The sequence below is a fragment of the Glycine soja genome, chromosome 3, assembly GCF_004193775.1.
Source record: "Glycine soja cultivar W05 chromosome 3, ASM419377v2, whole genome shotgun sequence".
NCBI classification, from domain to species: Eukaryota; Viridiplantae; Streptophyta; class Magnoliopsida; order Fabales; family Fabaceae; genus Glycine; species Glycine soja.
In genome coordinates, this window is record NC_041004.1 from 41,538,358 (window position 1) to 41,598,036 (window position 59,679).

Genomic DNA, 59,679 nt, shown 5'->3' on the forward strand with positions numbered 1-59,679 from the left:
TCAAAATTTCATTTTAAAGGTATAATTTCAATTCCTACAATTGGCAATAAAAAAAATAAGTGTCAATATAAATATAAATATATGATTGATATTAATTTAGGTATCATCTTATTTTTTATCGGTAGAAATAGAAGACAAATATAAAAAATTTATAATAATTCACAAAATTTAGGTATTTATCTAAGTCACATTTAATAATTAAAATATTTTTTAAAAATAATTCTAATTAACTTTATTTGTGCAAGTATTGTTTAGTCAATCTATGTTTTTTGTTTTGTGGTAAAGATTATGAATGTTTTCAAATTTATTGGATTGAAGATTAATTTTACTTATATTTATGTGATTATTATGATTATTTTAAGATTGGCAGAGAGTATAAGTTTTGTTTTTTTTTTATGGTCCAGACTAAGTTAATGGAACGTGTTTATTTGAAGAAGAAGAAATGTATGTAATGATAGTGTACAAAGCATAACCATAGAGTGACAAAAGAAAGAAAGCAAACAACCTAATAAAAAAAGCTGAAGTTGAATTCAATATTTCAATTTGGAATTAAGATGATTAAAAATGTACTGGTAGAAATGGCTCTCAGTCTCAAAGAGTCGTTGTTTCTTTCTTTCTAAAATTGAAAATTTATGATCATTTAGAAATGCTTTTTTTATAATAATCGTAATCTACAATCCCTCACTTTCCTTTCTGTTGCCTTATGCACCTCTCTAATTTTCCTCGAACAACTATACTCTCTCTATCGCACTCACTCCCTCCGTCGCCCGAACGCATCTCCGATCAACCAACCGCCGCATTTCCAGTGATTAGCCACTTTGATCCTCCTGCAGCGCCGTCGTTTCCTCAGATCCGTGGCTGTAATGCGAAAGTCGTTGGAGGCGAAGCAGCAGCATCCGCGGATTAGGAAGATCCTTCTTCCCAATTCGTTATCCTAGTTAGGGTTAGGGTTTCAATAATCATTCCCAAGAAATGTTCAAGCGAATCATGAAGGGAGGGCAGAAGAAGCCCTCCAAGACGGACCCGAGCGATCCGTCGCCCTTGGCTCCGGCGGCGGCGGGTGCGGCAGCCGCTCCGGCGCTGGTGGTTCCTCCGCCGTCGGGCACCATAGAGCCTCTGCCTCTCTTCCGCGACGTGGCGGTCTCGGAGCGGCAGAACCTCTTCATCCGGAAGCTCCAGATATGCTGCCACGTGTTGGACTTCTCCGACACGCTGAAATCCGTTCGGGAGAAGGAAATCAAGAGACAGACTCTAATGGAGCTCGTGGATTTCATCCAATCCGGGTCGGGGAAGATAACGGAGACTTGCCAGGAAGAGATGATCAAAATGGTGTCGGCGAACGTTTTCCGGTGCCTCCCGCCGGCTTCGCACGAGAACACCGGCCAGGAAGCCACCGATCCGGAAGAGGAGGAGCCGTGCCTCGAACCAGCGTGGCCGCACTTACAACTCGTCTACGAGCTTCTCCTCAGATACGTGGTTTCCTCCGACACTGACACAAAGGTCGCAAAACGATATATTGATCATTCTTTTGTTCTCAAACTCCTTGATTTGTTTGACTCCGAGGACCCTCGTGAGCGCGAGTATTTGAAAACCATATTGCACCGTGTGTATGGGAAATTCATGGTTCATCGTCCCTTCATTAGGAAGGGCATTAACAACATATTTTTTCGGTTTATATATGAGACTGAGCGGCATAGTGGTATTGGGGAGCTTCTTGAGATTCTGGGGAGTATTATTAATGGGTTTGCTTTGCCCATGAAGGAGGAGCATAAGTTGTTTCTTGCTAGGGCGCTTCTGCCTCTGCATAAGCCCAAGCCGGTTGGGGTGTACCACCAGCAGTTGTCGTATTGCATTGCGCAGTTTGTGGAGAAGGATTACAAACTCGCGGACACGGTTATTAGGGGTTTGTTGAAGTATTGGCCAGTCACTAATTGCCAGAAGGAGGTGCTCTTCCTTGGGGAACTAGAGGAGGTGCTGGAGGCCACGCAGACCGCGGAGTTCCAACGCTGCATGGTCCCTCTTTTTAGACAGGTTGCCCGCTGCCTCAATAGTTCTCACTTTCAGGTTCGTTGGAAATTGTTGTTCATTGCATTTTCTAGAATTAATGTAAGTCCTTTTTTTTTTTAACATTTCCTTTCCTTTGGGTAATCCGGGTCATGAGTTTGCAATGCTTTTTGTTGAACTGTTTTCTTTCTTTATGGATATACATCTAATCTGGGCCCGTATATGGTATAATAAGGGTAAATATAACTTAAATAAGGTACAGCCACCTAGGTACTAGTTAGTAAATTTAAAGTCTTAAACTGTCACATCCTTTAGGTCCTAAATTCTACTTGGATTGTATTGAATCCAATTTTTTTTTTGTAGTTTGTGGATAGTTCAGTTGTAGTTTTGCATCTTAATGATTTGTTGCTTGATGGGGAAAAGCAAAAACAAAAAAAATCATTATCTATCAATGTGATCTGTCTGATTTAATTGGCTTCTACCCTAACATGTAGAAATGCTAAAATAGCCATTCACATGGGTTGAGATCCCACGTCAACTACAAATATGACTGAAGTAGAGTTTATAAATGCCTTGGACAATCCTCATCTCACGATGTTGCTTTTGGGGTTAAGCTAAACTCAAATTCAAGATGGTATCGGACCTTGTCATAGATATGATATTGAGCCATCATCAACTGTTGCAAAAATCTACTCATTCCCATGATTTTCCCTCTGCATCTACCAATCCCCATAGCTTTCCCTGTGCAATAAAAAAAAGTCCTAACTGGCCTTGGGGGCTGCAGCTGTCCTAGTGCAATAAAAAATACCAATCCTATAATATCCATGCTCTAGATGTCCAATCCTGGGTGTGAGGGGGGTGTATTGACTATTGAGATCCCACATCATGGCCACACTAGGGGTTATAAAAAGCTTTAGACAATCCTCACCTCATGAGATAGCAAAATGGAGTTAGGCCTGACCCAAATTCTAGAATATGCATATACTTTTCACACATACAGAGGTTATAAATTCATTTTTTGTTCTTTTGCTTGAAAGCTTAGTGTTGAACTTGCAAAGTTAACCAGAATTGTAGTTCAACTGATGACTGTTATTTAGCTATTTACTTTTAAAAATTTGTAAGTGTATGCTGTATCCTGTATGTACCATTCAAATGGTTAAAAGACTGGTTCAAGTGGTACATACTTGATTTCCCTTAACCAAAGTTTTGGGTTCAACTGGTTTGCCTTGTGTTTGTAAAGATACCCGCTGGGTGAGCTAGCCTCATCACGTTTTGGATGTTCCTATCTTGAATAGGATTGCCTCCTATGGAGAATATCTGTTGTCTAGACCAAACAAGTGGTATAAAAAAACCTCATATTAGAAAAAAAAAAAAAGATTTTGTGGTTAATTGCTTACACTGCAATTGGAGTAAATTTTCTGTTTATTAACTGTAATAGTGAAGTTTGTGGTTTGACTTGTACACTGTTTAAGAAATATTAGGTAATAGATTTGTAGGTAATATTACAATTATTTTTTATTTTGGTGAGGTTCGTCATGTTATGATGTTTTAAGAATGGCAGTGAAACTGAAAGGTGAAACCAATTTTTTTATTTCAGCAGAACTGGTTATTTTTAAGGGTCAATTGCATTTTTCCTTCAAATTTATTTGGTTATGTGCAATGTCCGTTGTGATGAACAAAATTGAACACATTTCCCTATAATTTAACTTGATCATTTACAGTGTCAACTCACATCCAATTCAAGGGTAACTTTGATCAAATGAGTGTTGCGTGCATCATCGTTTTATGGCCTCTATTTCTTCCTCTAGGAAAGGGAATTGAGGAATATTTCAATATATCATAATCTGTAAGCGTAAGCTGACTGGCATAACCTAACATTTTCATTTCTAGTCCCTACAAGCTCACGCAAAATGCCTATGTGAATCTAATGATTGCTGGTTTGGCATATTTGAATCATTGGAAGCTAATATGCTTTCATAGTTTCATTTACCCAGATCATTTTTATTACTCGGATTGAACACTCATTTTCGTTACTACCATGTGCTAAAAATACTGTTAATTATGTTACGGATTGAATACTCGGATTGAACACTCATTTTTCAATGCATTATCTCCTAAATACTATATGGATGATCAGACTATCATAAACAGAGAAGAGCAATAGAAACAAGAATAAGAAAGAGTTACATTACAAGAATTGGTCAGGCTTCTCCTAACAATGAGGGTTTAGCCTCTCATTTTCATGAGAGACTTTACACTTCAGGGCCTAATACGGATGGAAGAATGGGATTGGATGGATAAAAAAAAGGAAGAGAGTAATGGCTAGAGAAGGAGGACACTCCTGCTTCTTACTCCTTTTATAGTCCTAAGGTAACTTACTTTTCACACTGATTTCGGGTTGAGTGTGCACTCCTGGGTTAGCGAGAATGGCGGTTTAATTACACGCTTAGCACGGTGTTCGCACTAAGCGCGACATTGAGTTTTCTCGTGGACCTTTTTTGCACTAAGCCTGAGCACCCACTAAGCGAGGGTGTGTGCTGAGCCTGACTTGTGCACTAAGCGAGCTATCCCTTTCTCAAATTTTCTTCAAGGCTTTTTTTTTTTTTTAAGTTTTTGCATCAATTTTTCTCCAAAGCACTTGAAATTTTCTTCTTTTGATTTCTACTGATATAAAATTACAATGATATTAATTTCTTCATTAAAAATAAAGTAAAAAAATTGTAATCATTCTCAGTCAAAATTAATCATCAATTTAACTCAAATTTCGCAGTTGTCTGCAATATTGTTTTTGGCGTAAATACAAATAATATTTGCTTTATCTTTGATCCTCTGTTGCCCACGTAAAACTCTTGACATCTGGCAAATATCCTAAAAAAATTTAATTACCAAAAGTGCCACAAAGTTTCAAAGCTTAACCCAGATGCAATTATTCAAGGGTACAATTTTTTCCAGCATCAATTGACTGACCTTTTCTTCCTCCCCCTTGCTTATTTGCTGGAGATGATTTGAAGGCAGGTCCTCTGCATTTTAGCCATGATTTATATTAAAAGGCTTTTGAATAAAAACTTTAATAGGTGTCTGTTAAAAAAAGTTGCTCCCTTTGCTTTTTAATTGAGATCATTAAAATGCAGTATCAGCATTTGTGTTTTTATGTGCAGATAATACTTTAAGCGCAATGCATTCTGTCTGCAGTTGAAAAACTATTGATGTAGAATTTTGTCTCTTGGAAAAATTTCTGAATTCTACAAGTTTGTCTATAATTTTCTTTTATCGATGTGAATGGTAGTAAGGCTTGTGCAATTTAAGTTTCCACCGTGTGCTGAGCATTGGTTATTTAGACATTAACTTATTCTTATTTGGTAAAATAAGAAATATATTAGAGAAATAAATGAAAGGAAAAACCTTAGGGCTGGTTTTGTTTTATTTCTTGTTTGCACTTTTAATTACAATAATGTCATTTTGTTTTCATTTTGTTTTCTATTTTTAAAGGTTTGTGTAGAAAACAGAGAAGACAACTTTTTATTGTTTTCACCATTTCCTATACAAACCTTTGAAAATAAGAAACAAGGTGTCATTTTTGTAATTAAAAGGGAAAACAGAAAATGAAATTAGAATATATTATTTTTGAACCAAACAAGCCTTATCAGAAGAGGAAAACTTGAAGGTTAACAGGGTCTTGACCACAAACATCTAGTGCTTGTGGAAATGAAAATAGTGTACATTTGCTGTGATGTAGGCTTCTTCTCTTAAAATGCTGTCGTTGTGGTCTTTTGTCATTATGGGATCCAGAATTGTCTACGGGTTCATTTTTATTTATCGCAATTTTTTTGAACTGATTATGTGATTATCTTTGAAGTCATAATCAAAATACAGGAGTGAGAGTCCTGATTACTTGGAATTGTCTTTTATTTTTTAAATATATTGTGTTATAGTTCTTGGTTCATTGATGATGTAGTTACTAGTTTGTTATAAACCTTCCTTCAGAAGTCTATGCTTAGGCACACCTTGCAATGCAGGTTGCAGAACGAGCTCTCTTTTTGTGGAATAATGAGCATATTGTCAGCTTAATTGCCCAAAACAGGACTGTAGTATTACCCATAATATTTGAAGCATTGGAGAAAAATATCAAGAGTCATTGGAACCAGGCTGTTCACGGCCTGACTGTGAACGTTCGGAAAATGTTCATAGAAATGGATGCCGAATTGTTTGAAGAGTGTCAGAGGCAGTATGAAGAGAGGGAGGCTAAAGCAAAAGAATTAGAAGAGCAGCGGGAATTGAATTGGAAAAGACTGGCAGATGCAGCTGCACAGAATGGGGTGGATATGGTCACAGCTTAGTGAAATTACTTTACTGCCGTAACCGGCAGTGTGAATTGGATAGGTGAAGGATTACATGTGCTCCTCGCCATTTTGGTGCCATTATTTATTGGTTTCTTTCTTTCCCACTTAATTTCTTTTCCCCCTCTGTTTTCTCAGTTGGATAATCAGCAAGTTGAAGAAGCAGTGATTAATGTAACTTAAAAGTGCAGTTGGGATAATCAATCGGACGCTGTTAGCAATGTCTGCAGATTAAGAATGTTTAATGAAATACTTTCTTGTATTTTTTTTTCTTACAGAGAGAAATACGGATCTTTTTTTTCCTTCTGAAAACAAATTGTAGTGCCCTTTGTGTTTATGGTACAAGAAGTAGGGCCTGTTATTTTGTGCTTGATTGGCACTTGATTGGCTAAAGGCAGGTTTGGTTTTGGCACTAAGTTTCGTAAGGAGCTAGTGTTGTGTCGTCTCTCTGATAAGAGGTGTTATTGATTACACTTGTTTTGCTTGTTTTCTAGATAGTTATGTAAAGGGCTGGTGATTTACTTATTCAATAGGTCAACGATTCCTTCAAGCAAATCTCGGCAGCGTTGCCCCACCGCTGACAAGGATGCGGCAAACATGCCATTGATGTTGATTTTTTTTTAGGGAATTAATTTTCCTATTGATATAGCTGTTGGATTGATTCTCTCTGTACTTGATTTTCCTGTTTTACTTTGGTATTTTCTGTCTTTCTTTCCTATGGTTTGAGAATATTCTTTTAAATTTTAATCTTAAGAACCTGATTCTTGCACAACAATGTCTCTTACACATGATTGTCTAGTCAACCTACTTCAATGGTGTACACAGGGATCAGCCTACTGCCGGTGCCCTCTTCCTTGGTTCTTACATCTAAGAACCACATAAATAACTCCCATTAACTTTTACAGTACTTTTTTAAATAATAATAATAATAATAATAATAATAATAATAATAATAATAATAATAATAATAATGAGAATTTGGGTTGAATATATCATTTAATAAAACCTTAAAAAATTAAAAAATGTTTTCTATAACTTAATCGAAGAAACTTCAACTTAAAATGTTCTTTAATACTGTTATTTTTGTAGTTTAAAAATATATTTAAACAAAAAAGTATAAGATATCAAATGTGTTCAAACTATTTTCTATATTCAGAGTTCAGAGGATTGAGTGTTGTATTGTGTTAAGTGTTGAGTCTAGAATTATCTTGAGAATTGTAACCTTAGAATTATTTTTTGTGAATTATTGATATAAATGTTAAAAAGTCAAGGGTAAGTTTCATATGTATATATAAAAAGTACTTACTAAAATTGTAAGAAAATAATAATTTCAGAAACTAATTTCTTGACTAATTTAAAAATAATATCTTTTTTGCATAAAAAATGTTTATGAAAAGATCAATATAACAAATAACAAATTATTTACATTTGAGATTGGTCATACGAAAAACTATAGTCAATTTAAAGAAATGTTACACAGATATTTTCACCTCAAGACCATTGATGGAAAGGTAAGCGAGATAAAAATAAAATAAAATTAATTAACATAATTTTGTGAATGAATTAATTGACAGGTTATTATTTAAAAAAGATAAAATTGAGAAGAGATGAGAAGAAAATCCAATATTTGTGTCTATAAATGACATGAGTGTGTGAAGAGTGCAGAAGAGAGTAGAGTGGAAATGTCGAAAGGGGGTTCGCTTCAAAAGGACGTGCCATGGAGAGCATCGTCTTCTTCTGCGAAGCCCATCCCCAGAATTCATCACAGTCCGCTTCTTCGCGTTTCTCGAACACCTGTTTCCGATTACGGTATCTCCGTCATGAGGCATCCGGACCCTATAGGGGGTGGATTGGGTGACGAGGCCATAGTGGAACCAGCTGGCCCTGATTGCCTCGTCCCTGGCCAGAAAATGCCCATCCAATTACTTGGCCTTCAGGTTTCAATCTTCTTTTTTCTTTTTGCTCTTCAGTTTTTGTATTACACCTCTAATTATATATTAATCCTTCCTTTTTCTGACATTCAATCTTTTTAGAAAAGAAAAGACAAGTTGAAATAACAATGTTCAAATGAAACTCAACACCTGGTTGTCATGGGTCCTCTATGTAACTGAACTTTTGTCTGGTCCCGTACTAGGACCAAAAATATGGAGAACTTTTTAAAAAAATATATATATTTGAATTCATTTACTTGCCTCCCTGAAAATGATTTTTATTTAATTTTGCACCCCTTTTAAAAATCTAGGTTTTCCCCTGTGCATTGTGTGTGTGTGTGTTTTCCCAAAGGGTTGCTTGTGGAATAGAAGCTTTGATTGTTTGAGGGGCAATGCTAGAAAAAATGGTTCAGCAAGCTTCACGGTTCTAGCTTTGCATTTAAAACTTAGTCTCTGAAAACCCAATGAGAAGGACCAAGGCATACGTGCTCGATGCCTAGCAAAACCCTAGACTGACTTTTACTGATAATATATTAACATTTGGGGATGTGTCCAGGAAGTATTTGGCTCTAAAATCTCAACCATTGCAAATCTTTCTTCAATCAAAATAGCCACACGGTTAATGCTCTTCTTTGAGTTTTTTTTATCTCATAACTCTTTGATTTGGTTGTTTTCTATGTCATTGGAGAGTTTGACTGGTTTAGGGTGCTGAACTCATGGGCTACAATCACAATTTTAACAACATTGATGCTTACGGCTCAGAAATTTGGAATACACTGTACATATTTTGTTTTCCTATTTGTCCTCTCAAATGCTCTATGGTGTTTGCTCCACGTGTGGCATATTCTTCTACATTGATCAATCTTAGTTTTGCTTTTCTTGTCTTCAGACTTCAATTTTGTTATGATGTTGACAATTACCTTTATCTTTGAAAACTATTTGGGGTATAGACAAGAAAACAGGACAAAGTTTTCTAATTTCGTGTCTTTTACATACAAAATTACCAATGGCCGAGAGGCAATGCATCTTTGTCCTGTTTTGTAATTTAAAAGCACGCTGTGTTCATTAATGCCATTGGCAAGCTATGCTTCTTCACTTACACTGCGTTTACATGTTTTCCCCCTTTTAGTTTATGTTTACATCTTCTCTATTTTTTATTTTCTCATTTGGGGTAATGCTCTTTAGAAAGATTATGCTTTTGGCAGAGGTGCAGTTTAACTTTTTGCCCTTTTGTTTGGACAGGTCTGGCCAATCCATGTTGACCTGAAGTTTTTGGAACCGGTTGGGCGAGAACTTAAGATGCTTGGAAAGGTGAAGACCTTTTTACTTATATTATGTTTTCATGCATGCAAGGAAAAAATGACACTTCTTGAAGTTGATCTTGATGAGCTATTTGCATTTGATATTGATGAAATGTGGAATATAATAGATTTACTTGCATAGTTCTCAACTGATGTACTGCATTCAATAGCAAATTCAAATCCAATATATTTATGCTTCAATTTGCAGAGAGAATCAGGAACTGAACAATTTTGCTACTAGCCAAATATATTTGCACCCTGGGATAACAACTACATTAATTACTGATGAGTTTTGAGGAAGAGATAGAGAGAGAGAGTGATGTGAACCTGAGTAGGAGCGGATCGTTTGATACAGGCTACGGAGGTTTTGGATGACGCCACTTCCAGTGAAGGAAGATAAGTCAGGGTAGACGCCACAAGGATTACCTTGATAAGTCTGATAATTGGTTCAACAAGGAACCCAGAGAGAAACTCTCACCAAATTTGATCAAAATGCCAAAAGTTTTTTTTATTGAAAATAAAAACCAATACTTATAGTGTATCAGAACAAAAAGATAAAAATAGACATGGGTCTTCTAAACAGGTTGGACCAAAATTACAATAAATAAAAATTATAACTAAAAACATATTTAACTTGGGCCTTCAAATTAGTTTGGGCCTTCAGCAACAATTAATTGTCTTGATAGTGTCTCTGCCTCTGGATCTTCATCCTTCTTCACTTGGGCCTTCATCCTTCTCCACTTGGGGGCTTTGTCCTTCTCCACTTGGGTCTTCGTCCTTCTCCACTTGGGCCTTTATCCTTCTCCACTTGGGGGCTTTGTCCTTCTCCACTTAGGCTTTCGTCCTTCTCCACTTGAGCCTTTAGCCTGTATTTGGCCAGTTTCATGATTCTCATCAGAGAGGGAGATGGGATGGAACAGCTTGAGTTCTTTCTTATGAAGTATGGTATATGTAGATTACTGTTTCCTCGAAATTTGGCTACAATGTCTACATCCTGTGGAAATGCATATATTTGGTTTAAGTGCATTCTTACCACTTCACGGGAACTGGTTAAACTTAAAATACGTAAATAAACTCTAATCTTAAGTATTGCAGTTGCTTGTGTATCGATTAATTTGTCTTGTCCGTGTGTTTGTATCGCAGATATATTATTTGCCTGTTAATTGTTATACATTAAAGGTGATGTGTTTAGGTGAGACATGCAATTGTAAATATGCGATGAATTGTTATGATTGATGCACAGTTGTTTTTATGCATGCAGTTCATGGATGACGCTGTTGAACTAATGAACAAATCATTCATAGAGCGCTGATAATATGGGCTTTTATGAAGAGATGAAGTAGCCGCAATTTGATTTTTTTTTTTTTTTTTAAGTAATGAGAAGTATAGACAAACATATAGCGACTGTAACATTTGTGGCGTATTTTGTAATGTGAAAGATAAATGCAACGCGCGATAGTTTTGTTCGGCACTCATAATTAGTTCCCTTCCTTCCCCTGTAATGCCAATTAAAAACTATTTCTGAGAATCCAATGTTTCTTCTTTTTTGCCCTATGCAATGCGGTAGATTGCATTACGTAGGAAGGCATAACATAGTTTGAACCGTAAAGTGGAATTCACTTGTATCCTATGCTGTGTTTTGCAGTTCAAATTTGCTTGTCACACTCACACCAAAACCATCGTTATTTTGATATACACCATCTTCGATTGGTGATGGAAATGGCATTGCAAAATTTAAGCAGGATTTGACTGCTGTAGAATTCAAATAATCATAACTCAAAAGCGGTTAAATGATAAAAGTGACGAGGAAGAAGAATATATATATACAGTCTTAAATTAGCCTGATCCTATACTTAAAGGAACAGACACTTTTCATTCCAATGAAAAGAGAAAAATGAAACAACGTCACGTTACATTGCGGACGCATAATCACTGAATCGTTAGTTGAATTTGTTAAAGAATAACCGTCAAGCGTAATATCGTGTAAGACAAGAAGAAGAGAAGCAAAAAAGAAGACAGAAGCATTGTTGCAGTGGTGGACATGTCATCCGTGTATTCCATTCCGGACTCCGTGGTGTCATCGGAAGGTCCTCTGCTCCACATGCCAAGGTTGTTGTCCCTGTTGATCCATACATAAATTTATCATATTTTCATAAAGCTATGATAAGAGTTGAGGATAAGTATGCATACCTGGCATTACCGAGAACACCTGCGGACATGGTGAGAAAAGAGATGCGATCAGCGGATTTGGGTTGGACGCTGTATGCCTTCTCATACTTGACTTCAAGTTCTTCACCAGACGCAACAAAAAAGGCCCCGTTCAGGAGAATGTCACCCTCGGAGCGCCAGTTCCATCCCTTCCACTTGGACTGTTGCGTGTCGACTCTCTTAGTAACTTCCTTAGCGAAGGGGTTTTCCGGTGCCATGTAACGGTTACCCTGGCTGTTTATGGTGGGCTCGCCGCTGCCACCAATGGCGTACATCTCCCACTCGGTGAAGTCGTTGTTGACGACGTGGATGTATCCCCTCCGGCAGCGGGGCATGCGCTGGACGAGCTTCTCCCCGAAGTGGTTGAAGGCGATGGTGACCTGCATTCCGGAGTCAGGGAGGTAGTCGTCGCTGTGGCCGAGTAGCATGACCTCGTTGTGGTGGGATAGCATGTTGTTGGAGATGGTTATCCCTGTGGACCCCATCACCGCGTCGATCAGACCGTCCTTGCACCGTGAAAGGGTGCAGTGGTCGATCCATATGTCCTTCGACCCGAAGATGGAGATGCCGTCTCCGTCTGATTCTGTCCGGAATCCGTAGTGCTCCGGGCTTGACCGAACGTTTGTGTTCCCTGCAATCGCATAGCCCAACAACACTCTTCGTCATCTTCTCTACAATAGTAACCTAATATTTTACAGTGCTAATTCAACAATTTTTCTAAGATTCTGTTCTTGTATTCTTCTTACTATAAGATCATCTCCATCACCCTGTTTATCTCACTTTTTCTTTAATGGTGTGCTTATTCAATACTCCTCAAGCAAAAACTTTTTTGTATGAGCATTAGTCCTTAAAATTTTTGTTAGTGCTATGTATATAATTTTATGAAATAATGATACGTTATAAAGATGCGAAAGTTATTCGTGAAACTCATTTTAGTAAAATTTTGAGACTTGTTAGATTTGATAGACGAGTTCAATTATAAAAAATAAATAGATTTAAATACATTTTTTTGTCTTATTAATTAATTTTTTTTATTCTTGTAAAGATATTATTTTAGTTCTTGTAAAATTTTAAAGACTAAAAAAAATACATTTTGAAAAGAAAAAAATTGTAGAAACAAAAATGAAAAACATATTAAATTGCATAAATGAAAAAAGTATTTCAACCAAATAAATATGTGTAGTGTGTAAAGGTGAAACTTATTTAAAAACTCCAAAAAAGAAAAAAGGAAAAGAGTTGTTAGATTGAAAATAGTCAGTTGTTTAACAACTTCCTTTTATAATTAAGGAAAAATTATTTCTTGTACAGATACCAAAAGAGATTCAAAGATATTTGTAGAGGGAATAAAGGGATGATTTTTAAATATACAAATTAAAAGATAAAGCTTGTGTAAATAAATGAGTAATTTTTCCTATAATTAATTAGGATATCAAATATAAGAATCTAAGTACTGCCATAAGATTTTTGATGACTTTGAAAAAAGAAAATCACCGTTACTTTTTCTTATTTTTGTATAAGTGGACAAAATCTAAATAATAATTTATATAAGTGAACATCAACTTACATAAGTCGTCAGCAACTTAATGAAAAAATAAGAAAAAGTAACGCACCGTAACTTTCATAGTTAAAGTCATTTAATCTATTTCTATAAGATGCAAGAATGAACATTAAAGTTTTAGATTTCACAAAAAAAAAAAAATGAGTTTAGGAATGATTTTTTTTAACATGGGTATCAATAAGAATATTATAGTAACTTATCTAAACTAATCTAATAGTGATGTTATTCTTATTCTTAGTCCCTACCTAACAATGTTGTGGAAAAATTAGCCTCCCATCTCATGAAAAAAAAAGTATTGATTTAAATATTTAAAACAATTACTTTTTTAAAGTTAGTTTAAACATAATCTTGAAATACTTTATAACTTTATATAAAACCCTCCTCCACAAAACATGCACAGCTTTTTCTATTTTTCAAGCCGCAAGAACTGATCAGTGAGAAGGGGATTCGAAAGAATAGACCTCAAATGTCCCGACTGTTTTTCTATTTGTTTTTTCATAACAAAAAAACAGTCGCTACCTTCCAATTTGTGTCATTATTCTCATCGAATTCAATTTCATTATGTTGAGGGAAACAACAGATACCTGAGGGATGACAATGATGGATGTGAATGTTGTGAATGATGACATTGCTTATAAACTGCAAAGTAATGCACCCTCCTCCCACAATGTGCACATCAGCTCCACGCCCATCAATGGTCTTGTAGCTGTTAAAAATCAGTTCCTGAGACAGCTTAATCATCATGTTACTAGGGAACACGATCCACAGTGGCTCGTTCTGTATCACTGCGTATCTAAGCGTGCCAGGTTTTGGGTTCACAGGGTCATCATCAGAGGAATCAGTAACAACGTAAAATTCACCACCTTTTCCTCCCTTTGCGTACTGACCGAACCCAATGACGCAGTCAGCTAGCCTCTGCCGGTTATTTGGCCAATCTGGGTCACATTTCCAACAATCATCGATGGGATTTCCCGTTAGGCACGAAGACCCGTCTTTTTCAGACACTGATAGCATTTCCCTTCTTGCGATTGAAGCATTAACCTTCCTAAAAGATAAAACGGGTCAATACAATTTACTAGGTATAACCAGTAATGGAACGTGACCCGACCCTTTTGCTAGATCTACTTTAAATTTATGTAATAATGTAGGAAACTAAACTACATTATTGAAATCAAACAATGAACAGAGTGTATAGTATATTAATAATATGTACCTATGAACTTCGTGGGCAACGGCTTCGGGGTCAGGATGAGCTCCGGGAAGAGTGAGGTTGAGCATTGCGGTTCCAAGTGGTGAAAACGAGCTCAGAAGAACTGAGAGTAGAAAAATGCAGGTTGTTTGGAGGAGCATTGTTGATGAAGAATGGAGTCACTCTGGGAGTTCTTAATTACTGTGGCTGCTGCAGGGGGAAGTTGTTCAAAAGTGTTAGCTAGTGTTTGGTTAGGTGAATTAATAAGCAGAGAAAGTGAGTGATTAATAATGTTTATTCTGTATGATTATATAGTAATATACGTGGCTGAGTAGTAGTAATTAAGCTAACAGTGTTAGTGTGGGTATGGTATTCGGTGGTGGCGAAAGATAATGATTGTAGAGAGGTTCTTTTGATTAATGTAATGAAGGAAAAAGGCAAAAAAGGGAACGGTGAGTGAGAGGATTGTCAAGGAATCCCCCTGCTCTCGAGGAAATTTGTTTGCGGGACAGGCAGACAGACAGTGTCACTGCTCGATATAAGGTTACGCACGCAGGCCTTATCATTCCATATTACCACCATATCTTAATGCCTAAAACATAAAAAACAGTGGGAGTTTCGATCTCTCTTATATTTAATTATTATATATCGAATTCTATTTTTTTAAATAAGATATCAAATTTAAAAATTTTGTGATGGAAAGAAAAAAATTCATCAAAAATAATTAATTAAAAATTAGTAACATAATAAAAAAACGTAATAAAAAAAGTAAGTAAACAAAGATACTGAGACACCCGTTAATGCAAAGATTTACAAATAATTACTAGTATACCTCAAATTATCCAATCAATAAGCTAGCCTCCTTGATTGAAAAAGTAAGTAAACAACTTTTTTTTCAAGAAATATTTTTTTTATTAAAATGTATAAAAATATACATTCTTATGATTTTAAATGCAGTTCACATAATTTTTACTAATTTTTTTAACCAGTATTGCTATAGACTATGCAGTACTAGACTACTAGTCACCAAGATCCTTGTAATTATCTAGTGGGAGTTTCTTTTATGAATATAATATTATTACTCGATTTTGCTGTTAATTCTGACCAGTAACATGACTTCATGAATGCATGGAAGAAATGACAGAAGGAAAATGCAAAAGCTAGATAGAGAACGAAGAAACGTTCTTGCAGTTGATGAAGTAGCCTTTTGACTTTTGGACCTACACCTACGTACCAGCACTAGTTGCGACTTACGACATTTTGGCATGGTTAAAAAAGCTCGAGCATCCATGTAACAAGGCGCTGATTTTGAATGCAGACAAATTAATAATAAAAATTGAAAAATAATTATACTTGTCTTAAGTTACTTTTCAATAATCCATTAACGTATTTTCTTGAATAAACAATGTATAGTATTTTAATATCTTTACAATTTTATTTTTCTTTGATTGATACTAGCTAGTAGTTGTTAAAGATTAGTGATTGATAGTATTTAAATTCCAATGGCTTAAATCGAAATTAACAGAAGTCTTACAAAATTACAAATGCTTGAAAAAAATTGTCATTTTTCCGGCACGAATAAGAATGTTTAAGAAAATATTCGTATGCGACCAATTTGTTTTTCCATTTTAATTACTGCACATAAAAACGCTCTTATTTAACAAGAACTACTAGTATTAAATTTCAGATACTTCTCAAGTGGCTCGCAAGCCCTAATAATGCTTTATACAGTATATAGCAAGAACGAAGTTCTTAACATTAAAAACTTATCCTACGTTGTCAGACCCAGCTAAAAAATATAAAGACGCGTGTGGTTCGATGTTAGACTTATTTTAAATTCTCAAGGTTATTCTAGTACTATTCTATTGAAGTAAAAACTTTAGAATTCCTAAATTTTATATTGCAGTGTAGAATCGACTAAAAAAAAATTTAAGAATTTAGAAAGAACTCTCTATTAGCAGATGAATTGAGGATAACATGGAGCCACTACTGTCCTACGGCTAACGTTTGAGCGCGCATACTATCTATTCAACCTTTTCTTTTCATGGACATTGTGGCCCCAACATTAAAGAAAAAAAAGGTCATAAGGTGCCACAAAAGAAAATTAATGTAAATTGTAACTATAATAATAATAATATACGAATCTATATGAACTATCTAGACAGTAATCATATAATTGCGCTTGGTAAGCCATCATCGTCTGTATAGTTATTAACCCACAATACCTATATAAATTGTTTGTTTGCAATTTTAAAGCATAAAATAAAATAGTTTTTATTCAATGTCTGAACATGTTTTGCATGAGAATTATCGTTTGATCCCTGCATTTATGCGGGTTCCGGAAGGTTGCATGTTAGGAAGGAAATGATGAGTAAAAATATCTGCTGCATATTCCATTCCTATATTCTTTTCGTCTCTTACATGTAAAGTAGAAAAAGACCTCTATATCTGCGAGCCTCTTTATTATATTGTTATTTTTTGAGTCAGTCTGAAACCCTCTTTAGTCTTTGCCTTAGCTGAAATGTGGGCCTACCTCATTTACTAAATTTCAAAAGGGATCATCTATTTTCTTCCATGACTGAAAATAGGCGTGACTTGGTTTTGACAATGAAAAAAAATAAAGGTACATCCCATTTTTTTATGTATGGATGAAATAAGAAGAGAGATATACAAAAGGAAAATAAAGAGAGATACAGTGAAAAAAATATAAAATATGATAAATCATATGATATGAAAAATAAAGAGAGATATACAAAAGAAAAATAAGATAAAAAACAAAAATAAATATATGAATATCATAACCTTGATGTTAGGTAACTCAATTTATATTGTTGTGATGTGTCACAAGTAATAATAACATAACGATTTTTTAATTCGTGTAACTTTACACATGTTAAGTTTTATTAATGAGCTATTTTCAACCAATTTTAATTAACTAATTAATTGTATAATTCATTAGAAAGAGTAATTATCTGTTTCTTATTTATTTTATAAGACCCACTTCAATGTAATCTGACTAATAATAATTGCTAACAGTTTTTAAGTAAACTTACAAAATAAATAACAAAAATAGTTATTTTTAAAAAATCATGATTAATATTTATTTCATAAAATGCAGAAAATAAATTTTAGACAAATTATATATGTAATACTGTGATTATTAATCAAATTGTCATAAAAATTGTATAACAAAAAAAAAGTATAACAGTGGTGGTATTATAAAAATCGTATAACAAAAAGAAAAAAAGAAGAACAAAGAAAGCATGACAAAAAAAAAAAAGAAAGAAAGAAAGGATAACCATCTTAGTATATTAACCACCATCCCTCTTATAAACAACAATAGGTAGTAGTATATGATCTATGAGAAGAAAAAGAAAATACTTTCTGAGTAAAAAAAAAGGCAGTTTATGTAACAAATATTAATTGAGACACCTTATGCAACGGTTGCTACACTTCGGTTGAGGCACAAAAAAAATACAATATTATATATAAATTTTATCTAAAATTTGCTTTCTGCATTTTATGTAACAAATATTAATCATGATTCATCATAAAAAAATTATTTTTGTTATTTATTTGGTAAGTTTACTTAAAAACTATTGTAGTAATTATTATTAGTTTAATGGGAAAAAAGAAATTACATTGAAGTGGATCTATAAAATAAATAGAAGAGAGGTAATTATTATTTCCAAAAAATTGTATAATTGATTAACTAATTAAAGTTGGTAGTTGGTTGAAAGTGAATCATTCATGAAATTTAACATGGACAGAGTTGTATAGGTTAAAAAAATTGTAAACATAAATCACTCCATGATTGAGTATAGACATTAGACCATTTTCACATTTAAAGAGTTTGAGATCCAATTTTTTTTTCAGGTACACATAGGAAATGGGAATTAAGATGGTGTCTGATTTTTATTTGAGCATGGTTCAGATGGGGATTTTAATCTTTTTGGGCATGAAGCGCATTAATATAAGGCCATGATTTTTCCACTCCTTTTTATCATCACCCTCAATTTTTAATTTTTTTTTCCTATTCTATCCTTCTCTCCATCCCCTCCCCTTCCTCCAACTCTCCTACACTCCTTCGTCTTCACCTTTTCATCCCTTTCAAACACCGTTTCACTTTCTTATCTTTCATTGTCTTTTTTATGAGTTTTCACACCTTCATTCCTTCTTCTTCGGTTCTCTTTGTTATTATTTTTTCACATGTTGATGATTTTTAAAAAATAGTTTCATTATATGTAAAGATACACAATGAAAACTTATTTCTATTGTTAAATTTTTTATTTAAATAAATAAATAAATATGGTGAGGAGTGAGAAGATCAAAGAGGGTGTGTGAATATCATAGACCTTATTATAATGTTCTGTAGAGAGCTAGGGCCATGTTCAGGCCAAGAGATTAATTAATGATTTACTGAATACTATTTATATATCTTAGGTTTTTTTATTATCGAAAAGGAAAATTAAAGTAGTTTTTATATTTGTTATAATTAAATTATTTTCATTAGATATCTTAGAAAAATTATTAAAATAACTAAAAGCAATTCATGAACACATCGCAAACTATTTTAGTAAATTTTCTCATTTACTCAAACACCAAGATAAATTTAAATAAATTTTCTCAAATAGACCCTTGCCACAAGTCTAGCTAGAAATCTAGAAGATATCAAACATATATATACATATTCTTTTTCTGAGGACACAACACTTCAATTGTGTTTCTGCGTTATCACTTAGCTTGTACACGTGGCAGATTAAAATAATGTTTCGGAAACAAGATGAATTTTGTGATAATAAAAAGACGTAGGAAAAATAAGTCTCAATGACATTGATGAATTAAGAATAAATAAAGAGGTAGCATATACATAAATAGAAAAACACGAATCAAAGTAGCATTATTTTTAAATAAACAAAACAGTCAAAGATCATATGCTAGCAAAGATTGATGATAAGTCACAACCTGATGTCTTTCTGCCATTGAATTGTAGGGCTTTCAAAGATCCAGTGCTAAGATATATATACTCGGACGTTTATAGTATAGAAATATAAATGACATATACATACTATTTTATTTTATGAAATAATTATATCCGATGGCATTAAAGTAAGACGTAATTTAAAATACGTGAACCAATCTGGACTCCTTGATATGCGTCGGAAGTGTCGAACAACATTAATCTTCAAAGTCAGTTCTCAATATTCGTTTGAATTACGAACCCACTAAGGGAATACAGGACCTTGGTTCTTGATAGACAACATACTTACATTTGAAGCAACGTTTATGGAGCAAAAGTCATAATTATACCCTACATTGTCACGTTAATATAATTACCACTAATCACTATATAATTATTTATAGGTTGACCATAATTTAAAATTTTGGTATATATACAAAATTGAGAAAGATTATATTTGCATATTATATTTGTTTGCAACAAAGAAAAATAACAAGAGAAAAAAGATGATTGATGTGATTAGAAATTATAAAAAATAGTATAACCAAATGTTTTCAAGAAATATTAAATAAATAATATAATTCTATAAATTTTGCAGTAAATATGCCCAATAATTACAAATGAGGTGAGACGAACATGCAAAGCAATGCTACACACTGCCACTATTATGTGCGCCTTTTTGACTATGCTATTATCATATGGGCTCCACTATATGTTAAACACTGCAATTGCAATATATCCCCAATCTCAGCCAGGTGGGGTCTCCCTGCTCCCTGGGGTCAACATATCCACAAACGACGTAAATATAATGGCCTATGATTTTATGCAATATATGGTGCCATAGTTCCACACTTCCACTTGTCTTTTAATTGGAATTGGAAGGTTTCGACCTGTTTTTTTTACTATATTTTTCGACAAAAAAGAGAGTTATCCCCGACTAAGATGTTTTTTTTATTATTATTATTACAGGTATCCTCTACCTATTTGAGTATGATAAAATCAACAATCTCATGATAAATTCTTCCTTCAAATATTCAATACACAATCAGTTCTAGTTAATATAAAATCAAGTTTGTATTTATTGTTTTCTACTTTTCATGTAAATGACGTGCAAGCCTCTCAACGCATAACTAAATAGGTTTTTGATGCAGCTAGATGTTTGAGACTTGAACTTGATATTACTTGCTAGTAAAACAGAAACAACATTACAACAACCATTGCAAGAAAATGTGGAGAAAGCAATGACCCAAAGTTGACACTAATGGCCAAAATCATCACTTTTTTCTCTTTTATTGTAGGTGAAGCCAAAGCCTCATGACTTACACTAATCAAGTTGACACTAAATGGCTAGCATTAGCTAAACATGGTCAACGCTTACTAGTGTCAACTTGGTTGTTGTGTAACCTAGCACAAACTTTTGAGAAATGTGACCTATACATACAAATAGAATGGACATGATTCAATAATTCAACAAAGCAACGCATCTATTTGTTACACTATATATCTTCTAAAGCTACTTTTACAACTCAATCTTGGTTAAAATTGACCTTAAGTTCTCATGTTAGCTCAAAACACCTTGACATGCTTTTCAAAGTAAGGGCATTTTTTAGGGTTCCCCCAAAAAATAGAGTACATCATTGACAAATTGTAGCAAAGATATCTCTATCCCATCCTTTCCCAATTGTTGAAAAAACATTTTTCCTCGATGCCCCCCTCATCAACTCGCTTGATTCGATCTTCCTCAACTATATATTAAGAAAAAAAATGTGTTTGTAAGATCACCTTGTCTTAACCCTTTTAAACCTTAAACTCCTCTATCAAACTTTCATTTTATCAAAACAGGTACTGTTGAAGATTCAATATAACTTTTGATCGAACCAATCCATTTGCTACAAAAGCTCATCTTGTTCATCATATAGTATGATAACTCACCTTGTCGAATCGTAGGCTTTTCAATTCTAAAGTTGACTTTGAAAATCAAACAAGGTTTCCTTTTAGATTTAGCCTCATTAACCACCTTATTAGTAATCACCACACTATATAACATATTTCTGAAGGTGGTACATTTAAAAAAAAGAAACAAATATAGGATAAAATACTTGTGAAGGATTAAAATCGAACCTTAATAAATATCTTTTTACAGAATACAATAAATATTTATATACTTAAAATTATAAATAATAATAGGATCTATAATATTTTTTGGTATAATATAAACCTAAAAGTTTAACAAAATACAATACAATATTTCACTTATATTAAAAATAATAAATATGAATAAGAATATAGTCTAATATCTTATAAAATCTTTTAAATTTTACGAAAATTCTTACTTTTAAATTTTTAAGATGATTTCATATTTTAATTTCATCGCAAGAGCCTCCAAATATTTAGATAGAAAACAATATTATTACATTTTTCAATATAAAATTAACAATAAAAGAGACCGAATTTGCTTATAATTTAAAAAATAAAAAATTAATTAACTACAAAATTTCAAAAACCAAAATTACACACAATTTAAATTAGATAAACCGAAAGTGCAATTATAACTCTACTTCCTCAATCATTAAAATGTATAAAAGGGCAAAAATACAATCATAAATATTTATATGTATTTTATGTGTGAGCTTTCACTCGGAAAACCACTAATTATACACAATATGAGTATTATGAATGGACTGAAAAGAAATACACAAACAAATCAATTTAAAACTATGTAAAAAAAAATAGTTTCAAATAAAAAAAATACAAAAATGCTCAAATTAATCCTAAGGTTTATATATTATCTTTAATAATATATTATTTCTCGCTGATTTAAGGATTGTAGCGGTCTTGCATTCTTTTTTACATACTACGACAAATAGAGTACATAATATATTAGTTCAAAAAAAATTTAAAGAAATGACAGGTTTTCATTATAGTAGTTTAAGATAACTTTTATTATAAAATAAAAAGAATTTGATTCTTGTAAAATGAAAATTTTATTTTAGAAAATATTTTTTAGAGTTGTATTGATTAATTAAAAACTAACCGTTAAAATTATGATTAAATACATATATGTACATTAAAATAAATTATACAAATATTTAAATTTTAATAAATGACTAAAAAAAATTTATTCATTATTTTATAAATGAATCCCTAGTTTCGATGATTATTTTTCGTCTGTGTGAATAAGGACGTACCCCGTGGAGCTCAAATTAAAAACTGCGAGGAAATTTCATTGAATTTACATCTGTTAAAATAAACATTAGATATTCATATTCACATGGCAACATTCCAGGCATTTATGATTCATTAAAAAGTATGTTTAAAGAAAGGATTAAATTTAAAATAAGTATCATTTGTTATTTGTCTTAAAAACTGCTGATTTGATTATATATGTATTTCAATTTTTTCTTATGTATTTGGTGTTCAAATTTGCATAAAATGGATTTTAACCAATAAAGTGATATAGCATTAATAAATCAGGGTGAGGGTGGGTTAGTTAATAGGTAAGACACACAAAAGTAAATCATGAATCATGTTCAGCTACAAATTTATTTTCATTTTTTTTTATCATTTTTGCTATATTAATTATTTTTGTTTTCTATATATGTGGCGTGGAATAAAAATTCATAAAATAAAATTAAATTCTTTAAAATTGTTAAATGAGTGTCTATTTCAATTGATTGAATAAGGTGCATAAATTATTACAAATTTTTTTATTTTTTCCTCAATTTCCATGGATAAAAAAATCGCAAGAGTTAAAATAAAAAATAAACTGTAATACCATGTTTGAGCTATATATAATGGAATTAAGTGTGCGAGTTATAATCTTAAACTGCATTTTTTAATCTCTTTTTCCCTTCTCTCCTGTACAATTCTTAATTTGTGAGCTTTCTACTTAATGGATCCTAAAGAAAAGTAAATCCCTCAGAGTGATTTACTTACATAATTAAGTACTGTATCCTTGACCAACTTCACTTGCCCCCTTGAAACAGTTCTTACCTAATGAAATCAGATATATATGTTGATTGATTAAAAGGTAATCATAGTTAATATTTACGACCAAGAAAATTGAAGATACTAAAGTAATCTTTCGTGTGTGTGTGTGTGTGTAAGCTTGATAATCAATAAGCAGGATTATGATTATGTATAGAAAAAGTACGTATTTAACTATATATACCTTCTTATCAACGGTCCAAATGATGCCTTCAGTGCAAGGAGGTACAGTGACTATAATATATATATTGCAATAATGTCTCTCGCTCAATTCTTTGTATGTCACTTTTGGTTCCTACATAAATATGTCACTCCATTCAACGATATAATTTAAGCTTTGAAGCTTATTCTTTGGCAATATATGTATTAAAACTTCTAATCTTACGCTAATTAAGCTTAGTAAATTTACTTTTAAAATATGATATTAATTAAGTTCCATAAGAAAAAGAAAATACTATATAGAACTATATAAACATCATTAATTATTGTTGCCTAAATATATATGTTTGTGCAATTGTGCAGGGTATGGTTACAATGAAAAAAGTGCAAATGGCCCCCGATATTGGGGTGATCTCAAAGAAGAATGGGCAGCTTGTAAAATAGGGAAAATTCAATCTCCTATTGATTTGTCCACTAATGGAGTGGAAGTGATCCCCAAGTTAGGGGGACTAAAGTACTGGAACTATAAGCCTCAACATGCAACCGTCTCCAACAGGGGTCATGATGTTGCAGTTAGTACAAACATCATCTAAAACGCTCAAATTTAACTCTTCTAATTCATTCACAATTGTTGTGGTTATTAAAAAATAAGTTATACACTAACACTGTAAATGTTTTGACGCTTCAGCTGCAAATTCTATGATAAATTTGTTTATTTTAATAATAACTATCTTAAAAGTTATACTAAATTCTAATTGTTTGATAGAATAAAATCTTTTATACAACATATATAATACTTACCTATTAAAGTCTTAAATATAATAATGGTTGCAGGTCATTTGGGGAGGGGATGCTGGTTCAATAGATATAAATGGAACACCTTTCTTCCTCCAACAAGCCCATTGGCACTGGCCTTCCGAACATACCATCAATGGCCGCAGGTTATTTCCCTTCATCACAACCACTTCATCATCTTCTTAATTTCTTTCTTAAATATAAACCATCACAATGTTTCATTTTAAAACCATTTTTTTAACTTGTATGAAAAAGTATTTGTTTATCCAAGGATATATAATTAAATAACCATGATTAATTTAGGTGGTACGTGTTTGATTCTCCTTAAATTTGTTTGTTTTCTAATAAAAAAAGATTTGATTTTCTAATTGTGTGTGTGTTTATAATCTTTATTTGAAGAGTTAATCCTGTTATATGGTCAATGTTGTTACTCGAATAAAGTTGACTTTCATAAAATATACATGTCGTCATCTACCATATATATAATTAACTGCCCTCACATGATATTGGATCGAACTGCAAACTAAAGTACGTAGTACTGCAGTTTAATTTTTCCATTGATCACAATTAATTAAGTTCTAAGTTTTGTTTTTAATATCATTAGGTATGACTTGGAGTTGCACATGGTTCATGTTAGCCCACAGCCTGATGGAACAAATAAGACTGCGGTTGTTGGTATTCTGTACAAGTACGGTTCCCCTGATCCGTTGCTCTCTAAGGTACGTGCAATAATATTTATGAGTATCAAAGAACAAAAGAAGAAAACCATGCATGCAGCTATGTTCATAAATTTATACATAAATTTCAGTTGGGAAAATACATAACGGAGATTCCTGAAGAGGATGAAGAAAAAAGCGTAGGGGTGATTGATCCCTCAAAAATCATGAAGGGCAGCAAGATGTACTACAGGTACATGGGATCACTCACTGACACACCACAACCAGACAACCCAATGATGACTATTCATGTCTTCCCCCAGGGAAGTATAATAAACTTCTAGCTGATAGATAAACGGGAGTTGATTCCTTTTGCTTGTAATTTTCTTTTTTCATTTTTGTTTTCCTTCCACTGCCAAGAAAACTATTGGATTTTATACTTTTGGAGATAATGGTTAGGGTTCAACTTTACTCTGAACCCATGTTGTAGAGCATTGAACACGCACTTAATTGGTAATCATGTGTGTACTGGTAAAGATGTAGAAGCAGGTGGTAATTATAAGAATCCGAATTGATGAGGAAAAATATTGAAAATATAAATATATTACAATCGGATAAAACTAAATATAAGCGACAAGTATTTTTCTCCAAATTTAAGCTCTTTAGTTTATAAACACTAGAGGGAATAAATCACTGCTGCCATATGCAGATGTGATACATAGACATATATATTGATTTAGATACACATCATGCAGCTTAAGAATCTGATCTCTTCAATATTTATGACCAAAAAGAAATAACCGATCATAGAAACGGATGCAAAAGAAAGTGTAGATTTAAAAGATGACGTAATTTCAGGAAACAAGCCACAAAACTATCTCAAAGTATCTGATGGAAATGGAATCATCGAATTTCTTTTCATGCATAGCCACTTGATAAATTTAATTTATCATCATTGCAAGGTGTTTGAGTCAACGGAAGGAAGGTGGATAATTTCTACCCCAGTTAGTGATGTTCCCACAAACGTTTTGCAAATAATACATAGATACGTGAATCACATTCACATCCGTTAAGCAATCTGACACCTTCAACATGTTTATGTGTACTTGTGTGTGAATAAACCTAGCAAAAAATTGTTCTTTAAATTAATATATGTAAAGTCGTTCTAATTGAAGTTATCTAATGGTCAATTACAGTTCTTCATCCATACTAACGCAAGACACGTTTACCGTTCAACAATTTGACACTTTCCACTGTTCATGAACTAATTTTACCTCCCACATTACTTAATGCTTTTTCAATAGTTTTGTACTCATTTAGTGCAATGAAAATTAGTCAAAGTCAAAATTTTTAATCTGTGATCTTGAAATCATTATGACCATGTTCAGACACAGGTGTATTAAAATATTTTCCTTAAGAAAGAACAAGCCAAAACCCTCCTCTTTATTTTTAATCTCTATCAATAGTTTCATAAAGTTGAACCAAAACGAAAATCAAACTAGGTCTACTCTCTTTTTTTCCAGTGTCTGATAACATAAAATAATCCATATTGCATCTAAAAATTAAAAACCAGCTAAGAAAATAGTTCAGTTGATTTCTATCCAGTGGCAATATAAAAGCATAGAAGTCAGAAGAAACTTAATTTGAGAAGCGGAAAGGAAAAAGATTAATTAATTAAAGAAGGAACGTTGGTGATCACATTCATATAAAGAAAAATTCAAAGGAAGTTTGACCTTAATTAATTACCACCTGACCAAATCCACAAGTACTTCCATCCTTGATCCTTGGCAATGTATAAAAACCCTAACATATGTAGGAACTAATAATCTCTTTGTGGGTCCTAGCATTCTACTGACAAAGGCAAAATCTCTCCAACATCTGAAACATGCAGCCTCAAAGCCATATTTCGATTGCAATTTTGCTAATATCCATCCTATTTTGTTCCGTATCAACTAGAGCTCTTGATGAACCTGGTATATATTACTGGTGTTGTAGTATGAGGTCTATCTTTAATCTACTCCATATTAATACCATAAAAGTTAACCTCCTTTATATTTCATATATAAATTGAAAACAATAAAATATTAATAAAACGAACATAAATGTATTTTATTTTTATTTATATAAAATAAAAATATATATAATTGTGATAACATAATTAATTTGATTGATGTATAATAAATCAATATAATATTGCATTTAACTACTAGACTACAAAACTTACACCAAGAAAAAAAATTATTTATCAAAAACTACATATAATTTTAAGAAATAAAACATAACATAACAAACAAACAAAAAAAATATGAAAGAAGAGGAATAGAAGATTTATTTCCTCTCTTTCTAGTTTGTATAATAATAACATGATTTACGAATTTTATATTAAAAACATAGGAAAAGCTTAAATGTATAAATAGTCAAATACAATTGACAAAAAGCTAGACAATGAATAGATAAATTAATAAAATATATTTTATCTAATTAAAGTTATGACTAATAACTAAGACAAAATTTCGGTACAAGCAAAATGAATATTAAAAATTTCATTCTCAAATCATATAAAGTCATTTTGAGCCTGTTAAATGTAAAAGTTGAATCATTAAAATATTATTATTATTATTATTATTATTATTATTATTATTATTATTATTATTATTATTATTATTATTATTTGTGAGATATTAATTAATTAGTGCCTAAAATTTTATTTTTTTATTTTATATAAAGCAAAAAAATATTATTCTATTATATTCCCCTTACTTTTCTTAATCTGTTAGTTAATTTTTTAATTTTTTATTATTTAACTATTTTTTACTAAAGTAACATTTAATATTTTAGTAAATAAAATATCTTATACTTTATTTTGTAATATAATCATTAAACCCAGTAGTTCTCATAGGAGATATTAAAAATACTTTGACATTCAATTTTTCGAGTAATGATCAAAGGAATCTTGCACAAGATATAATCTTACTTCAATTATTATGAATATTTTTTTATCAGAAAATATTTAACACAATTACATATTTAAAATTTTAATTCAAAATTAATAGTTAAATTTAAATAATTTTATATCAGTTGATTCATACATGAATATTTTCATCATTCAAAATATTCCTTCACAATTATAAGTTCTTTTTTATTTTGTAAAAATAATAATTAATAAATATGTTTTCTTTATCATTTAAGTAGTTCATATAATATATAAAAGAAGTAAACTCCAATAATTTTATTTTTATATATTTAAAAGTTTTAATGAGTAGAATTCAGAAAAATAAAATAAAAGTAAATTAAAGAGGACACATCGGCATATTTATTTTAAACTTGAATTCGGATAAAGTAAAATAATCAAATAATAAAATAGATGAGTGTAAATAAGCATATTAGAGTGTCAATTAATGGCCATATATATCCTAGATGTACATGTTAAAATATAGTAAACAAAACAGTCAAGAATAAAAATATGTGATAAAATTATAAGTCAAGTTATAGATATATTAAATATTGAATCGATCATTAAATATTAATGTAGAAGCGTAACATAGTGATATATAAAAAGTTGATAATTTTATATAGGTGTGGAATCAACTTGCCCCACTTTAGGTAGGTTGAGGTTTGTTGGTCCGCTTTGTTACGTTACTTCTATATATAAATCAACTATTTTTTAGAGAGAAAAAAAATACTTGTAAAAGATAAAGAATTGAAGGAGAAACTCGTCAATGAAATGGTGCTAGTTAAAGTAGTGGTGTGTGAGTAAAAGTGCTTTCTTAAAATAAGGTGTATTACGTGAAGAATATAATTGTTTCTCATTATTATTATTATTATATATTTACTGTTCTTTTACGTTTAGTACTTTACAATATTCTTGTGTCTCAGTAATTTGCTATTCTTTTTCGCTTAATACTCATACGATATATTCTTTAAATTGACTTTTAATATACTTTTTTTATTTATTTCTGACCTGATAATATTGTTATTGAGGTGTAATCCTATGTGATATGTTGATGTGACTTTTTGTGAGTTACATAAGCACTTAATCAATAAAGTTAATGAATAGCAATGATAAAATTAAAATGAAACAAATATAATATTATAAGTATATTTTATATATAAGGATAAAAATATTGACGAAGCCTTTAAGAATATTGACGAAGCCAATGACCATTGAAGAATAATTTACTTTCAGAAAGTTAAAAATTGAAGAAGTAAAATATTTGTTGTAACAAAGGCTACAACTTTAAAAACAAATGATGACAAACTTTTAAGACAGCTTGATGTCTTTTGCTTTGCTAAAATTTACATAACATGCGGGTCTTGGGTCTATCCACTAGAATCGAAAGATGAATATTTTTTATGTGTTTCAAAATTTAAGTTATTAATCTTATATATAGTGTTTGCAAAGTTTGATTCATTGATAAAGGTTAATAAAATTATTTCGTTACAAATTGACAATTATTTATAATTTTAAAGCAATAATAATAATAATATATTATAAAAGAAAACTATTTTAAAGAAAAATAAATAATACTAAAAAATTTATCTAGAAAAAATAAAAAATAAAATTATCTCTACAATAAATATTACAAAATAATAGAATATTTTATTGCTATTTAAATAATATTATTTACATACTTAAATTTCTAAAGCAAAATAATCACCTAATGTTATTTTTTAAAAAAATTATTACCTCATAAAAATATTAATTTGAAAAAGTCAGGGGGGCTGGCCCCCCTTGAGTTTGCTGTAGGTCCGCTCCTCACTAAGGGAGTCTAAAGAAGAAAATATGGAACTAAAAGCATTAACCCCAAAGGATAATTGTCTCAAGTAACATGACAGAAGAGACACACAAAACAAAAGATCAACTTACAAGAGCAACCAAAGAGGTATTCTTTCCACCAATCAATTCCCTCCCGGCAATCAACTCAAATATATGTCAAACGTTTATCTTATATCTTCTAAAATCTTTTAAATTTTCCCAAATTTATACTAAATTTTTTACTTTTTAATCTTAAAAATCATTCCATATATATCTCAATTACAACTTAAACACCTTTATATTTAGATTGAAAATAATATATTGAAAGTTTTAAGTAGAAAAAGAAAATTGACGGGATTAAATTTATTTATTTTTTAAAAAATCAATCAACTATTTTGTTTTTTGAAAAAATAAAATCACACAAAGTTTAAACTAGATAAAGTTAAAGTGAAATTATAATTTTTCTTTCTTAATCAATAAAATGTATATATATCATGAAAGAATCATATCTTCTAGATAAATTTTATGTGTTTCCACTCAAAACAACACTTATTATACATAATACGAATGAATTGAAAAAATTAACAAATTAATTAAAGAATCCAAATAAATTTAAAATAAAAATACAATAATATATTCAAACTAATCCAGAGGTTTATTCTTGATCTTTGGAACGTATAATTGTATCTCTCGTTGATTTATGAACTGTAGCGGTCTTGCATTCCATTTGGCATACTGTGATAAAGTACATAATAAAAATTAATTAATTAAAATGAAGTCTAACAAAAAAAATCAAGAAATAAAAGACTTTTATTTTTAAAAAAATGTTAACTTAAGTTATTTTTTTATCATAAAATTAAAGGAATTTATGATATTTTGAAAAATAAAATAAGTAATTATATTAATTAACTAAAAAATTAATTAACAGTTTGATGGATAGATAATGAAAGTATACGAATTTAAATCTTAAGTTATATTTTACGAATTCTTGATTTTTGTTAATCTGTGTTTTACTGAGTTTCTGATTTTTGTTAATCTATTTTTTCATAGCTTATTTCCTATATAATTCTTAATTTGTGAAGTTTCTATTTATTGGATCCTCCGTTCAAAGAAAAGTAAATCCTTCAGAGTCATCAGTGTACTTACATAATTAAGTACCGTATCCTTGAGCAACTTCACCTGCCCCCTTGAAACAGTTCTTACCTAATGAAATCAGGTATATGTTAAGGTAATCATATATATAGTAAATATTAATTGACGACCAAGAAAATTGAAGATACTAAAGGAGTCTTTCGTGTGTGTGTGAAAACTTAATAATTAATGAATAAGAAGGATAATAATTATGTATAAAAAAAAAGTATTTAAGTGTATATATACCTTCTTATCAACGGTCCAAATGATGTCTTCAGTGCAAGGAGGTGCAGTGAGTGATCCCATGTACCTGTAGTACATCTTGCTGCCCTTTATGATTTCTGAGGGATCAATCACCCCTACGCTTTTCTCTTCGTCCTCTTCAGGAATCTCCATTATGTATTTTCCCAACTGAAATTTATGTATAAATATTATACATGCAAGATTGATAAATAGCTAGCTGCATGCTTGGTTTTCTTCTTTTGTTCTTTAATTTTATTGTAAACATTATTGCACGTACGTACCTTAGAGAGCAATGGATCGGGGGAACCGTACTTGTACAGAATACCAACAACAGCGGTCTTGTTTGTTCCATCAGGTTGTGTGCTAACATGAACCATGTGCAACTCCAAGTCATATCTAATAATGATATTAAAAACGAAAATTAGAACTTGTGATCAATGATATTTAAATTTGAGAAGAAAGAAAAATAAAATAAGAAATGGTTGTGATGAAGGGAAATTAACCTCCGGCCGTTGATGGTATGTTCGGCAGGCCAGTGCCAATGGGCTTGTTGGAGGAAGAAAAGTGTTCCATTTATGTCTATTGAGCCAGCATCATCTTCCCACATGACCTGCAACCATTATAATTAATTAAGAGTTCAATAAGATTACAATGTCACAGATTATAATTTGGGTTTGATATAATTTTTAAAGTTAGATAAATTTATCATATATATTAAGTTGTTATTAGATGATGATGTTATATAAATCTTATTTTCTTAATATATACAGATGTGAAGATTTATCATATCATATATGACCAATCCATTAATCATAATAATTATCCATTATCAAGGTGATTTAATTCCATTGATTAAGTAAGAGTGCAAGATTGTTATAAATCTCATGATAATATTTTCTATTTAGGATATAAAAAAATTAACCACAACAACTATGGATGAATTAGAAGAGTTAAATGTGCGTTTTATAAGATGACGTTTATACTTACCGCAACATCATGACCCCTGTTGGAGACAATAGCATGTTGAGGCTTATAGTTCCAGTACTTTAGTCCCCCTAACTTGGGGATCACTTCCACTCCATTAGTGGACAAATCAATAGGAGATTGCATTTGCCCTATTTTACAGTCTGCCCATTCTTCTTTCAGATCGCCCCAGTGTTGGGGCCCATTTTCACTTTTTTCGTTGTAACCATACTCTGCATATTTGCACAAACATATATAATCATAACAACAATAATTAATGATGTCTATATGGTTTTAAATGTTGACAAAAAAAATATGGTTCTAAGGTATTTTTATTTTTTCTATCATTTTCTTATGAAACTTAATTATGAATAAAAATTCATCTGCAAGATTTTCTTATGGAACTTAATATCATCATTTAAAAGTAAATTCATATAGTAAGCTTAGCTCGAGATTAAAAGTTTCAATATCTTGTCAAAGAATAAGTTCAGAGCTTAAATTGAATCCTAATTGAATGAAGCTACATTTATGCATAAATCAAAACTGATACGAATAATTGAGCGAGATAGATTATTGCATATGCAAAATATACCAGGTTCATCAAGAGCTCTAGTTAATTTGGAACAAAACAGGATGCATATCAGTGAAATTGCGACCGAAATGTGGCTTTGACGCTGCATGTTTCAGATGGTGGAGAGATTTGGCTTTTGTGAGTAGAATGTCAGGTGCCACAGAGATTATTAGTTCGTGTGGATGTGTTTGTGGAGAGATTTAGTGCGTGTGCTAGGGTTTTTATACATTGCCAAGGATGGAAGTGATTGTGGATTTGGTCAGGTGGTAATTAATTAATGGGAAACTTTCCTTGAAGTTTTCTTTATATGAATGTCACAAACGTTCTTTCTTTAATATAATTAATCTTTCTCCTTTCTGCTTCTCAAACTTTCTTCTCACTCCTATGCCTTGTTAATGTTGCACATTTTGGAGATAGAAATCAACTGAATTATTCTCTTATCTGATTTTTTAAGATACAATATATATATATATATATATATATATATATATATATATATATATATATATATATATATATATGGATTATTTTATGTTGTGATCAGATGGGGGGAAAATAGTAGACCTAGTTCAATTTTCGTTTTTGGTTGGCCTAGTTCAGTGTTCAACTTTATGGGAAATATTGAAATAGAGAGGAAGTGTAAAAAAAAATTAAAACAGTAAAAAAAATCGGAGAGTTTTGGTCGTTCTTAATTAAGAAAAGAATTTTAATTAATACGCCTATTTGGACATGGTCATAATGATCTCAAGTGCAAAGATTAACAAGTTTGACTTTGATTAATTTTCATTGCACTAAATGAGTACCAAAATATTAAAAAAGCATTAGTAACGTAAAAGCGGGTAAAATTAAGTTCATGAACATATTGTTGTGGAAGGTGATCATATGTAAACATGTTGAAGGTATCAAATTGTTTAACGGGTAAATGTTTCTTAAACTAGTATGGATGAAGAGATGTAATTGGCCTTTGATAACTTTATTAGAACGAGACTGCATGCATATATTAATTAAATGAACAAAGTTTTGTTAATTAGGTGATTCACACGCACTTAAACTTGTTGAAGGTGTCAGATTGTTTAACAGGTAAATGGATAAATATTTCTTTATTGGTATGGATAAAGGGATGTAATTCACGTCTCTCTCTCTCTATATATATATATATTATTTGCAAACGTTTGTGCGAACATCATTAGTTGGGGTAGAAATTATCAACCCTTACTTCCGTAGACTCGACCACCTTAGTAATAATAAATTAATTAAGTTTATCTGCTAATGCATGCATGACGAGAAATTCCATGATTTCAATGTCATCATACACTTCGAGATAGTTTTGGCTTGTTTTTAAAATTGCATCACCTTTTAAATCTACCCTCTTCCTTTTTCGTTCTTTCTTATGATATGTTTTTTCCTTTTGATGATTAGAATGAACAAATCAAATTCTTAACCTACATGCACATGTGTGGCCGCCGATATGTGCATATCTAAATCAACATAGGGTATCTATATCATATCTGAATATGGCAGCAGTATTTATATATTCTTTTTCTTTTTTCTGGCGTATATAAACTCGAGAGCTTAGATTTGGAGAAGAGCACACTCATTATTGATTCGCTAAATATAATAAATTAATTGTAGGGTTAATTAAACTTTTCTTTTTTTCCTAAAAAAAAGTTTTTGTTCTCGTTAACTTTTTCATATTCTAATTTTTAATCTTTCAAAATTTAATTTATTTAACAATTTTTAACTCTTCATTAATTTTCTATTAATATTTTTAGTCCTTCAATTTTTTATCTATTTTTATTGTTCAACATTAGTTCAAAATATATAAAATAAGAGACTAAAAATAGATAAAATAAAAATTAATCTTGGACAATAAAAATAAATTAGGGACTAAAAATAAATAAAAAAAATTGAGGGACTAAAAATATTGATAAAAAATAACGAAAGACTAAACTTTATTGAAAAAATTTTAAAAGACTAAAAATTAGGATCTGAAAAAATTAATGAAATAAAAGTTAATTAACTTTTATGTAATAATAATTAAGTTAATAGCCACCAAGCTATGATACTACAAAATATATATTTTACATTGACAAATACCATCGGTTATATAAGAACCGATGCTAACAAATGCGCAAATATTGATTAATGGAAGTATCTATAAGTATCAAATAATATGTAAAGTAAGACATTAAAATGCAGATGCTCAATTATTAGCTATTTTCGCAGGTAGCTATATCAAGTGGTCTACAAGCAAAGTATTATGATATATATCGAGGAAGAAAATAATTTTATTTAGATCCTCCTATTTATCACGACATTTTCATCTTCACGATAAAAAATGATGCAGCATATAGATCATGGTATCGTAAATATTAATAAATCCCTCTTATTTTCTCTGCCTTTTACTTCAGTTAATTAAGTCCAAATAACTCTCTTGCCAACTTCAGCATTCCTTTCTCCTTCCATGCGCTAAGTGACAAACTATAATATTTGACACGTGTTGACCAAATTCCTTAAAGTAATAAGATCATTACTATTAGTATTTACTAGTTTTTTCATTCATATGTTGTCCATTTATTTCATCCCTCTTAAATGTAGAATGAGAAAATAAGCTATCAACTGAAAATGTATAACAAATTTATTCTAACAGTAAGACACTAATTACATTGCTCTATGCTACACAAGGAACTAGATGATCTGAAAATAATTTAACAGAAGCTATACATCAGTGCTTCTTTTTACTGATTGCATGATGAATGGATGCTAGATTTTCAATTCAATAACAACTGGAAGAAATCAAAAAGGAAAAGAAGAACCAAGCTGCATGTCACCGGCCGGTGTTTATACTCATTGCTTACCTTATATTTCCCTGGTTTAAATTATGTCGAGAGCATATAATAAACAATGGAATTGATCCAACATTAATACATTATCCATTTTCTGTATTTCAATAAGCAAAATTCCCTTATATCATAAAATATAGATAATGCAGAAATAAATAAAAAATGTAACATTATGTAGTACTCTCTGCTATCATCCACGGTCCCCTATTAAACACATAGAATAAATCATTCATATCCTGAAACTGAATCAAGAAGTAATCATTCTAGATCAATTATCTCCATCCCTCCATTAACATTTTGGTAAGTTTATTTTGCATAAACTTCAAGCCAAATTGTTTCGCAAGAAGCTTCACAATTATATATAGTTTACTTCCATGGTTCATATGCTTTCTTCCTCTCCCTCCAAAACCAGGTGTATATTGATTAGTTAGGTAACTAGTCAATTAAAATAAAATTCTTAATAAGTACTTATAATAATAAAAATTCAACTAAAAAGATATTGTAACATCCCAATTTTTCGTAAATAAATTTAAAAAGATTTTTAGTAATAAATAAATAAATAAATAAATATAGAGCAAATAATAGGCTGAGTACCCTAGGTATAAATAGTTATGTTAAGTCAGCTGCCTCCTTTTGGCCTCATTTTCGTTTTTCCCCTTCTCCTCTCAAAACCCTTTCTTTTTCCCGCAGCCCACCAAACCAGTCTCAGAAAAACGACGATCTCGAACCCGTTCACCGTTGGATCGTCGTGAAATTTGAGTATCATGTTCGCAACACAATTCCGAGCATTCTCACCGTTGGGAATTTCGATATCATGTCTGAACTGAGAGAAAAACCCTTCGCATTGTAGCCTTTTTCTTTCCCGCAGAAACCCAGAGCTGTCTTGGTAAAACTACGATCCCGGTTTCGTTAACCGTTGGATTATTGTGAAATTTGGATATGTTGTTCGAAATTCAATTCTGCACGCTTCCACCGTTGGGATTTGCGATATAATATTCGTGGAGGGAGAAAAAGAAATCGTATGAAGACAGTACAAGTGGAGGTTTCAATCTCTTCTCCGTCTCTCTGACGTTTGGGAATTCTATCGGAGCAGTCGGATGAATAATTGAAAGAATTTCCGGGAACCGCTAGAGGTGTTGCTATCGCTGGCTGAAGACACGTGAGCCCGCTTAGAGGTAAGGGATGAGTTATTCACAGTTGGGGATTAGTGAGAACATGTGTAGGGATCCTTAGAGGATTAAATTGAGATTTTATTTTGGGATGTTTGTTAAATTGAAATTTTTCCTTTATGATTATAAATAAAATATTGATGTCCTAATGAAAATTGCTTGATAAATTGTGCTCTTGATATTTGTATATTTTGACCTATGATTTTGATATAATTGTATAATATTAGTTAAGGGGTTTTAGTCCTAATGTTGTGATAGTGTTTTATATAAATTGTTATATTGAGGATATGAAATGATGATTCAAATTGTGAGTATGTGATGAATTGTAGAAGAACATGTTGCTTTGAGATTATAATATTGTTATTGAGATTGAGTATAAGTGTAAAGTTGAACATGTGTTAATTTGTGAGATACTTGTAAACATGTGATGGTGGATTGTGACACTATGAGAATGTGAAATTGTGAATGAGTTCTAGTTGTGGATAAGTGTGTAGTTAACACTTGATGTGAAATTACTTGTGTTGTAAGCTATGAATTGTACAATACCCGACTAGCGTTATCTTGAGAAAAGCGTTGATGCGCAGTGTTAAAGAGAAAATGTAGGTTTCCTATTTAGGAACCAGTGTTAAATCGTAGCGCAATTGTGTTGAACGTGTTTAAAACACGAGTGTAAGGTCGTGGGTATTGTATAATTCATGAGCAGTGTCTGCATGTAAAAAAAAAAATTATTTTAGGGGTTGGACCTGAATCAGGAGGGAGAGGCCCTGACGGACTCTTCGGAGTGTAGGCCTTGGGGGTCACCGGGTTTGAGTGCTCCTTTAAGCCTATGCTGATCTCATATGGTTGGAGCATTCTCGCAAAATATCGTGACCCTGACTGGTCTCCCTATGATCTTACTTAGTGAGAGTGACCTGACAAACCCATTGTGTGGTGTGTCTTGTTATGTACTCCTAAGCGCCCCAGGGTGGTTTTTCACTGACATGGTACCACATTGCATATAGAATTGAGTCTTAGCATAACTATTGCATATGCTTGCTAATTGATGTGTTATTATATCTTGATCGAAGTGTGGGATTCTTGTGTAATGTGATTGATAATTGAAAAGTGAATTTTGAATGACGAAGTGGTGAAGTTACGTGAGCTATGTTTAAGCAAGTGGTATCTCATTTATATAATATGTATATTTAATTGTCTTGTTTCTCTATTAGCTAGGAATGTGATAACTCACTCCCTGTGTGTTGTTGTGTTTGGATCCTGTGATGATCTTGAACTTGTGTTCGGGGGAGCAGACGAATAGGTGGATGACTATGAAGAACCTCATGCTAGAGGACACGGGAACACCACGCTCTGATAGGATGTGACATTAGGATATAGGTTCTATATTAATTGTATGAGACTTATATGACTTTCTTTGAGTCGAGATGACTTTATTATTTATTTGGACAAGTTTGAATATGATGTAGAAGAAAGTGAATGTGAGCCTTTTACCCATTTGAAAAGCTTGTATTTAAAAATGTTTTAAAAATACTTTTAATTAATATTTGAATTTTTATTCCTTTATTAATATATATGTGAGGGGTAGAGGGTGTCACAGATATAACAAGCTAAACTTCTCACATAGATTAAAATTATTTTATGCACCTAAACTTTTTTTTTTATAAAACTCTTTCCTTAACTTTTTCATAAATTATTTTAACTTGTCAGAGAACTTTATGTTGAACTTAATTTTTTTCTCTTAAAAATTACTTTAAACTTAAATCTTAAAAAAATAAAATAAAAGTTGTTTGATGTAATACTTAAGTTAAAACTATGCTTCATTATTCTAAAGTAATTGACCTGTAAAATTTGTTCAGATGAAAGGAAAACAAAAGTTAGGATATGTATTTTTTTAGAAGCTATTTTAGTTAGCTTGTCTTTTTTTAAAAAAAAAATCATTTTCTCCCCCCTTTTTATAACAATCAAGGTTTCAAAAAATTTCTTTAAATGTATTTGACCTAACTTATTTAAAAAAAAAATTAAGCCAAACATTATCTAATTCACTTTAACTTTTTTTTTTATAAAATTTACCTAAACTAATCATATATAATAATAGAGTTTGTAAGAATTATAGTATTTGACCACAAGAACCATAATGAAATCACCTTTCAGTATTGCTAAATTCTTTTAGTAGATTGATCTTACCGTTACAATTAATGCCGCTTTCAAGGCATCAACTCCATTATATGATTTGCTTGCAAACTAAATTGATAGTTGAGTAAAAACCCAATGCCTTTAATGGACGTAGTGTTGTGAACAAGCCGAAACTAAAAGAAACATTGATATACTGGATTGTAATATGTGAAGGTGCAAGAGGATATTTTGTACAAATGAGAGATTAGGGTTCTTTATGAGGTGTTTAATTGATTAAGTATAACCTTGTTTATTTGAGTTATATTCGTACCAAGTATATATATATATATATATATATATATTGAGAGGCTAGCTAGTCATGTTATGTACCTTTCGAACGGCCGGTGAGCCATAGCTATATCATACCAAAGTCATTTTATTCAACAACAGAAAAGAAAAATACCAAAGTCATTTTTAAGAGATCTAAACAAAGTAATCAGGCACGATTATTTTTCTTCCCACATGAAGATAATAAAATTGATATTCAGCAATGGTTTCAAATAATTAAGCATCTTGATGTTTAAGTGCCAATCATCTAACCATCTATTCAACCCTCGATGAACTAGAAGAAGCATCTGATTCAGCTGGTGCAGCTGATTCAGCTGATTCAGCTGATGCAGCTGGTTCAGCTGGTGCAGCTTGAGTCCTTCTGGTATTATAGGACTTGCATTTAGGGCACTTGAGCGCCATAGTATGAAAACTTACTTCAGATGTTTCCACGCAATCGTTGCAAAGAATCCAAATCTATAATGAAATTTATAACAGGCAGATTAATTGAGGGTTTTAGAAGCTAACAAAACTGTAGCAGCTATATAGACAAAAAATATTAGCAAATATTTATTTACCTTTACATTTTGATATTCTTCAGGCATTGGCCTTGATTCAATCTGAAAATTTGTGAAGCAAATAAAGAGAATGTGGTCACACACTTTCTGACAGAGAAGTTATTACAAACAACGGAGAATGCTAATTTTATGTTAAATAAAATAGTTGTAAATATTGGGACTAGATTTTGACACAACTTACAATCTCATCCACTTTCTCCCAAATAACTGACATGTCACAAAATGATTTGGAACAAACTGGGCATGCATACCTGCAAAAATATTTAATTAGATGGAGAAATTATTCACCAAACATGCGTACAGTCACTGTAAAACACATAGTAGTGTAAGTGTGTAACTAACATTAAACGTTGTTGCAATTGTCTAATGCATCCTAGGTGCATGTTGTGACCACATGCCAATAAAGCAATGGCTTTCGTTGTATCAAAAAGAAACTGCACAGATGAAATTAAAGAGTGGATCAATCGATTTCTACATTCTAAAAAGAATCTTTCTGGAGGTTTCTTGGCTCATGCCCTATCAATATTACCTCGAAGCAAATTGGGCAATTGGTATGCATTGCTTTTTCCATACATTTGTGTTTATCCTTCAAGTATGATGAATAGCAAAATCCTAGGGACATGAAGAGATCATATCATCAAAGTATTGAATTAAAGAAAGACTGAGTTTGAACCCTGAATTAATAGAGGCACACATAAAAGGGTTTATTGCTAAAACGAAAGCAATGTTTCATCAGGAAAGCTTACCACATGTGTTACAGTGGAACATGTTCTCTACACCTCCATTTCTGTAATATTGAACATAGGCAATTAAAATACAACTGATAAACTGTAGATATAGTAGCAAAAAATGAAACAGTGAATATAACGAATTAAAGGAATAGTTTGGACCTGCAGATTCCACATTCATCACAATGGAATTGTTTCTTTGATAACTGGAAATACAAATAAAAAAAATGGTTATGCAAAACTTCATTAAAGAGAAAACTCAAGATTTTTTAGGAATAAAATGAGACAAAATGCTTACATCGTCATCGAAAAACTTGCATTTGGAGCAAAAGTATCTGCCCATGCAAACACCACAGTTAATGCACATCTGTTGAACCTGCAGTAAAGTGAAAATGTAAGTATAAAAGGGGATTAACCCGTATTCCTTGCATGCCTCTACTGTAAATTTTAACTAGCTAGCATATGTATGACACTTACATCTTGCTCTGTGCCACACAAGGAACAGATGACCTGAAAATGATATGGCAGAAGTTATATATATATATATATATATACATAATTGCTTCTTTTTTTCTGGTTGCATAATGAAGATGAATTAATGGATGCTAGATTTTCCATTCAATATAACAACTGGAAGAAATCAAAAAGGAAAAGAAAAATTCAAGCTGGCACTGCTGTTTAATTATATTCATTTGTTTACCTTACATCCCATAGTTAATTATTTCAAGTGCATCAAGCCGTAGAATAGATCCAACATATATATCCTATCCATTTTGTCTATATTTCAATAAGCAAAAATCCTTAAATATCTTAAAATAGAGATAATGCACAAATGGAAAACGGAAGATCGATATGCAACATGAACCCAAAACAAAATAAGCATAAAAGATTATATTTTCGAACCCCAATCACAAAGATTAATGTACACACTAAATAATGATTAATACAGCAAGATTTTTTAAGTGCTCTAGTAAAAAATTGGTTATACTTGTACCTGATTGATATAATTATATTTTTGGCTGACTAATTAATTAAATTAGAATTGGTGGTACTTACCCTCTTCACATCATGACGAGAAATATCATGCCAGTCAGCAAGTTTGACTTCAATTGAATTCTGCTGAAAAAACACCTTGAAATTAGGTATACATTTTTTTTCTTTAATTCAAATAACAAATTGGTTATATAGTTAATTAGTTCACAGAATATAAGAAAAAGAGAAAATGAAAGCGACCTGCTGCAGGAAAAACAGAAATAAAAAGTAAGTAATCACAAGAAAAGTGACAAGTACAAGTGTACAACCTTAGATTCATTGTGGCAAAATCTGCAATCGAAGATTTCATTGCAACACGGCGCTATGATCTTACATCTCCTTTTATAATGTGAGCACCTAAAATTTACAACAAAAAATTAATTTCCCAAATCATTTTTTTATTACTTTTATTTTCTTCCATTCTCATAATTAATATTCAATTTAATAAAAAAATAAATTTGATCCGGATGGATGAAATGAGAGTAAACAAATACCCGTAATGTCCACATCCGATTTCGGATGGAGGGATCTCAACGCGGGGTTTCTTGTTAGAAAGTTAATTCTTTGAAAGGTGACGATGAGGTTCCATTGAAGTGTGATTCACAGAACAATGTTAATTCTGAAACATGATGAGATATGAGTAAAGGATGTGAGAGAAGGCTTTTGTGATGTTGTTTGTTGTGTTATGTGTATGAAAGTCAAAGATAGATTAGTAACGTTCATGAAGTGAGAGAAGATTACGATGCTGTTGTGTGTGAAAGTCGAAAGTCAAAGATATATTATTAAGGTCATTAAAAGGTAACAGGTGTCAATGTGTTTGTGACAGGAATCCGGATCTTCTGCAGCCTTTCCGGCATGAAGGTTTTTGTGCATCTCAAATCACAATCATTCACCAAAAATCTTTGTTCTTCTATTACTATGATCAACGGTTGAAATCTTGCAATGGAACAAATTAAGTTGGAGAGGATCCGTGTCTCAAGAGTGCCAAACAAATATAATAAAATACCAAATGAGTCTCTTTTCTTTTTGGTATGTTTTCATCACCACTCCTATGAGGCCGTGACACGCCATGGCTTTTGCTCTTTTTTATTCTTGACACTTAAAAAAAGAAGGATGAATTGACTATTTTGGTCTCTTTTACTTTTGCTTTTCCTTTTCAGTTTAGTCTTTATTTTTCAAAAAGTTCATTTTAGTATGATTTTATTTAACAGATTCAAAATATCTTTTAATTATTTAAATATATTTAAATAATTGAAATACTATTTTAAGCTTTTTAAATAAAAATAATGTACCTAAGCGGGTCTTATAAAAGATAAAGGATAACTGTGAACAAAATAAATAAGGTAAGAGATCAAAATGATTATTTAGCTATAAAAAACATAAAGAGAGTCCTAAATTGTTTGATTGTGAGAAAAGATAAGGAATGAAAGTGTGAGAAAAGATATTGAACAAAAAGAAATTAAAGAGCTAGAGTAGAAAAGAGTGAAATAAAAAAATAATAAAAAAGAGAAGAAACATTTAAGTGTCAATATTTAGTGTTCAACCGTGACTGGAATAAGATTATTTTTGAAGAAAAAGAACTATGAAAAATAAAATAAAAAAAGAAAAAGTAGTTTGATAGGTTGCAAAAGAAAATAGATTTTCTTATGCTAGAGAAAAATTTATATTAAATGAAATATTTATTATTATTCTTTATGATAATTATTTTACTATTAATATTATTATTACATTTGTTATTATCATTCTTATTCATTAATATATATATATATATATATATATATATTATGTATATAAGTTAATTAATTAACTAATAATAAATACTAATAAGAATATTAATAGTAAAATCAGATCAAATCATGCGAGAGAGCTGACCAACCGACTTTTTGGATTTCATTCATTTTTTCCAATTAATGTAGAAACAACTTCTAATCTTTTTTCTCAATATAACTTTTACGTATGAATCTTTCGTACGACACTTTTGGCAAACACTAATTTAAAAAATAATTTTCTTATTATTTTAATGAAAAAAGGATGTAATAGACTGAACAGGACATCAATTAGGAAAGCCAAGATAGAACAAAAAAAAAAGTTGAGTAATTATGAAGGCCAATGTGTACTTATATTTCCGTTTTCACCTTTCCATACGTGCATTATTACATTTAAAATTGTATTATTTTTCGATATAATACATTTAAAATTGTAAAAGTATATTCGTCACCCCAAAATTTATTATATTATGAAGCATTTGACATGCAATCATACTCGTCACCACAAATTTTGCTAGTGACCCATCCCACTTTATCTTGAATCTAGTCTAAATCTAGAGATAGTCTTACATTTAAGTCACGTGGCATCAGATAGATGCACAGAGATAGATAATAGTAGTGATAAAGTAATAAACTTTAGTAAAAGCGTGGAATAAAAGGAAAAAAATAATATTTGCAAAATGTGACTCGTCGTGGAAACGATATAGAGAATAAAAATAAAAGGATAGTTGCTAATAGATTCGAAGCTTTAAACAATTCATTAAGTTGAAAGGAGGGAACAAATGTATACTTATTTGGTTCGGATTAAGAAAAATGTTACGTTATTTAATTTATAGAGAAGGAAAGAAAAAATATGCAATGTTTTTTATAAATAATAGTAATAAATAAAATAAAAAAGTAAAATAACTTTTCGGAATAATTTAATTTGTACATTTAATAAATTATGATTTACTGAAAAGTAAAATTATTATTTTTCTCTCTTTACATTTCATAATATTATAAGAAAAATAGGAAAAAGAAATAATTTTTTTGTTATTAAGCAACTGAGTCAAAATAAATAAATAAAAAAGAAAAAGAAATGTCTTCTCTCCTCCATTTCCCTCTAATCAAATATACCGAAAAGCAAAGGAGAAAAACAAAGTAATAACTAACAAGGCAACTTGGGTCATTCGTTTAGATCTTGAGTTTTTGTAGTACGTGTCAGCACTATAACTGCATATCCAATATCTGGTAAAAGTTCAAAACACACATATTATAATTTCACTTTAACAAATTAGGATAAGTTTATGTAATTTCTTTATACTAATTTTTTTTAGAAGAGATGATAGCTGTCATAGTACTCTATTTTCTTGGACAGAAAACGAAGTATTTTGACTTAATAAATATTTTAGTCTGAATTTTGTGTTGTCACTGTCAAATCCAGCTTGATATGAAAAATATTTGTAAGCCATGCACAAACTTAGACAGGAGAAAATAAAATTGACAACCGACAATATATAAGCCAATATCACTTTAAACTTGCAAACGATTAATTAGATGTGAGAAAATGTCTTAATCTATTTGATTAATCATTTGATATTAGATTTATATGATTTTTGTAATACTAATTAATATCCTAGTTAGATTAGTAAATCAATAAAATAAAAGTGGAAACAATTGAAAAAAATTATACTGTATTTAATGTCATTAATACATTTTCATCACAGTATTTAATAATAAAATCCATTTATTGAAATTAGTAATAAACCTTATAATTTTATTTTAAAATATGAAATTGTCCATTAATAATTACACAGTACGTATGCATTTAATTTTAATATATTTAATTAATATTTTCAATTACTCAAAATTACAAATAAGAAAATGGTGCTCTCTTTGAACTGAAATATAAGAAAAAAATTATTTATATTAATTAAGAAAATAGGTTTTTTTATAGTAATTTAAGGAAATAAGTTAACATCATTTAATTTCTATAATCTCATTTTAAAAAATTATTTTATTTTTTAAAGTATTCTTTACATTCAATGCATAGGAAAAATAAATAAGAAATTGTTAAAAATGAAATTCTAATTAAATGAAAGATATCATGATGATATCATTAGATGGAATAAAAATAATTAAAATTTATTTTTTAGTAAATCACAATTTTTTTCTTATATTTCAGTCTAGAAGAAATAACAAATATTATAAGTTACTTGTTAAAGAATTAAAAATAAAAAAATAATAGAAAAATATTCCTAACACATCTATTAGTAATTTATTTTATTTGTATAGAGTATTTATTGGGTTGAGAATGACAAATTGATCTTTCAAGAAGTATGAAAATTTATTTATTTATTTTAAAAAATATTTAAAGGCTGATTTTTTTATCTTATACGTACAAAATTGATGATTGAAACCTTGACTAAATATTTGAGAGTGTGTCTCGAAGGAATGATAAAAATAATATTAGAAAAAAAATGTATAACTTTTTTTAGTAGCATTCATATATTTTATACTTTAATTTAAAAATAAAATTTTTATTTTTATCATCTAATAGACCATAAGAGACGTTTTATTTATCCTTAAAAAGAGACGTTATTATTATTTTTGATATAACTCTACTTTATTATTATTATTATTTTTAAGGCAGTCATTAACAAGACGCTATAAATATTAAATGATATTTAAATTTTAATATAATAAATTACTAATGCATATTTTTATTTTATTAAAATGTTATATATTCAATTTCTTGTCTTCACGTAATAAAAGTTCCTTAAAAAACCTTATTTTATTCTATTTTTGATCTCTGGTGGTGTTGGATGGGCGTGAATGGAGTCTTGTTCCTGGACCTGGTTACCTTGTTCATGTGTGGGGACCACAAAGTTTTTAACCCAGCAATTCAGCACCAGAAGAAAGGGTTGGTGTTGATGTCACCCACCGCACTTTTTACTTCGGTAGGTAGGATTACAAAATAGTAAAACAGTAAAAACTCACTCTCTCCCCAACAAAATAAAAACCAAATCTAATCCAAAGTCCAAACCTTCAAATTTACTTCCCAACACTGTGTTCCTGTTTTTGTTCTTCGATGGCGGCAACCTCAACATCACTGGCTTCTCAACTCTACATTGGCCTGCGCCGCCCCTGCCTCAAGCTCGATTCTTTCAATTCTCAATCTTTCTCTCTCTTCGACCCTAATCTTCGCCTATCCCTCTCTCCACCCAAACCCTCACGCGCCGTCATCGCCATGGCCGGCACCGGGAAGGTGCTTTTTCTTATCCTTTTAAAAAATTAAACTTTATTGTTATTTTCATTACTTTTTGATCGTTAAATAAAACGGTGTCACTGTGATTTCGGTGGGGAATGTAATTCTCCTTAATGGGTTGGGCATCTATTTTTTTATTAACCACTCAGCTGCTGGGGCTTTTTTTACTTTTTAATTTTTGGTTATGTATTGCTTCTGAGTGTGTTGATTATCCATTTTGCCATTTGGTGTATTGATCTTTTCCTTCCTTTCTGTGTGGTTACAGTTCTTTGTTGGTGGCAACTGGAAGTGTGTAAGTATCTTTACCTCTAAGTGTTTTTTTTAATTAATATTATTCTTAAAATGAAATGTTTATTTCTGGTGATTGAGTACTTGAGTTTTTTTTTTCTTACATTAGAATCTTACAGCATCACATTTGGAATGTAAATTACACGCCATAACTCTATGCGAATGTATTGGTTTAGAATAAACAAATAGCCTTTGTAATCACGTTTCCTTGTAAGTATTAAACTTATTTTTTTGGGGTGTGCATCTGGTTCTACTAATCCCATCTTGGAACTTATAGTCTAGTTTATGACTTGTTTCTTTCTCTAACTTTCTATAGCAGTAGCAGCATAGTGCTCGTTTTCAACCCTTTGTTTAAGCTTTCTATTCATTTTTATTTCTAACACAAGTGTCCTTCACCCCTTTCTTTTCATCTGCCATACTTTGTTTATATCTGAGAAATCTACCACTCTGCATTAAAGGAACTCTTCTTTTTTTTTTTTCCTTGATCAATATGTGGAGCAGGGAAAATTTGGATGACAGACATTATTATTTTAAATTCTCTTTAAATTTTTAAGAAACAAAGTTTCTGTTCGTTTGTGTAAAATAATGAATTTATTGTCTCTTGCAGTCTTAACTGGTTTTTTGAAACAGGCACTTCTTTTTTGCATTGTTCAGTAGTGTTTTTTATGTGCTCAACCACTTAAAAGTACAAATGAAGCTTTTGAAATTTTGATCGTCACGGCTTAATCAATTACTAGTTCGGTTGACTCTACGTATATCTCTATTTGATTCTTATTACCTTACCTTTGTTGTTATCTCTAGAACGGAACAAAAGACTCAATCAGCAAGCTTGTCGCTGACTTGAACAATGCAAAACTGGAGCCTGATGTTGGTGAGATATGTTCAATCTTCATGTGTTTCTAGTTGAAAGCTGTAGAAGACTACCAAATATATGCTTCTTTCCAACTCCTAAAACCTAAAATAAGTTGTTGAGATTGAAAATGTTTTTTCCCCATATGCTGATGTAGTCATGTAGTGACACGGTTGGTTGGGTTAACGAAATGCTGATGCATTGATATATATATTACGATTCTAAATCTTGTAATAATCTTGTAATACCTCAGAATGCTGTCCACCATATAGGTGATTGTAAATGTTCAAATCATCTGTGTCAAAAAAGGAATTAAACCTAATTCTCTATTGGTCACCCTAATACCAAAAATGGCAAAATGCAAGGAATCCCCTTCAACAATGGGTCACTTGCAAAGAACTCCCTTCTACTTTGAATGTTGAAACTTGCCAACATGATTCATTGAACTTACCAAACTATGCATAATGACTCCTTATAGGGGGTTTCATGCATGCTCAATTGGGTCGATATGCATTGTTTGTTTAAGATGAGCATGTTTCAAAGCATAAGGAGATTTGCAACACATAATCCACGCAGCTTCCTTCTTTTTTATCCCCAAAAAATTACATTGGATAGGTGCATTATTTTCTAAACACTTCCGGTCTTTCTTGATAATCTTGTAAATTTATCTTATATATTTGGTCATCCTAAGCTTTCCCATGTTGTGAGAAGTACAGATGTTGTCGTCGCACCTCCCTTCCTCTACATCGATCAAGTGAAAAACTCACTCACTGAGCGGATTGAAATATCTGCCCAGAATTCTTGGGTTGGAAAAGGTGGTGCCTTTACTGGAGAAATCAGGTTAGCTTGCTCAAGTGTTAATTGATACATGTTTCTTTTTATTTTTGAATTTATAATGTTTGGTCAATTGGATGATAACAGATACCGTCCTTTTTTATGTTCACATTCTCCTTCTTGTTGTTCTTGACGTGATTATGATGTTTACACCAAATATGTTACTATTATTTTGTGGTGGTCATCAACTATGCTACAATGTAACAAGCTATTCAGTCATTTAGTTATTAAAATCTGATTCTTGTAGTGCGGAACAATTAAAAGATCTTGGATGCAAGTGGGTTGTTCTTGGACATTCTGAGCGAAGACATGTTATTGGAGAAAATGATGAGGTAAAGCAAATTCAGAAATCATTTCTACAGTAGGTTTGCTGCTTTGCCAGAGAATATGATTAATATATTTGCAAGAGATGATGCAAAATATTTAAGATATTACATGAATATTGTCAACTCCAGTTTATAGGGAAGAAAGCTGCCTATGCTTTGAGCCAAGGTCTTGGGGTGATTGCATGCATTGGAGAATTGTTAGAAGAAAGGGAGGCTGGAAAAACTTTTGATGTTTGTTTTCAGCAATTGAAGGCTTATGCAGGTAGGTGCAAGCTATATTTCTAATATAATCCATTTAAAGTCCATTTTCTTTGGAAAAAACAAACTGGAGAGGGTTTGCTGATTGCTTGCATAACATCCATCGTGTCTGTATGCAGACGCAGTTGCTAGTTGGGACAACATTGTTATTGCATATGAACCTGTATGGGCCATTGGAACGGGAAAAGTGGCCACTCCCCAACAAGCTCAGGAAGTACATGTAGCTGTTCGGGATTGGCTAAAAAAGAATGTCTCAGATGAAGTTGCGTCTAAAACACGAATTATTTATGGAGGTAAATTGTTTATTGTACCTGTAGTTGCATTGTGAACTGATTAGTGTCATGGAAAAAAAGTAAGATACCATTTATTAAGGTTGCATGTTTGTCGTGTATTCTTCAGTTGAGTGGCCACCTTTTGCAACCACCCTCATTATTCCGTTCGACCTTTCTTATGTCATTCTATAAGTCCCTAGCAAATTCATTTGGTGGTAGAATTGTCTTGCTCAAAATCTGTTCTTGTTTCTCTCCTGATCTAATTTCTTTCCTTCTCTAGGGCTCCTCTATGTATTATTTCTCCCCTTGAAAACTTTTTAAACAGTTACAGGAGAGAAAAAAGATTCACAATGGAGTAAAGTGTGCATAGAAAAGGGAATGGGAGGCTTGGGGATTAAAAATATTAAATTATTCAATTTGATTTTGTTGGGGAAGTGGTGGAGGAAAATAAAAACTAGAGGTGACAAGATGGGTCGGAATAGCCGGGCCGGTCCAAACCCGCCCGAAGAAATGTAGGGTGTGGGCTTAATATTTTTAGTCCAAATTAAATGTGGGCTTTTTAGCCTGTCTCAATCATCACCCAATGCGGACTAAGCCTGCAAAAAACTGTTGAAGGCCCATAAAAACCAGGCTTTTACAGGGCTTGGGCTATATTTTTGGGACTGAATTAAATCCGGGTTTTTTGGCCCAATCCATTATAGAGTATGCTCTGTGCAAAAATAGCTTAAGGTAGACTATATGTGCCAATCGATGGATGGAGCACCCTCATGGGTCTGGAGGTGGTGCAGGCAACTATTTGAATGGGAAAAAAATTTGATGCAGGATCTCGAATGATCTCTAGGGACTTAATATTAAACGAGAACATGAGGGACAGATGTATATGGAATGGGGATTGTATGGGATCTTATAATGTGAGGTTTGTGCACCACTCTGATTTCTAGTGCAGATACCCAACACCAGCATATCCACAATTTGATATGTTAGAAACAAGTACCTTGGAAAGTCCAAGCTTTTGTTTGAAAAGTTATGAAGGACACAATCCCATCTAAAATGAATCTGGTGTGCGGGAAAGTGATCCCCGATGTAAAATTGTTATGCTCAGCTTGCGGTGATATGGTTGAATCAACACACATTTTCTTTGAATGTCCTATGTTAGCGCCACTATGGAAGGAATGCCTAGCATGGTGGGGTATTCAAGCTCCCCTACATTTCTCAATCTTGAACCATAACATGCAATGACGGAGTCTGTTAAATCGGCAATGAAAAAATGATTTTTTATGGAATGTGGTATGGTTTGCAGCGGTGTGGATTTTATGGTGAAATCGAAATGTGTATGTTCTCAAAAAGGCACTTGGATGTGAGTGAGAGATGTTGGAGAAGGTGAAGTTACTATCCTGGCAATGGATATCCAGCAAAGGTGGCTTATCTTATCCTCTATCATGCTAGTGCAATGAGCTACAGTCTTGCATTTCATAATGCTCCTTATAGACTCACAAATTTTATGCTATGAAGCTGTTTTCTCATGCTTGGACTCATAATATTTGTTAGATCTTCCTCGTTGGGGAGTGCTGGTAGGCTCTGGTTTGTTTGGTAGCCTTGGTGTTGTGGTGGGAACCAGCTGTCACTGTTTCGTGGTTGGTGCACGTGAGGAATTGACTAGCTCAATATGCACCTTTGTTTTGGTGTTTTTTTACGTGGCCTCTTTGTCTCTTCCTTGTATGTTTTTGTTGTATCCAGACTAGGGAAGATTCTGAAGCTTTTTATGTAAAGCTGGGGGTCTTTTAGCTCCTTTTTTTCTGATGTACTCTTGGTAGCATAGTTTGGACACTCCTTGTGTGCAAATGATTTCTCTTATTATTGAAATTTCTTTTGCCTTTAAAAAAATAAATTGCTTGCCATTTATTGATAGCTGTAAACTTGTACATGCACAAATATCTTGTTGACATTAAGATTTCCCCTGACCTTGTCAATTGCAAAATGTTAGTCTATGTTCAATATATTTCTTAGAATTTGGATTTGAGTTTCACTCAATCCCAAAAGCTAACTAGGGTTGCCCTCCCCCCCACTTATATACATTAAGTTGTGACCAAATTTCTAGGCAATGTGGGATCTTCAACGCATATCTAAAAATTGAGAAGAGATGGAAGTCACTCCAAGTTGATGAGGCAAAAAATCGTATAGCTCATAGAATAAAAGAAGACTTAAATAGAATTATCCTATTGGATCAATTGATATGATAAAAGATACAATGAAACTGTATAGACTCTCTATTTATAGAGTTTATTAGTGCTAACCGTTATTTCTAATAACAACTATTTAATATTTCTAACAGACTAACTAGTCTTGACAATATTTGACCACTTGAGAAATGAGAAAATAGTTCTCATTTGAAGGTAAAATTTTTCCAGCAAAGCAGCATCCGGATACAGTAACATTAAATTCATCTTTTTTTTTCAGGGTCTGTAAATGGAGGCAACAGTGCTGAACTGGCAAAGCAAGAAGATATTGATGGATTTCTCGTTGGAGGTGCTTCATTAAAGGTACACATAGTTTCTTCAAAAATTTCTTTTACCAAAGTGAGCAAACCATGCATGAGTTAAGGAACTCAGGTTATTATGTAGTTACTTACAAGTTGATCTTGTTGAGGTGCAGGGTCCTGAGTTTGCTACCATTGTCAATTCAGTCACATCCAAGAAAGTTGCGGCTTAGTTACTTATTGTGATTTTGGCAATATGAGAGCATTAAGGATAAAGACGGGCTAGTCATAAATGTGGCAATAATGTGGGTGTATAATAACAGATTGGTTTTTATTATCAAAATTACTGCCAATTTCTTTGCAATCAGTAGGAATGGCATTATCTGATTTTTCCAAAGAGACAGTGTATTTATAGCATTTAGACATGCAGAGATGGTAGAAAGCAATAAATAATAAATGTTTCTGAATTATTGTTTTTTTCATATCGTCAAATCCTGGATTTTTTTTTATCATTTTGCTCTTGGTTTTACGGGGTCCATATTTTTGTGACTAAAAATGCACCTTGTATGTGCACTTTCTGGATATGGAAGTCATTGTGAAGTCTTACATGCATTTTTTAGGAAGGATATCTTCCAACCAAGGTTAATTTCTTTTTTCTTTTTTCATTTTGAAGTTTAATAGTCATCAAAGTGAAATTATTTCTTTTAACAATTTTTTTTTTACATTGAGATCAAAATTTGATTAACATGCTTAATTGTTCAATGTTTTACTAATTATGCAGGGGCATTGTGACTTTGTTCCAAAAAAATTGTAATTTTAATTCAATTTTTTATTTTTTATTTTGTTATAATTTTAGTTCAATTTTCAATTTTGTATGTTTTATTTTGTTAAACTGAATCTTCCATTTAATATATTTAAGGTATTATTAAAAAAAATTATAAAGATCTCATTTATCAATAGTAAAGAAAGTTAATTTTGTTATAAAAAATAATTAATTTAATTAATAACAATAAATGTCATGATTTAAAAAAAAAAAATTTTGTCATTAATCCTCTTTCTCAAACACAACGTGCTTAGATAAGTGTGTGTGTGTGTATATATATATATATATATATATATATATATATATATGAGTTATAACTTATAAAGTTGACGAATATCAAAAATAAATAATTAATATTTGTTAATAAAAAAAATCAGATGGTTGTCATGTTAGTGGGCTATCAGATCAGATTTTTTTTAAAAAAAAAAGATCAGTCTGACAAATTTATGTTAATGTAATTTATAATGTGTAATTGTGAGAAGATGCTGGATGGAGATCCTTCAATGGAGATGGCCACAGGAGCCAGGGCTCAATGACGCTGGCAAATCAATCTTGAAGTTTTTTTACAATTGCATCCATTTTCCCATGTTCCCGACATGTATTTTTCTTTAAGATTTTATGTCAATCCGTAAATAGTAGTGTATCTCTGTCCTTATTTACTTTCCGTATTCCCACACGGGTATTTTTATCTTTACTCTTCAGTTGCAACATTATTTGGCTAGTTGAATAGCATTATGTTTGTACTCATGCTGCTTGCTGAAAAGTAGCATCAATATAAAGTAAAATTAAGCTTTTTATGCCTTTTTGCATTGCTGAGAAAATTAGAAGTTTTAGTTTGAGACTAAAATCAACATAACTGTTTGCTATTAGCTGGGGTATCTGCAAGTCAGTATAATCTCATCCCAAGGCTCTCAAGGCCTATGTCCGCAGCACACGCACACACCCAAACACATACTTATAATAAACACATACACTTAAAAACAATGCAGTAAAAAAAATACAAAGCCTAATCATTATAAACCAATTTTTATTTTTATTTTATTTTCTGTGCAACTTACTCATGATACCAACTTACGACGAAACTATAACAGAGGATGTTGGTTTTACTTTCAGATAAGTAGTGGGTGTAACTATACCATGTCAAATTTTGTGAAAAGAAAAATGTGCTAAAAAAATGGTATGAAACTATGAATGATTAGATGAAGTTGAAGAATATATTTTTGCCGACGTAACTCGTAAGTTTATTATTAACTCAGTGGGAAGGCACTCTAATCATTACAAGGCCCACGGAGTATTTTATATTTCATGTCAGAGAAGACCCAACAACTATATTGAGCCCAATCAAAAAGCAATTCTGCAATTTAAATAAAGTACCTTATCGTGTTCATAGCTTAAGTCAATGTTTTGCACAACAACAAAAAAAGTTAAATTCTAGATGAGTATTTGTGGATTTAATAGTACAAAATTTACTTTTAATACGTCAAATTACTTCATATTCCAAACAAAACGAACAACTGTCTTTTGGGGCATGCAAGAAACAAAAAGCGATAGAACAGAGAAGATGCTTGGATCGTAACACAATAAAGCAACCGGAAATCACGAACACCACCAATGAATTATTGACATTGGTATGTTTTTTTGCTTTCTACATTTGTCAATTAACCTTGCATGTGAAACCCAAGAATAAGGGCCCCTACAATCTATAGTGATCTACGGCTCCTGTCTTATTCATTATTGTAGCAGAGCAAAAGACAGAATTACACAGAACCGCCGAATGATTAACATTAATTAACGTGCTTAGCCACATGCAAAGTCTTAATTAGGATCTCCCTTTACACATGATATTGAATACTAAAGGGTGCCGCTATAAGCTGTAATTTGTGATTCTCACTCTCAGTCTACTCTAAATCGACTCTATACTCTTCACTCTAAAGCTTACCTATGCTAATTTCATGTGAAACTGCTCGTTTAGCAAATCGATACGTAATAAGGCCTCAAAAGTCAAATGAAACATAGCTTAAATATATTTATAAACTGCATACGTCACGGGAAAGGATAGGCTTCAACTACTTTTCTTCATTTTTTGTACTATAATTCATTTCTGATAGATATAAATAATCTTGGAAAAGTTTACGCAAGTATTTAAACCAACATCGAACGTGGGTAGGTTGTGAGAATTATGATAAGAATGTATATATATTTAAAAAAAAAAAAAAAAAAGCTTTCAAATGTGTCAAACGTCAAGCTAAATGGTAATGGTAAAAAAAAATTCTTAGAATATCTCAATAGTAGTAACGGGTGTGCTTATAATGTGTGACTTGCAATAATTTATGTACGTACATCTCACTATTAGGTCGTGGTTATAACGTTATTGCTTTTTACCATATGCCCTAATAAATAAGAGATATAGGTTTGAAAATCTGTTAATGGGTGTGGACCATAACCCCATTTCCCTAATGAAAGTGGCTAGCACACGACAATATGGCGATGTCCAATGCGTAAAGTGAAAGGCCTTTGATTTGGATACTAGTCTTTCCAACGCTTTCTTTCACGTGCCATGCCATGCTGCTTGGCCATCTCATCATTAGTGTGGTATATGCTTAACAGTCCATGATCTCATGAATTTATATCCATCAGCATCCATCTCTCTATACCCATATTTAAGACAAAACCACCAAAACCATTTCTATCACAACTTGCTGCATGCTATTTATTTTATTTTATCCCCAATTAAACCATGGCTCTCCATTCTCCAAATAGGAAAATAATATCTTTACAATCATCTAGTATTCTCTACTATTTTATCACTACCGCTACTATTTTATCCTTTCTTATCAAATCCACATTTTAGGTTATACTGTTCATTTGGTAATAATACAGTGTAAAATAAAACAGTAGAGTTAATTTGAATCTATATGAATATCATATTGACAAATTGTCGTACAGTTTTCACCTACTTTTATGATATAAAATTCTTGCGGTTTATCCAATTCTTAATAATGTTATATTATATATTCATTGTTTGCATAAAATAAATACAATATCTTCAAATAAAAATTCGTATTGAAACCTCTAAAGGATGCATTCCCGAACTTGGACACATACTAGTTACTCTCAAACACTTGTTCACTTGTTTGTAATTTAATTAGCAAAGAAATACAACCAATGAGAGGTGCATAGCTATTAGATATGCTTCAATCTTGTTTAGTTCATTCTCTATCAACGTTCTACATTCATTCTTCCTCGCATTTAATTTTCTAGTACTGTGGTCGGCACGTTTACGTCTTCATTACGGAAGTGAATTACTTAGCCATTGACATTGGTGGACCCACTCGAAGCTTGTGCTCGAGCGATTCTATCATTAAGACACTTTGTCGCATACCATGATTAACTGTTTTATTTTATTTCATGTTTTCTTCTCTAGAGTGTTCATTGTCGCAATGATTAAGCCTTAAGGGTTAAATTAGTAATCATTGATAAAAACATTTTAATGTCAATGATCTTGTTAACCGACGATGCTCATAAGACATTGATTAAAAAAATTAAAAATATATTAAATTTTTTTAAGACACTAATTAACATTTATCTAATCTTAATTGTGAGGGGAACAGAGGATACCGGAAAAAGTAAGAAGTACTAGTGAAATGGTACAACCAACCAGACCCGAATAATGATACATACATTCAATTCAATTGTGGACCAGGTGAGAGCGAGAGCATGCACAAAATGATAATTAAATTAACTTGAAAGAAAACTTCAGGATCATCAACCATCCAACCAAAGATCAACGGCCACCGATTCAACAGGAAAGAAAACACAAAGGAAGGAAAACCATACACAGAAGAAGATTCCGGAGAAATTCAATAATACACATTTTTTTTTTTTATTATTTCATTTTTCCCCTCTAGTAGTCAGTGCTGGGAAGCTGCTCGTGGGTGTGGCTGATGAAGACAACCTCGTAGATAAGCCCAGCAATTCCACCTCCGATGAGAGGCCCGGCCCAGTAGATCCAGTGGTTGGTCCAGGTCCAGCTCACGACAGCAGGCCCAAATGTCACAGCAGGGTTCATGGCTGCTCCGGAGAAGGCCCCACCCAACAAAATGTTAGCGCCAACAATGAAACCAATGGCGATGGGAGCAATAATTCCCAAATTGCCCTTCTTGGGGTCAACGGCAGTGGCGTAGACTGTGTACACCAAACCGAAGGTCATCACGATCTCCAACACCAAAGCGTTGCCAACTCCAACTCCAGCGGAAAGCCCGAATGCTGGAACAGGCTGCGATGCGTAACAGCAGAACAAAACTCTTACTATCAGTTATAGTTCGTTAATTAAAATAAAGATAGGTAAGTAACGGTAATAACGGTCTTACGGAGGCAGTGACGAAGGCGAGGAGGAGGGAGGCCACGATGGAGCCGAGGAGCTGGGCGATGACGTAGACGATGCCGCGGAGTAAGGTGATGTTGCCGCCCACGAAGGCGCCGAAGGTGACGGCGGGGTTGACGTGGCCGCCGGAGATGTTGGCGCCGACGGAGACGGCGACGAAGAGGGCGAAAGCATGGGCGATGGAGGCGGAGATGAGGCCGGCAGGAGTGGCGGCGCCGTTGTCGGTGAGCTTGTTGTAGGCGATGCCGGAACCTGAACCGGCGAACACGAAGATCAAGGTGGAGATGAACTCAGCCAACCCCGCCTTCAACGTGTCGGGGTGAGTAGCCTCTTCAGGCCTTCCGATGGCGATGTTTCTGATCGGCATCTTCTTCAATCAACGGTGATGATGATGATGATGACTTATGAAGGATCAAGTGAACACCGATCACTCACTGAAACCACTCTCTGTTTCGCTATGCTATTCGTTTTCGCTTCGTAGCTTCTTATATACCGTGATTGAAGACGAGCCTGCCTAGGATTCCACCGGCTGTACCCGGTTCCCGGTTATTTTTATTTTCCTATTTGGAAAATATGCGCAATGCTTCCAAAAATGTCAGGAATCAAGTTTTTCAAAAACACCAAGCCGGAAAAGAAAGAATCCTATTTGGTGACAGCCTGGGACAGGTTCTTCATTTCAAATTATTAATTGTTTTTCCTTTTATTTTAAACATTTATGAGAGAAAAAAAGTTAATGTCTATGTATTAAAAAGTGTAAATAATTTTACATAAACATTTAGCATAAATTATCATCGATACTATACAGAATAATTATTTTAAAAGTAAAAAAATTATATTATAAATACATTATACATAATTATTTGAAGAAAAAAAAAACAAGGAGTATATCCCCACATCACTGTTGGTTGCTCTTAAGACAGCGAATCGTTTGGGCCAGAGCCGTCCCAGGACTGACACGTGTCCGAGATGGATAAGAGCCATGTAGGGCGCTGATAAGTGGACATTGTCTAGTCTTTTTTGTATATCTGGATGGTTCCGTGAGAGAAAGAGAGTGAGCTATTGCACTCTAATATAATTAACTTTTTTAATTTTTTTAAAGTTGTGAATGACGATAGCTCTAGAGTTTTATATTATATCGCGTGTGCAAAGAAATAATAGAGAGAATTGTGAATTTTAAGTTTATAACTGCAAAGTAGTAGTTAATCTATAATTATAAGGGCATAATTCATCATAATATAATGAATGAGATAAGGGGATAAGCACTGTGACTCTCTCGGTGACCCACCGGAAAAAGCAGGTATTATTACAAGACCGCGACTGACACGTGGGTAAACTGTACTTGTTTATTTTAAACTTAATGTTGTATGTACAGTAGATTTTTTGTTTTTCTGAAATGAAAATATGATATTTTGCATAAAGTTTAACTTGATATGAAAAAAAGGATCTTAATGAAGAGACTAAGAGAATTATTAAAATTAATCTCCCGCTCTGATCTCTGGTTTGGATTAGCTTAGTTAACCCCCTCAATTATTTTTGTTTTTTAGCAAACAGGTGGCACCGTGCACCTGGAATCACTGCTATATTCTGTTTCGAGGCATCTGATCTACCCTCAACAACTTCAACACTTCAATCATGTACATAACAAGCTTTTTTAAGCCCCTTTCCTTCAACAAAAGTGAAAAGTTCATTACGGATAAAAAATAACGTGGAAAGTTCATTTGAAATTTGGCGTATTATGCTCATTATTTTGCCAGGCTTTATTTCCTCAATTTAATTACAGTAGTTGTAGTAATAAGTAATAACTTCTACGGCTCTTATTCTAGTTATAAATGAATATATGATCCGTAAATAATTAAATCCTCCACAAAGTTATATTAGAGAGGTGGATTAAGAGTTGGATTGGAACTAAAATCGTAATAAAAGTTAAAAACTTGCAAAATGAGCATTGGATGCATTGTATATATTGTGTGTATCATGAGTTTCCCTATTGAAAAGAAAGTATACAAACGAATTTGGACTATATATTATGCATGTGATTTGCCAACTTAGTCACAATCACTAATTGTTGATGATTGCATTATCATCTATTTAAATACGTTATCATCAAAATATTTTATACTTAAATGTTAAAGTTGCTCTTTTTTTCTTATTTATTATCTTAATCTTGGTTTGTGGATGTTTCGGAGAATTTTGAGAAATAATTAACTATTTTTCAAAAACTTCCAAATAAAGTACAAAATTTAAATAGTAGTAATTTTTTTCTGAAATTAAATAGATCAGATACCCACTAAGAGAATTAAAACAAATTCAATGTTTTTTATCCAAATTATTAAACAAATATAAACAAAATAAGAATAATTTTAATTTTTACTATATTTTTTATTGTTATATTTATTAAATAACTAGGTATTGAACATTTTATATTTTTAGAATATTGAATATTAAGAAGATTAATTAATTATAAAAAAATATAATACTTTTCATATTTGTAGGTACATTGGCTTAGTGTATTACAATTCTTGAGAGCCATGTTTACACTTGTTGGAAGACTAAGTATGTGTTTGGTTTATGATTTGCACGAATTTTATTTATTTGGCTTTTTTTTTACTGAAAACATTTA

At 31.9% G+C, this 59,679-nt stretch overlaps 8 protein-coding genes and 1 long non-coding RNA gene across 12 annotated transcripts; 4 read left to right on the forward strand and 5 right to left on the reverse strand.

Moving 5' to 3' along the window:
• The first annotated feature begins 557 nt into the window (after positions 1–557).
• On the forward strand, positions 558–7,097 carry LOC114407115 (serine/threonine protein phosphatase 2A 57 kDa regulatory subunit B' beta isoform-like). 3 transcript variants are annotated; one of them, XM_028370091.1, is made up of 3 exons: positions 564–2,064; positions 6,021–6,384; positions 6,480–7,097. In XM_028370091.1, exons 1-2 carry the CDS (start codon positions 973–975, stop codon positions 6,339–6,341), a joined length of 1,413 nt encoding a protein of 470 aa, XP_028225892.1. In that variant the 5' UTR covers positions 564–972; the 3' UTR covers positions 6,342–6,384; positions 6,480–7,097. The 3 variants fall into 3 exon arrangements, with proteins under 3 accessions (XP_028225893.1, XP_028225892.1, XP_028225891.1); XM_028370092.1 differs by lacking the exon at positions 6,480–7,097 and having other exon boundaries at positions 558–2,064; positions 5,989–6,211; XM_028370090.1 differs by having other exon boundaries at positions 6,021–7,097.
• An 848-nt stretch (positions 7,098–7,945) lies between these two features.
• Positions 7,946–11,188, forward strand: LOC114407118. Of its 2 annotated transcripts, none has more exons than XM_028370095.1 (3): positions 7,946–8,278; positions 9,515–9,583; positions 10,835–11,188. In XM_028370095.1, exons 1-3 carry the CDS (start codon positions 8,024–8,026, stop codon positions 10,883–10,885), a joined length of 375 nt encoding a protein of 124 aa, XP_028225896.1. In that variant the 5' UTR covers positions 7,946–8,023; the 3' UTR covers positions 10,886–11,188. The 2 variants fall into 2 exon arrangements, with proteins under 2 accessions (XP_028225896.1, XP_028225897.1); XM_028370096.1 differs by lacking the exon at positions 10,835–11,188 and adding an exon at positions 9,782–9,920.
• A 209-nt stretch (positions 11,189–11,397) lies between these two features.
• On the reverse strand, positions 11,398–15,022 carry LOC114407116 (probable pectate lyase 12). Its single transcript, XM_028370093.1, has 4 exons — positions 14,553–15,022; positions 13,924–14,384; positions 11,764–12,412; positions 11,398–11,692 (listed from the first exon to the last, which is right to left on the reverse strand). Exons 1-4 carry the CDS (start codon positions 14,687–14,689, stop codon positions 11,527–11,529), a joined length of 1,413 nt encoding a protein of 470 aa, XP_028225894.1. The 5' UTR covers positions 14,690–15,022; the 3' UTR covers positions 11,398–11,526.
• Positions 15,023–23,237: 8,215 nt separating this feature from the next.
• Positions 23,238–23,709, reverse strand: LOC114407120. Its single transcript, XR_003665602.1, has 2 exons — positions 23,660–23,709; positions 23,238–23,481 (listed from the first exon to the last, which is right to left on the reverse strand). It is a non-coding gene; the product is annotated as an uncharacterized LOC114407120 (long non-coding RNA).
• A 22-nt stretch (positions 23,710–23,731) lies between these two features.
• Positions 23,732–25,524, forward strand: LOC114405286 (alpha carbonic anhydrase 7-like). The gene is made up of 5 exons (XM_028367885.1): positions 23,732–23,756; positions 23,998–24,206; positions 24,469–24,575; positions 25,034–25,148; positions 25,238–25,524. The coding sequence occupies exons 1-5, from the start codon at positions 23,732–23,734 to the stop codon at positions 25,427–25,429; spliced, it is 648 nt and encodes a 215-aa protein (XP_028223686.1). The 3' UTR covers positions 25,430–25,524.
• Positions 25,525–30,477: 4,953 nt separating this feature from the next.
• LOC114407119 (alpha carbonic anhydrase 7-like) lies at positions 30,478–32,928 on the reverse strand. The gene is made up of 7 exons (XM_028370097.1): positions 32,771–32,928; positions 32,203–32,411; positions 31,719–31,825; positions 31,497–31,611; positions 31,219–31,383; positions 30,988–31,044; positions 30,478–30,576 (listed from the first exon to the last, which is right to left on the reverse strand). Exons 1-7 carry the CDS (start codon positions 32,856–32,858, stop codon positions 30,484–30,486), a joined length of 834 nt encoding a protein of 277 aa, XP_028225898.1. The 5' UTR covers positions 32,859–32,928; the 3' UTR covers positions 30,478–30,483.
• A 6,371-nt stretch (positions 32,929–39,299) lies between these two features.
• LOC114405287 (E3 ubiquitin-protein ligase RZFP34-like) lies at positions 39,300–42,606 on the reverse strand. The gene is made up of 13 exons (XM_028367887.1): positions 42,580–42,606; positions 42,030–42,079; positions 41,805–41,892; positions 41,560–41,619; positions 40,981–41,013; positions 40,802–40,879; positions 40,666–40,709; positions 40,522–40,562; positions 40,305–40,387; positions 40,118–40,209; positions 39,957–40,026; positions 39,776–39,817; positions 39,300–39,674 (listed from the first exon to the last, which is right to left on the reverse strand). Exons 1-13 carry the CDS (start codon positions 42,604–42,606, stop codon positions 39,474–39,476), a joined length of 909 nt encoding a protein of 302 aa, XP_028223688.1. The 3' UTR covers positions 39,300–39,473.
• A 3,634-nt stretch (positions 42,607–46,240) lies between these two features.
• On the forward strand, positions 46,241–52,334 carry LOC114407121 (triosephosphate isomerase, chloroplastic-like). The gene is made up of 9 exons (XM_028370099.1): positions 46,241–46,548; positions 46,814–46,840; positions 47,638–47,707; positions 48,403–48,526; positions 48,768–48,852; positions 48,976–49,108; positions 49,224–49,397; positions 51,834–51,916; positions 52,029–52,334. The coding sequence occupies exons 1-9, from the start codon at positions 46,372–46,374 to the stop codon at positions 52,083–52,085; spliced, it is 930 nt and encodes a 309-aa protein (XP_028225900.1). The 5' UTR covers positions 46,241–46,371; the 3' UTR covers positions 52,086–52,334.
• Positions 52,335–56,315: 3,981 nt separating this feature from the next.
• On the reverse strand, positions 56,316–57,534 carry LOC114407122 (probable aquaporin TIP-type). Its single transcript, XM_028370100.1, has 2 exons — positions 57,046–57,534; positions 56,316–56,951 (listed from the first exon to the last, which is right to left on the reverse strand). Exons 1-2 carry the CDS (start codon positions 57,424–57,426, stop codon positions 56,580–56,582), a joined length of 753 nt encoding a protein of 250 aa, XP_028225901.1. The 5' UTR covers positions 57,427–57,534; the 3' UTR covers positions 56,316–56,579.
• Positions 57,535–59,679: the final 2,145 nt, after the last annotated feature.

Coding starts and splice junctions, on each gene's coding strand:
- LOC114407115 (XM_028370090.1), top strand. CDS start 973: ATGTTCAAGCGAATCATGAAGGGAGGGCAGAAGAAGCCCTCCAAGACG. Junction 2,065..6,020: donor TCAATAGTTCTCACTTTCAG/GTTCGTTGGAAA, acceptor CTTGCAATGCAG/GTTGCAGAACGAGCTCTCTT.
- LOC114407118 (XM_028370095.1), top strand. CDS start 8,024: ATGTCGAAAGGGGGTTCGCTTCAAAAGGACGTGCCATGGAGAGCATCG. Junction 8,279..9,514: donor TCCAATTACTTGGCCTTCAG/GTTTCAATCTTC, acceptor TTGTTTGGACAG/GTCTGGCCAATCCATGTTGA. Junction 9,584..10,834: donor AACTTAAGATGCTTGGAAAG/GTGAAGACCTTT, acceptor TTATGCATGCAG/TTCATGGATGACGCTGTTGA.
- LOC114407116 (XM_028370093.1), bottom strand. CDS start 14,689: ATGCTCCTCCAAACAACCTGCATTTTTCTACTCTCAGTTCTTCTGAGC. Junction 14,385..14,552: donor GTTGCCCACGAAGTTCATAG/GTACATATTATT, acceptor TTTATCTTTTAG/GAAGGTTAATGCTTCAATCG. Junction 12,413..13,923: donor CCATCATTGTCATCCCTCAG/GTATCTGTTGTT, acceptor ATGCGATTGCAG/GGAACACAAACGTTCGGTCA.
- LOC114405286 (XM_028367885.1), top strand. CDS start 23,732: ATGTCTCTCGCTCAATTCTTTGTAT. Junction 24,576..25,033: donor CATACCATCAATGGCCGCAG/GTTATTTCCCTT, acceptor TAATATCATTAG/GTATGACTTGGAGTTGCACA. Junction 25,149..25,237: donor CTGATCCGTTGCTCTCTAAG/GTACGTGCAATA, acceptor CATAAATTTCAG/TTGGGAAAATACATAACGGA.
- LOC114407119 (XM_028370097.1), bottom strand. CDS start 32,858: ATGCAGCGTCAAAGCCACATTTCGGTCGCAATTTCACTGATATGCATC. Junction 32,412..32,770: donor TAGAGCTCTTGATGAACCTG/GTATATTTTGCA, acceptor GCAAATATGCAG/AGTATGGTTACAACGAAAAA. Junction 30,577..30,987: donor AGGATACGGTACTTAATTAT/GTAAGTACACTG, acceptor ACTTTATCACAG/TATGCCAAATGGAATGCAAG.
- LOC114405287 (XM_028367887.1), bottom strand. CDS start 42,606: ATGGCGTGTCACGGCCTCATAGGAGTG. Junction 42,080..42,579: donor GTCACGGCCTCATAGGAGTG/GTGATGAAAACA, acceptor CTTTCTAACAAG/AAACCCCGCGTTGAGATCCC. Junction 40,027..40,117: donor CAATTGCAACAACGTTTAAT/GTTAGTTACACA, acceptor ATATTTTTGCAG/GTATGCATGCCCAGTTTGTT.
- LOC114407121 (XM_028370099.1), top strand. CDS start 46,372: ATGGCGGCAACCTCAACATCACTGGCTTCTCAACTCTACATTGGCCTG. Junction 47,708..48,402: donor AAAACTGGAGCCTGATGTTG/GTGAGATATGTT, acceptor TGAGAAGTACAG/ATGTTGTCGTCGCACCTCCC. Junction 49,109..49,223: donor GCAATTGAAGGCTTATGCAG/GTAGGTGCAAGC, acceptor GTCTGTATGCAG/ACGCAGTTGCTAGTTGGGAC.
- LOC114407122 (XM_028370100.1), bottom strand. CDS start 57,426: ATGCCGATCAGAAACATCGCCATCGGAAGGCCTGAAGAGGCTACTCAC. Junction 56,952..57,045: donor TCGCCTTCGTCACTGCCTCC/GTAAGACCGTTA, acceptor TACGCATCGCAG/CCTGTTCCAGCATTCGGGCT.